The sequence below is a fragment of the Megalops cyprinoides genome, chromosome 11, assembly GCF_013368585.1.
Source record: "Megalops cyprinoides isolate fMegCyp1 chromosome 11, fMegCyp1.pri, whole genome shotgun sequence".
Taxonomy (NCBI): domain Eukaryota; kingdom Metazoa; phylum Chordata; class Actinopteri; order Elopiformes; family Megalopidae; genus Megalops; species Megalops cyprinoides.
Genome location: NC_050593.1, coordinates 17,925,158 through 17,997,246, shown reverse-complemented (window position 1 = coordinate 17,997,246; position 72,089 = coordinate 17,925,158). Strand labels below are relative to the sequence as shown.

At 40.6% G+C, this 72,089-nt stretch overlaps 1 protein-coding gene across 1 annotated transcript; it reads right to left on the bottom strand.

Moving 5' to 3' along the window:
* Positions 1-32,907: 32,907 nt before the first annotated feature.
* On the bottom strand, positions 32,908-57,094 carry tbx15 (T-box transcription factor 15). The gene is made up of 8 exons (XM_036539910.1): positions 56,587-57,094; positions 48,861-49,068; positions 45,043-45,144; positions 42,940-43,111; positions 39,784-39,951; positions 37,570-37,634; positions 35,219-35,316; positions 32,908-33,755 (listed from the first exon to the last, which is right to left on the bottom strand). Exons 1-8 carry the CDS (start codon positions 56,786-56,788, stop codon positions 32,932-32,934), a joined length of 1,839 nt encoding a protein of 612 aa, XP_036395803.1. The 5' UTR covers positions 56,789-57,094; the 3' UTR covers positions 32,908-32,931.
* Between the last annotated feature and the right edge of the window lie 14,995 nt (positions 57,095-72,089).

Below are 72,089 nucleotides of genomic sequence, written 5' to 3'. Positions count from 1 at the left end.
GATGTGGAAGAGGATACTAAGATGTCATTTTAAGAATTTTTCGAGGCTATTACTGTGTAACAAACTGTGGATCCTTGATGCAGACTGTGTAATCATGTGATTCAGCTGTTTACGAGAAAAAAGGAAAATGAGGTAAAGATGAGACAGACAAAGAAGCAGGATAAAAAGCTGGTCAGAACTGTGTCCATGATGGAAGTATTTCAAATCACTTCTTTATAAATGTTTTCTTGCTGATGTGTGAGGGAGGAATCAGAGACTGTGGATAGTTATTTGCTGTATTTTTCGGCAGATCCTGAGGACCAAGTATTCATGGCCTGTCTTCACAACGCCATCACCCCCCTGCCCCAAACACACACACACGCACACACACACACACACACACACACACATTCTGTCATCCCCTCACAGTCACAGCTGTCCATCGACACAGCTGTGTGTGTTTTAAATTATTTCTCTTTCATTTGTAGCATTTTTAATCATTCATTATATTTTGCTTTCAGTAGCCCAGTAAATCCTGATGACCAGTGAAAGTGCAGTTTCGATGTTGAAAGATTCCAGGGTCTAAAAACTGTCGAGTTGGGTGGAAGTGGGTTACATAGTGCCAAAGCCACGAATAATATTTAGAGTATTAAATTTGACATGGGTGACTAATATAGTTGCACCCATCGGTGTGGAAGAAGTGACAGATAAAAATCATGTGGATCGAATGTGCTGTCTCTGCACTCCCGCTGTGTAGAGCGGGGGCCATTGTCTCAGCATTTTCGCATGCTATACGGGCGAGGGTTTCTTTCCATATAAATCATTTCAGCGCAGCTGCGCCACTCTTCTCTATCTATCCCGAGATAAGCCTTCTCAAATCTCCCTCCGACATTAGCCGCCCTCGCGCTGGGGAGAGGCTGGCCGCCCATCAAACTTCTCAAGTCTCGGCGCCCCCTCTGAGGGGCAGTTAGAGGTGCAGCGTTTTGAGGGGGGGATGTCACCAGCCTCTCAGCACAGTCTACGGAGCAGCTCAGCCCCTCATTGGCCTGCACCTGCCCTATTAATGCGATTAAATTAATATATTGGCTAAATTGTCCGAATGAGGTCATGAAAGGATGAGAAACCATTGGGGCTAGTCTGATGTGTGTCTTTGCCTGCTTGAGAGAGGTTAAGAGGATGAACAAGCCCCTGTGAACAGTCTCTCGTGAGGAGCAGATTTTGGGTTACTGCTTTTTACCTCTCACTGAGACCAGAGGAAAGAGACCAAGGGAAACCATCAGAGATACCACTCCATGTTCCTTTCAGTCACATTAGGGATCAATTAGCGACTGCAAGACAATGGTTTTCAGTATGGGGAGGAGTCACTGCTGTAGTTATGGGAGTCCCTCATTCTCTCTGTTTATTGCCACCTTCCTTCTCTCTGTCTTTCAGTTTTACCCTCGCTTTTTTACTCTTTCTTTTTCTTTCAATCTCTCCCTCTCTCTGGATGACGGGAGAATCCTGGCAGCTCATGATGGAAAGTGTGAATTTTACAGACCTGAAGGAGCAGGACCTCACAGAAGAGGAGGGGGGGAGGGGGGGGGGGGGGACACCAGATGTTGGTTGGATCAGGACTTGGATTCGGACTCCCAGACAGTTGCTTTTTTTTTCAGTTGTTTTTTGCGTCACTGACTGTGCACAGGTGTGATGTCATCACTAAAAGCCTGGCTTACCAGGGGTGGCAGTAGAACATGGGAAGGGGTGGGGGGGGGGGGGTCCTCGAACCCTGGTTCATACAGTGGAGAGGAAACTTATTCTCAGAGGCCATTTGCACCCCATCCCGCCCATAAGGTGTGGTCTACTGTATTAATCACTCCTCTCTGTTTGAGACCCTAATTCTGGTAAACACCATCACACGCTCACACGCTCTTTATAAATCATCACCCTCTTTTGAGCAGCCTCTGAGAATACCCAGAAATAGACTTACTTGCCATAATTCACAGTAATCAATCAGTTTTTCTTGGGTGTTATTTATAAGAACAACTGGTTCTGAATGAATGCCTTTTGAAAGCAATAAATTGCAATAGGGATATATTAGCCATTATACTCTCAGCAGCATGCTTCTTAATGAGCTGGAAAATGTACAGCTCAGAGTCTACATTCCCACCACACGCTGTAACGGGGAGTGTCATAGTCACACCTCACTATAGGAGCGAATCAGAGACACACTTCACACTGTAGGAGCCAATCTGAGTCACACAGCACATTGTAGGAGCAAATCAGAATCATACCCAGTAGTGTAGTGGACTATTTCTCAATGTATTTATGTATTAAGATCTATGTATACATTAATTGGGGGCTGAGTGTGTTCTAACAGGAATTTGGATGTATTCTGCAATAAAAATACACAGATTTTTACAAAAATATTACTTACTAATATATACATGGGTATATAGTATATATACCAATATAAGTTGTAATAAATTGCTTACATGATGTGTTAGTATTATGCCATATCATCAGAGCTGATTGCATTTAGACTACTCATTTTGACTTGGCAATGTCAGCACTAGATTTTTATGTTGGATTTGGCTGATTTATAAGAAAACCATCTGACAAAAACCAATGGCTATGTTGTATATTGGCTGATTGTGTCCTGCTAGTTTGTAAGATTGTACCCAACAGGATACAAAAGTACAGCAGTCAGCTGTGTGTCGTTCACAAAACACATGCGCACCACCATGACCCCAGTCTCATGGAGTCTGTCTGAAAGCGTGTGATCAAATCTGTGACTGTGTCATCAAACCTGAGTGTAATAAAATCTGTTAGTGTGGTCAGATCCTCGAGCATGTGATCAAATCTGTGAGACTGGTCAAACCAGTGAATACGGTCAAACCTGCATGTGGTCCCACTATGATGAAGACTAGAAATGACAGAATCTGGGCCTCATCCACACCGTCTGCAAAGGTCATTATACACGCGTAGCGTTTAGCGGGTCTAAAGAACCGCTTCCAACAAGACCACCGACATGAAGGACTGCGGGGACCGAAAGCAAATCCTGCTCAAGAAGGAAACATTTTGCATCATCGGCTTTTATAGAGCAATGCTGCTGTTTCCTGTAGAATTGCGCTGTCTCCAACTTGCTCCAGTAGGACACCAGTTTTATGCATAGTCAAAGGAATAAGCAAGGGATGTCACTACAGAGTCTCAGATATGACTAGTGCTGAAGATTCCGTAAGACCAGAAAAATTATGTTATGTAGTTATTCTACTCGGTTATTTGGTTCTATTCAGTTACTCACGAAAGGATATTTTTGTTGTCTTCATTTTCATGGCAGCAATTCAAGCCGACTGCCTGGCAAAAAAGATCGAATGACTGCATCTTATGGATTTAACCATTTTCGTTCGGGTGGCATTATGCAGGCTATGGTGACACCATTGTGTTTTCCTCAGCTGCAAGTGAAGCAGAGCTTAGAGGCCTTAGTCTGCCTGTATGTGCTGAGCTCTGCATCTCTCCAGACCTGTGCACTGCATGTTCTGTGCAAGGCGCAGTCATTTGCACATTTGAAAAGCGCACCCCCTCCCCAAATCTTTCACGCCTTGCCATCTGTACACCCAGTGCTGTCTGGGACTCATACAGACATATACAGTAACAGGCGGAATGTCTCTGATCAGCACAAAGTCATGAGACTTATCGCCCACATTTTTAAACTCTGTACCATTGGTGCTATTTTTCCCCTCGCCGCAGGTGTCAGGAGTTAATGTTCCCCACCATGTGGTCAGCGTGGCCTTCAGCGAAGGGTCCTTCAGATGGCGGTGAAGCCTGTGAACAGCGCGCCGCGGCCTTCAGCAGGGGCAGGAATAACGGTGTTAACAACCTCTCAGAAACGCAGCCCCGCGCAGCAGGGCTCAGAGAGAGAGCGCACTTGTTCCTGCCCTCCTCTGGGCGGAGGGGTGGGGTGGGGGGTGGGGGGCGTCTAGTGGGGGAGTTGGGGGGGGTGTCAGGATTGGCCGCCTGACAAGGAGATCCGCACCCACCGAGTCCAGCCACTGTGGATTCAACGTGTTAAACAGCCATCTATTTCATCTGACTCTTTTTGGCAAATGAGTTTTATAACACATTACAGAATGCTAACACAGATATGGCCAGGAAGCCTGTATGTTGTCTACATGGCACACATGACACTTAGTATACATTTCGTTCATGTGTGAGATGGATTTTTCAAAATGTCTATAATATGAATTGATGCAGAGTAATTGATTATGGAAATAGCCCTTTTTTAGAAAATCGTATTTTAATGTGTTAAGGTGGGTCTGTAACTTAACCAGATTTAACTGAATGGGTTTGCAGTCTCTCTGTCTCTGGTAGTTAATTATAAGGAACAGGCCTTGTCACCAGTTTCTAGGTGAGTCAATGCCATTGCTGCCATCAGCCAAGGTACTTAACCCAAATTGCCTCAGTATATTATCCTGCTGTATAGATGAATAACATGTAAAAACTGCATGTGATGTAAATTGCTCTTAAGCAAATGTAACATAAAATGTGGTGAACTAAGAGCATCAATGTAGCCTGAACTTGTAGTGCTTCAGGAACACCACTGTAGTCTATACTGTACTGATCAAGGAACATCACAGAAGCATCGCTGCAACATGACCACGGTGTGGATTGCAGTCTGAAGATCACTAAAACAAACTAGAGAGGAAAGTTACACAGTGAAACCTCGCTGACTGGAACCCTCGATCCCATTATCTGTGCCGATGGCTTCAAGGCCTCGCTGAAGCTCATACAAGCACACTGCCACAAAGGTATCCTGTTCCTGCTGATTGTAAATCTCCCCTCTGTTCAAGGCTTTAATGGCATTTCCAGGCTAAATTGAATAACATGTCTTCAGAAATGAGGTGCGGAAACGAGCCAACGGCACCGGGGCTGGGGGGTAGGGGGGTGAAGCGTTTGCTCAGACATGGCCAGGACGAGACCCTGGAGCTCAGAGATGCTGGCCTGGGACAGGTCAGGACGTTTCCACAGAAAAATCACAGTTAATGGTTCTGTGTTCTTGCCATGTCTTGAACTCCCAATAGGTATCTAATTCACCTCCACCAAAAAAGAGAAATTAGACAGAAAGAGAAACTGTCTTCAGCTTAATCAAGGTCCACGAAACTTCACTATTGAGACATTTTTAATTTGACTCACACAGTGCACAAATTTTGAATACTTGAATCGCATATTGAATCCAACACAGTAAGGTGCAAGACGTTTTACACTGATCAAAACATGTAACTGCTCCTCCCTCTACTCCTGGTCTTCCAATCAGAGGTCTGTAATGTTTTATTATTCATTTTTTGGGTTTTGTTCACCTAACATTAAGGTCTTATCAGTTCAATTGTAGCCAAATTATCAGAGAATAAATATTCAGACAAGTGTGAAACTGAATATTTCCAAGAATAGCCACAACAGCAGGCTCACCCAAAAAGGGTTTGTGTGTGTGTGTGTGTGTGTGTGTGTGTGTGTGTGTGTGTGTGTGTGTGTGTGTGTATGTGTGTGTGTGTATGTGCCTGTATGTGTATGTTGTTGGTGGCCTGTTATTTCATTACATCTTTATTTCCTAAACTATCCAGGAAAACAGAATATAGATTATGGTAGAATGCTAACATATTTTTATATTATAAATCTTTTTAAACCATAAAATATTGATTGTGTAGTAAATTACATGCATCATCATACCACAGCTCCCTGATAGCTCTGCTCTGCCTTTGTAGTATTCTTCATTGTTACTCTGAGGTCCGTTTTTTTTTTCAGATCAATCTTGTACATATCTAACACAGTCAGGAACTTACACATTACAAAACATACATTTGCTATGGGATTCCATCAGACCTAAGAAGAAGTTTTTAGAACATTTTCTTTATAAGGATCCACATTCCCAGGGAGGGAAGAGAAAGGGAGCTATGTCCCAGTAACTGAACACATTTGTTTATTTTGGTTGCATTTGGTATCGCTGATCAAATGTCCTCCATCTCCCCGACCTCCACCTTTGCCCTGCCTTTTCTCATAGAAGCACAAAGGTACAGATGACTGACAGCGGGGTATATTTGATATTGGCATTTTCAGTCATCTCAAGCCTCATCTAATCTCCTCAGGTTGTGTTTCTAAGGGTGTAAGAACACCAACACGCACCCACACGCATAAACACACACTCGCATGTACTACGAGAAGGGAGACTGGCAGACCAGACAGTGTGGTGTGCAAAGCATTCAGTGCTCGGTGTATAGGGGGAAATGGGAAGGACAAAGCCAGGCGTTTGAATTCTCTCATGAGTATGGCAGTACGGTGTCATATTAAGAGCAAGCTCTGAGTGAAGACTTTTATTTGGAGAGCATTTCATGTATTAAAAGGTTATTTGTTTCACAGATGGTATCCATTTGCATGTGTTTTTATTATGTCATCAAGTCCTGAAGAAAATTAATTTCCTTAAAATGAATGAGAAAACCAGGAGAGCCACCTTTTGGGGGAATCACAGCTCACTTTTTAACATGCACTTTACTCACCACAAACTAAGTGTAACAAAAGACAGGATATAGCTTGTAGACACAATAAAAGGTTGGCTTACATTGTTACAGCTACAACACTTGAATAATTACGTCTTAAATATTACAACAGATAGATACTTCAGTCTACCATATGGTGTATTAAGTGTCAACAGCTGGGGTGCAGTTTTATATTGTTGGTCTAAAAGGCCTAGACTTTTTTTATCAGCCTGGTAAATTACCTCACTTGCCGTACAGACAACTCCATGCTTCATTTCTGGGATGCTACAATATAAAGATCAAAAAGGGTATTACTTCAAATGTGTCACTTTACTGTAGAATCTTCAGTTACAAGTGCCGAATTTCATGGAAGGCACAAAGTCATTGGACCGTGAATTCAGCGGGAGATTGGTAAAACAGCAAGAGCTAAAAGGGCCTTGGAGCTGTTTTAAAATGTATAGCCACTAGGGGGAGTTTTGAGTTGTGTTTTACATATTTACATCTATGATTACAGTCAAATAAAATATTGCCTGCTATAAAACTTGGTCTTTGTAAACAATATTCTGTAACAACAGTATTAATCTCATGGCATATATTAAAGTGGGTGTTCAGGCTGCAACTGTCTGCATGAAAGACAAGAGGCAAATTTTGCCCTAGTCTTTCACCCAGTCTCAGTCCGTAATTTCAGGCTGCGTGCTCCCCATCTCAATGGTATTGGATTGTGTCTCCTTTTAATTCCACTATACAGAACTAATTAGGTCAAAATATTTGATGGGATGAGGTCATTCTTCCTGTTGTCTCTTGAGAACCTAGCATTCTACAGAGGCCTACAAAACCCCTGCTGGATTTAGGCTCTCGAAGGCCTAAGCTGTGTGCACCTGTCACGGAGGGAGAGCCGTGATTGTTGATGCTGACCTGAATTCGGTCCCGTCAGACGCGCTGGGGGCCCACTCTGCCTTTGGGAGGATCTCCGGCATAAATCCCTGGGGATTGCAAGACACCTGTCAATCACATTGAAGAGGAAAACTTCTTTGCAAGGCCTCTCGCTCAAGCGCAGTAGGATAAGCTCTCCCCAGGCAAACCTCCACATATAAATGCACGAGTGCTGAACTTGAAGGACAAAATCACTCACCTACAGCGCTGATGTCGGTGGTCCATCGGCCCCCCTTTTGACCCGCTCTTATTTAGATGATCCAGCTGCCACGTGAGGAGGAACAGAACAGGAACAGAAGCTCGTACTCATACATCTCTGTCCTGGATGACATTTCTGTTCAGCATACTGATCGTTTTGTCTTTTGTGTGATATTTGGAACCCGCAGCTTCTTTTTTTAATTCATTCTGATGTGTTGTCATCATTTCATTGCTTGTATCATGCACGGTGTGCCGGGCCATTCAAAGTCAAAACTACACTCTATGGCTGTGTTACTTATTTCATTTGAAAATAAACAGAGGTTCTCAGGTTACCTTAGGTAGCAGAGGCATTAAAACAATCACATAAGCACAGAGTGATCCATTCAGTGGAGTACAACACTTGGGGAACTTCACTGAGAAAAACGGATACAAGAAGAAGTTGATGCTGTAGTGCGTTGTATATGTAGCATAACTATGATGAACTTGAACTAGGTTTTAAATCATGTCCACGTTTACCCAAGGGAGGTCAGAGCATTTTCTTTTACCCTGGTGGGTAAACCCCCCTATGAAAATGGAATTAGTTCAGGGAAAAGACTAAATGTCCCAGGAGGACGGTTCTATCTGTGGGTGACCTCTCTCTGGGTTGGGATGGGGGGCGGGGAGGGGATACCAAGACGATTGAATTTTGTTTTTCCACCGAAGGAGGGGTTTTAGGATTTAGTGAGAAATCAAACCCTCCTCTCTCCCTCCCTCTCTCTCACTCTCTCCCTCTCTCTCCCCCGTGATCCCAGATCCTGCAGCTGTCTCTTTTCCCTCTCATTTTTCTCTGTCAGATTTCAGGCTATAATTAGTAGAAAGACCTCGGTGACTCCACACAAATGTGAGTGTGTGCCTACATAGCCCAGAACTAATGGTCTTAATCCTCCCAATGGCTGGAGTGACAGGTTCACATGTACAGATTTTAACCAACCCATTTCTCAATGGTGCCCTTAAAGGGACACCTCACTCCTCCTTGGGGGACCTGTACCACAGTAAACCATTTAAGGGCACAGCAGTATGGTCCCTGAACATCCCAAATATCGCAGATCAGACGCCCCACCTGGATTACAAACCTTTAAACAATGAATTTTATAGAATCTTGCTGGCGCTGTTTTCAAAGCAGGAAACATGACACACTTCTCCATTGAAACCACATTGCCACATGTCTCGTTTGTATCATGAAAGAACCAGGCCCTGATATTAAAAGTCAGCATTTGTCAATGTCAGCCTGGCTGTTCTGCCCATGAGAGACATTAACGTCATCTTCAATATGCTGCTTCTCTTTTATGCGTGAAATGATTCAGGTCAGACTGGACAGTGATTACAATCTGAAGCAACATTTCTGACCTCTATGTTAATCAGTAGGAGAAAGCGAAAATTCAGAGGCAATAGATGTGTCCAATCAAAGTCAAATACTAGAAAATGCAAGAAAAATGAGTGCCACAGCCCCCCTCCCCCATAAAAGTAATGGCATGTTTAGGTAATAGATGTTTTATTGTTCCAAGGGTTATTATGGGGTTGCAACAGCATGAAATCTAAGCGTAACAATTTCCAGTTTAATGCCACTTGTAAGTCAGCATGCAAAATGTGAAAACACCTCACACATTCTACACACACCACTTTCGTAATGGTTCCAGCGAAACTCAATATTTATCCCTGAGTAAACCGTGTCATTAGAAATATTAAAGCGTCATTTTTTACCCTGTTTCTCACACTTCACCCGGCATTACTGGCATTAGGCTTACAACAGTTCTCTATAGTTACGGGGGCTTTCTCCTCTTTATCGAGTTTCCTTGGTGTTTCTCCCTGATTTGCACTAACATATATTTGTTCAGCAGATGTCATTATCTAGAGTGCCTTGCCAATGCGCACATCTCACACATTGTCTAGGCTGTCGATGCGCTTCTGTTTCTTACTGAAGCTATGAAGGTGAGAGAACTCCGTTGAAGGTCACAGTAGTAACGTCAAACCTGGAAATTAAAACGTATGACCCTCAGAGCACGATGTGGTAACTACCCACACTGTCCTACTGCGGCCCTGAAACAGCATTCTGTCTGTAGGGGCGGGAACATGTGGTTTACTCGTGTGGTATACAGGGTCTTTCTCCCCAGTTATATTTAGCACAGACTGCTGTAAACAGTGTTCACTGGACATGGTAGAAGAAGAACCACGCTGGGAAAAAAAAGAATGTGGCTTGAAAAAAGTCAAGCCAATGGTGTTTGATTGACAAGTTCATATGGGGAGACCTTTACCTTAGCAACATAACTTTGGTTGCTAGGTAAACAAGGTCAGATGGATGGGCCAGGGCGATTTTCCGCGGTGACCGACAACCCAGGATGATTTTGATTCTCTCCGCACCAGAGTGAGCCCACGAAAATGACTTGGCACAAAGAAAATGTATTAGATTCGGGTGACAAATAATTAACTGACATCAGCTGGCGCATAAGAGGAAAGGTTGTGCTGTAAATATAGCCCCGCTTTTTCCAATAAATCGTCTCAGGGAGGTGTTTGCATTGACAGAAAACGCCAAATGTATCACGTAAACCCATGATTAATGTGACAGATGGGGTCTTTTAAGTCTATTCTGAAATGGATGCAGTCAACATCAAACCAATCCAACCGAACGGCGTTACAGAATCTAGAACACTTCACCCCCCTTCACGTACAGATTGTGTGTCAAGTTGTTTTTTATTCTTTTTTAACTTGTCTGACAGCTTTGCGCACTGACTGTGGTGTGTAGTGGCTTTTCAACGTCTACAGTCTATGTATTTACATTGCTGTGAAGCAGGACCGAAAAGGGCCTTCATTTTGAGGTTATTTTGGTTATTTTATTGTGAGGTCACTGCAAGCACCATTGTAAGGAGGTAATGACGCGCTAACTGTTAGCGGTGTGTCTTGGTCAGGTGTACAATTGGCCAGCGGAAGGCAGGGAATCTGAAACAGGGACGGTGCAAACCTGACAGCACAGAATCGACTACGAAAGCGTTTAACATATCTGTGGGTTTTAGCCATCCAATGCCGTAAAATTAGCACCTTTACGGAAAGGCAGTGGCTGCCTGGATATAAACCAGGGTGCATTGGGGATATTTTGGCAGCTGCCAGAGTGACTTGGTTAAGAACGGAGCTGATAATATTTCTGCTTTTATTGACCTGTCAGTTCTTATCAGTGACTTTCTTTAAAAACAACGATCAGCTTTCAGCGACAAAACAGAAGCTCCAGGGCTCCATGTCAGACTTTAGATTCATTGTTCCGGGCCAACAGCCTGATCAACTATTTCTGAGAAAAATGCATTTGCATTCATGATATACAAGGACAGGAAATATAAGGATAGGCCCTTGTTTGTCAGTTGACCTGGAAATAAGAGTCAACCACTTGGACTGGTCGAGACTATTTATTTATTTATTTATTTATTTATTTTTTAAAAAAAAGTTAATAATTTTATATAATGTATATATAGTGTAGTGCACACACACACACAGACACACACACATCATATATATATATATATATATATATATACATATATATATATATATATATATATATATATATATATATATATATATATATATATATACTGTATATATTAGGTTATGCTCTGTAAACAAGAAATAAATCCTGACAACTTTGCGCTCACAAAAATTCAGCTCAATTTTTGCTTCCAAAGTAAATTGACATTTCTTCGTCGATCCTTTGGCTTGACAAAGGCCCAGTGTAGTTATCACCTTGAGTGTGAATGGACTGCTCTCTCCGCTGCGTTAAACAGGATGTTCAGCCAAGGAAAACCAAAAACAATTTCCCTTATTTACTTTAAAAAGAAATAATCTCAGGGCTTCTCCATCCACAAATGTATCTTTGGCCAAAAGAGAAGCTAAGCTTTGGTGCCACTACAAGGTCCCGTTTCCCCTCTCTGTTTCTCTCTCAACATTTCTATTTAGTTTTCGAATTCCTCGGCTTGTAAATACTTGGCAGAACAAGGCCCGATGGACCTAATCCCGGAGTGAAACTGAGATTTTTTCCGTCGGATCAGTGACCTGTTTGTTTCAGAATGTTGACAGTTCACTTGAGTAGTATATTCACACCTTGATGGAATCAAGTCCTGCCTAGGAGTGTAAACTGGCTGCTAAAGGATTCAAGATGGCCACAGGTTTCCTGCTCCCACCATTTATTTCATTATTTAAATTTCTCCTTCAATTTTTTTTTTTTTTCACTTTTCAAAGGTGGAATTGTGCGATGAGCACAGTCAAAACCATAAATCTGCAGTCATGCGTAGGTCATCTACCCATAAAGCATATGTAACACCACACAGTTAGGAAGGAGAAATCCATTTCACATATGTAGTAAAGTAATGTGATGATGACATCAGATGTAAGATTAAGATATATCCATGCATATTAAAGTCTGAAAATATAAGTCATTTATTTGAATATATATAATATATTGCATGTATTATAACATTTGTACATTCTTGTCACACATAAGTTCCAGTATATGGAAGTGTAAGTCTGTAAATACTTACAGTGGCATCTGTTTATGAGAATTATTGGAATACATGCACATACAGCAATTATAAACACCAGAACAGAATCATTCTCACATTGTCAAAGTTTAAATATTCTGCTTGCTTGCAACATGACACAATACTTAATGGAGCGCAAAGTGAAAAATGTCCTTTATAATTTGATTTTTTCTTCAGGTAGTTGTCTGAATGTAAGTCAAATTGCAAGAAAAGGTTGCTTTATAGGTATGAAAAACACCACCTTTTGAGTCTTGATATCTTAAGATCAAAGAGATATGACTGAGAAATTGGGCAATCCACAGATTTTCAAATACACTGACCATTAAGAGCATTAAGAAATAGAATGGAGAAAGAAACCGCATACTTACAGCAAGGTACCTGTGATTGAGGTGACACATACACAGCACCAAATACCGTAGAGACACAATAATTAAAATGAGTCTATTTTTTTATGAGTCTATAATTATTTTACTTTACTTTACTTTATTTCAATTTAATTTAAGTCAAGGACAGTGAAGGCACTGTATCCTACACAGAACCAATAATTTCCATGGGGATATTAAAATAATTGACTCGCCCCATCATAACATTTTGCTTTCAGTTGGGGGGTTATGTAATTCAAACACTCACATATTTTGCTTCTATATTTTTAAGAATTTAGCAGCTAAATTCTCAACTAAATAAAAAAACGTTTAAAAAATAAATTTCCATTTTACTCATTCATTTGTAATTCCATTTTTAACAATCAACCACTTGTAAACATTAAATTGTCCTGGACAGGTGTGATTCTTATAAATGGAGTGCACTGTAATACCTCTCCTTGAACCTCAATGTACCACTGATTTAAATTAAATCATTCAAATTAAGAGAAAATTAGCTCTTACAAAGCTAAGCTTCCAATACTGAAAAGCATGTAAACATTAAAAGAACATAGATGTGCTCTTATTTGTCAGAAAAGCAGTCATATGTTTCTCTGGCCCGCTCATCTGTGTCTAGACCCGAGAGAGGTCAGAGCAGGGGATTATGGGTGAGGGCAGAGCAGGAGATGAGTGAGGCCTCTATATATCTTCTGTCGGGGATTAAAGCACATTTTACTGGATATCTGAATATGCAGCACAGTGCCAGCGCTGGAAATGTGATAGCATGGCCAGGTGCCTGAGCAAAGTGAAGCACAGCACAGCACAATCCCAGCTGCAATGCTGTAGCAACATTGGGAGAATGTTATGGGCTAGCCGGGATAATTCAAGCCCCCCTGTATAACGTCCCTCACCATAAACTCCCCTTTCACAGACATGAGCACACATCCACTCCTCGTTTATTTTTTTTTAATAGACGCACAAGGAAAGGAATATTAGACAAACAAGACAGGACAAAAGAGGAGAGAATTATTCTAGAAAATGCGTGTGTACAGCCTTGGCATTGCCCATGCCACTGTGATTTTTTTTAAACCCAGTTTTGTGACCCTGCTTATTATAATGTCTGCTGTTTAACCACTGTCTTTTGTAGCATTCACATTGCCTCAAATGACAAATCTGTGTCAATGTGATCCTTTGAAATACTGCATTTTCTGTTATATTGCATTTGTGCAATTCCACTCCTTCTTGGCCAAACACATGCATACATTGACACAGTGTACACAACAGGTCTGATACTTCCTTGTTGATCACAAGAATGCATGCAATCTGAGGTTGCTATATATAATTACATTTGATCTTTCAAATCATTAAATACATTAATTAAGCACTGATAGAGTGTCATCAGATTGGTTATGATTGAAAACTAATGTAACGACCTGGTGACATACAAGCGCTGTAAATGATCGTGGACGTGGCACTGTGACAGAGACTGAGAGTGCTGCTGCTAACCCAGGTTTACCCAGATAGATGGATAGATATCGACTTACTAGATTGGCCTTGTGCTCGGAAAGCAATGGTCAAATATACGTGCGCTGTGCGGCCATCTTAGGCAGGAATTGTGCTCCAGATCTATCCTAGAATTTGTTTTGATTTAATTAGGGATTCCGGAGGGTCAGGTTCTCTATGTCTGCATCTGCTGAGGACCCAGTGCAGGACAGGTATTTGAAATGCAGGCCTGACTGCCAATGTAGTAATTCTATATTTATGCTTTCGCCATTGCTTGGGTCATTTAAAAACAGCTCAGAGTCCACACGGTGACGCACTGTATAGGCAAACGCATCGGGAAGGGAATGTTCCACTTGACCATGCAGAACAGAAAATCTCCAGTGATGATGAGAGAGTTTAGGTTTCCCTGAACCTGTACTGGCCTTTCTCATACATACTGGAACCTTCCATATTGGAACACCTTCAGTTTGAATGCTCATCATCATCTGTATCAGTCACATGGCATTCCAAAAGACTAAGTAACCAAATAATGTTAGACGCACACTTCTACATTGACACCTATTTTTGGCCACAAAACCCCATAAATACGTAGAGTGTGACATATAGATGTAGGTACACGTTCTTCTCCGAACGAACCTTGCCCCTAGAGTACAGCGAACACCCTGTTGTCTCCAAACACAGCCACAGCCAGAGCCAGGAGACACAGGTGTTCCCATTCTGTCACACACTGACTAACTTGTGTACTGTGTCATTGTAGCCTGTTTGGGAACCAACAGCCTAATACCTCCAAGTAGCTGCAGATCAAGATCTGATGATGTTACTAATTACTTCTGGGGTCACAAAATCCATTTCAGTTCTGTTCTTGTGTAGGGGCCTTCCTTTGAATTTGGACGCAAAGTGTTAAATTGGTGGGTCTACCCTTTCGGGTAGTGCCAGGCATCTCTACTGAAATAATTCCCAAACAATAAGGATATGCATGGAACTTCTGATTGCAGGAACAGGACTGCCCCTCCCTCATTCCCACCCCATCACGGTACAACGACTGAAGGTGCTAAAACAAGACTCTGATTTATTAAGTACTAATTGTTGGTGTGAATGTCTCTCCCCAGATGGAGGGTGGCGAGGGTGGGGGGTGGGGGTTACTGACATACTCAGTTGAGTGTTAACTTTTATCAACTGGCAGATTCATGTGTCTAAACCCCCTGCTGGGGATGTTATATTTTTGAAAAGTTGTAAACTCGTTCCCACCACTTGAAAATCACCCCTCATGTCCTCGGGGTATTGTTTGTTTTTTTCACCTCCAACTGCGTGGTGATTGATGAGGGGGGAGGCCGGCAAGAGACGATGGCCCAAAATAAGCCTGGCACGGGGGTGCGGGGCGCAGGGCACGACTCCAGAAGCCCCAGCCAGCGGAGGCGTGTTCACAGGACGACGCAAAGAGCAGATATCTGGGATAGCAAGCGAATGCAATGGCAAAAAAAAATAGAGGTTCACGGGGCTATTTGTGACAACAACTGTCATCCCATGATGGATCAGTGTGAAGTAGGGAGGGGTCAGAGGGACCCTGCTTGCAACATAGACAGAGTTTTAGGGAAAACATCGCACCGCTCTGTACCCGCAGGCTTTCAGGGGGGAAGTCAGAGAGGAGGAGTTCTGGGAAAAACACGAGCCATGGATCAGGTCAGGTGATACGACCTGTAATGCCTACAAATTTACATCTTACGCATTCTGTAACCTATTTATACCACAAGTGATGTAAAACACCATGTTCAAGGGCACAACAGCGGTGCCCCATCACAGACTCAGATCCAGTGTGACCGTTTCGTAAGCAAAAGTCTGTATACACATATTGAGCTGTGTGCACTTTCCTCCAATGCTCTCAGATTCCTTTCAGGAATGAGAATGATCAATCACAGAAACCACTGTGTCTGGAACACTTGTGCACATCACTAAAACAGAAACAGTGCCCACTGCACATGTTCACTTTCATCCTCAACAATGGCAAGTAAATGCAACATTCAAATGTGAGTTAATCAGCTGGCAGTCTGGCTTAGGAATGATACTTTTCAAACCAGAGATGTGGAATTAAGTGATCTGCTAAACCGCATCGTGCATGTCACCATTTTGGGCAGGACACACAATAGAACAAGCCATAGTGTCTAATCTAGGGCACAAGCTGCTGTATCTATACATCCCAAGGCCACAAAGGGCTGACCAATGGCTTGTGTTCCGTGTGCCACACCACCGGGTTTGGAATAGCATGAGTGACCCCGGGGCGAAAGCCTTAAGATCCCGTTACCAGCCTCTCTAAGCCAACTATCCCACCAGTGATTTATATATTTGTGGTGAATTTACAGCTTGTGAAATACTCACGGTTAACTACAGCGAGGATAGCTTGGGGCGGTCCCCCCTCTATTCATCCACAAACTACAACAGGTCTGTCATGTGAATCAGCGCCGCTGTAAGTGAGTGGTGCATGCTGGGTAAAGTTCCCCCCTTTGATGCACCTGACTCGAGCAGGGTATATAAATTCAGTCCATAAGGAGAGGGTAGAAGTCGCATAGCTAAGTGTCATTCACTGAAGATGTGAAGAGCGCCGCTCTGAGGTGCTTTGGCTTTGAAATGCAGCAGTGCTGTAAACGCTGTAATGCTTGCAATGCGGAAACTTTTATGGCCGAAGCAGAATAGGTTCCATTCTATTTTAAAATCTCAGTGTTCAAGTCGCATTGTATTCCTGACTTCGCAACAAAACACAGTGAGCTTCCATTTGAAAGGTTCATGTATTTTCCCAAGTGGCTCAGAAAATAAAAACGACTTACAGCCGGTTAGAGACTGGCCATGTCATTTGCTGACAATGACTGGGAACCTACATAGTTGGAACAGAGGTCTAGGTCAGCCAGAGTCCCCTCTTTGCTCTTCTTTCAGTACCCTGGGACTCAGATGGGCACCTGTGAGTTACTCAGCATATCATGTCAAGATACTGTTAAGAGGATGTTACTATCCTCCAAAGGTGGTGCATTGTGGTACTTGAAGTATGAAAAATAGGTGTGGTGGGAGTGCGTCTGTATCGGAGGATTGCACACATCACACCCGGTGCTCCTATACATGCTCCTACAGTGGTTCCCTCTTGAATTGCAAACAAGCTTCAGAAATTCCTCAGGGGCGGGAGCACCCCAACACGTAATCCTTCTACCACCCTAAGGACAGGGGCAAAAGTAAAATGGTGTGTTATTTACCTCAATACTCCTGGGCTCATGGGTGCTCTCCAGAGGGAGACCGGATTGAGGGGATCCACAAGGTGAAGCCAAAGCCCAGCTAGGACAGCAGTGTGGAGTACTGGATGTCACACCTTGGGGTCAGTGTGCAGTAGCAGACAGAACACTGCACCTGAGGGTCAAATGTAGTTGTGTGTGGTAGTACAGGAATATGAGAGAGCACTAGATTGTCAGGCTGCTGAAATAGACAGTAAATTGTTAACTTTGTCACCCTATCACTCTACTGAAAGGTGCTTGTCATATACAAAGATAACATGAGAGCCATGTACAGAGATAACATGAGAAATATTTGACCTCCCATATTTCAGTGTACCCACAAACCTGAATATGACCACAGAGGAGGTATCTGGTAAAACATGGTAAATATTTTTCATTTAAAAGAATCTCTTCTTGCATCTGTGATAGATGAACAAATAAAATGTTTTACTTCAAAATATACTGTGTGCGAAAACATATGCATGACATTATCTGTGGCTGTGTTAATAATAAATATATTTGTAATATATCACACAAATTTTGGCATATGTTGGAAAATATATTGCTTACATTTTTGATGTGATATTTGAACAGGTGTTAGGTTTTCACTAAGGGACATCAGGGGCCTGTGGGCCTCAGGTGGATTGAGTTTGGAGGCCTGCCTGGAGCTTTCTGGAAAACAGCCCTGCTGCGCGTTACAGCTGTGCTCCCAGCCTCCCTCTGGCATCACTGATATTTCATCATTACAGAATGCTTTACGTCTAATTTTCATTAATTGGTTGCGAGGTGCGATGCTTTATATGTGACCTCCAACTTCATGGGATGTTCAGTCAGATGCTTCTCATTTAGCGGTGGTCGTATGGGACGGGCTGCAAGGGATACAGAGAAATTATATCAACTGACAGTCCTGAACATTCAAAGTTCCTTCAAATCGCAAGATGCAAATGCATTTCCTGGTCGCTGTTTCTCTGCTTTAAAAAGTAATAATGTAATTATATACAGTATATATATATATATTTATATATATATTTGCTGGTGTAATCACTGCTTGGTGTTTCTTTAAAAAATGCTACTGAAAACAGGTCTCCTCTGACCTTCTATGTAACTTTGCCCAACTTTGCCCAAGTTCAATTTTAATTTCACTCCAGCTGTTGATAAATATTTACCTTGCTGTCTACTGAATGAGAAATGACATTCCCCAAAAATTCCTCTTAGTAAGAACTGGTCTCAGGGAACATGCAGATTTGAGTTCAAATCCAGGCTTTATCCTCAGGCAGAGCCAAAGTTCTGCCGTTGGCATGGAAATAAGGACTGGTTGAGGCTGACGGGAACCAGGGAGAGGGGAATATGGTGTTGCTCTTTATTGTTGACTCTCTGTTCTGAAGCAGATTTTACTGTGGAGTCTGATTTTCAGAGGAGAGGTGTAGTAGAGGGTGAATTTCTCTTTATGGAACATCATTATACAATTGTTTGTTTTAGTCAGAAGATATAAAATCAGTTTCTTAAGCCTCTTCCTTTTGTGATTAAATTGACACTCATATGGGTACACAGTCCTCAAGTGATTTATTTTTGTTGTGAAGTCATGAATTGCAAAAAGAAAATGATTTTTATTGATTGATTTTTAATTAACAATTAACAATTCTTATATATATAAAATATATATTTTCATGGCAGGTTGGCAGATTGTAATAGTAAACCCATATTCCCCTAAATTTACTTGAAAGTCTGAGGGTCACTACACCAAGCAGTCGAGCAATTTCAGATTGTTAATCTAAGAATAGGACTGGCTTTGAAGTCAGACAAAAAACTTCGGAGGGAAATCGATCTTTCTCACGCTTAGAGGTAAATAAACAGACGGCTACCCTAAATGTCATCGGCCAGCGGTGAACTGGGAGACAGGGGGGTCACGCGGAGAAGGGGAGTGGAAATGTCATAAATCAGACAGATTTTAGAATCTGATGACAAACCTAATTCCTGTCTGAAAAGAGCCGAACGGTCCCCTCTCGACTGTCATCGAAGCCGGCGCATAAACATGGCAGCTGTCACCCAGGCACGCCCGGCCCGTGAAGGACATGCCATCGTGCCTCTTGCATGCTCTTTCAGCGGCCAATTCTGGAATGGAGGGGCTGGCGAATTCCGATTTGCGTTTTGTCACATCCAAGCCACCCCCCCCCCCCCCCCCCCCCCCCCTCCAGCCTGGGTCAGATTTGACCATCTGTTCAAGGGCATTATTCCTGTAAAATCACTTTATCCCTCCTTTACTCCTAAAAACAGGTTGTGAAAACTTAATATGGAAATAAGGGCGCAGGGGGCGTGGGGCCAGCGGGGGCTGTCGGGAGCTGGGACCGGAGGTGGGGAGGGGGGGTGCACTGCGCTAAATGTTGCCACTGCGAAAGGAGAGTAGAGGAGCTTTAGAGGAGCATTTTCCACTCAACAGATGATCCCCACACACGCACACCATGGTAATGAGATAGGGCGCAGTGGGGCTGCTCCACTCATGCTCGACACTTCATGGGTTAGTAAATAAGTCGTTTCCAAAAAACAGAGCAGAAAGCCACTCTATGCCAGTCTAGGATCCTTACACATGTCTGGGACATTCCGGATCTAAAACATGTATATAACTTTGTTGACAAATAATGGTGGGGAAAAAACAGGAAATATTAGCACTGAATTTAGGTCTGAGGTAATTAATGTATTAGTCGGACTAACTAATCAACTAAGGATACAGTTGGTAACTATTTATGATTGAACTTTAATGAAACAGTATTATAATGTCATGTGTATGTGTGGAGCCAGCACAGCTGTGGCTTCAACAAAAAAAAATCTTATTTATTGGAACAAATCTCTGTGTGTATGGCAGGTCATATGCTATAACATGCCATAACAATAAATTAAAGCTGGGAGAATTTTAGACAGCACACTACGCTGGGTGCGTAGACCACATATGAGCAGCTCCATTCACTGCATTCCCACAATGCTACTGGGACATGGCATCAGTGTTCCTGGTACTGGTGTTCACCTGTGTATCCTGTATTTCATTCATGGAGGGTTCATTGTGTTTGAACAGGCTGCTACTTGACATCTGGTTATTAATTTACACCTGTTGAGAGTTTACGGTGATAAAAGAAAGAAATAAGTCACTAATTACTTTGAGCACATTAGTAACACAAATTAATGTTTAACCTTATCATGATTAGTTGTTTACTTAATTGGTATGGAACCAAAAACAATTAATCGAGTGACTAGTAAATTAAAAATACTAAAATTTGTATGTGTGTACATGCGTGCGTGCGTGTGTGTGTGTGTGTTGAAGAAATATACTTTCTCTTCTTTTTTATATTTCTTTTGGCACAAAGGCGTCTTCAACAAAACATTTATGTCCTCACAGACTTAACTCTCAAGACACACATCAGAACGCAGATATTCCAGGACCAGGACTGAGAAACACTGCAATACATCAACATGAAAACAATGCTAAAAGTTTTTTTTTTTTTTTCATTCTAATAAGCACATTTATTGTAGAGGATGACACTGGATTTTTGGAAACCACACAAAGCAGTGGCTAGAGACCTAGACCTCTGACCATAATGTTGCAGAATTTGTATCAGTAACTCCCTAGCTTTATAAAAGGTGGATGTGTACATTTCCTATATTTTGAACATTTTCTATGGCTTACTGTGGTCTCCCATTATAAATTCAAATATCACAGAGACCGGTTTGTTCCACACAGACACGACTAACATTCCATACAAATTGCAGCCCCCTCCAAAGTAGAGAGTATCATAAACTTTCAGAAGAATTATGACCAGGACTGAAAGTGTGACAACCCCCCTCACATACACGCAAACACACAAAAAAGGACTTCCTCCATTTTAGTTCTTTAGCGGGAGTATTACTTTCCACACATCATAAATAAATAGTGAATGTCACTGGGCCTACTTCCTGTGTAATTAAATAAATGTGCATCGCGCAATCCCGTGAAAGCATGGTGTTGTGTGTGCGCCATATGCAGGGCACACACAACACAAACACACATGTATGGATGTGTTTGTCTGAATGAACATAAACCAATCTCCTAATCTCTTTATGAAGAAGGGTGCAGGCTGACTGCACGCCAGGGTTTACTTTAGCTACACATGAGCGCATTTGCAGAAGAAAATTAACGGAGAGAATGTTTTTTATTTGTCTCTGGATTTTTTCCAGATGGCGTTTTGTTGCTTTCTCTGGATGAATGACAGCTTTTACGCAGAACGGACTTCAATTCTGGGTTTAGGCCTTAAATTCAGATTTATATTTACGCGTTCCTTTTTTAGTTTTGACAACCCTAAACCTGTCAGTCGGTGTGTTTTTCTGTCCTGTCATGACAATCATTGCCACAGTGACTGGGATTCCATGGCATTTCCACAGGCATGGCGGCTGGCACGTGGCTGCAATTATTCACATTCTCTGAGAGCAATCCCATTGTAATTTTCGGAAGGTGATCATAGTAATAGCCATGTAATTGGTTTAACCAGATTAGGCCGTAGACATGGAAGTCCCATCTGGTATGCATACAGCTACACAACATAACCTTCCGGCAGGCAGCTATTGCCTGAGGTGTACAATGGGATCTTAATTTAGGGGTCTTTAGCCAACGAGCGGGGCTGCTGGTCACTGGAGAACTGTTGAACCTCAAGACAGAAATCTTAATTGTTGCCTGGAACTTTTCTATGTTCTTTCTACTGTCAGGTACAGTTAGAAGGTTTAACTGCACAAATCCACTACTGGACATGTGGTGAGGGGGAACAAGTAAAAAGATTCTGTGGTTATGCAGTAAACATGTACATAGAGGGATGTCAGGGATTGTAGAGTTGAAGATGGATGTTCCCATGCCTCATTTTTTCACAGATCATCTCTGACAACAGTATCCCAATGTTCACTCCATGCTGCTTGAACTTGGGCCAAGACCAGACACTGTGCCCCTATAATTGAATTATATAAGACTTTTCTTTTGGTTTTGTTTTTGTTTTTTAAAGAGGAAATCTTTGTAATGCCTTGACAGGACAATAGAAAGGAGATGCCATTTGGTCTCATGGTGACTATATGACACGCAGATGAAGGAAACATATTATTATAAATGTATAATTTAATTATAAATCTGAGTTATATGCATTTTACATCTTCCATCTGTTTTTTCCCAGCACAAGGATTTAAGGTTTCATTTATATGTTTATTGTCTTTAGGGAGGTCTCTTGTCTTTTGAGTTTAAGAAATGAATATAAGGAAATGTTAATATCAAATCTTGCATTCCAAAATCAAATTTTTGCTATTTTTTTATTTAAATCTTTTGACATAAATGATCATTGAACCAGCTCATCAACAATTTGTAGTGGAGTAAAGCAGAGAGTGGGCAGGGCAGAGTGAAGGCCATTTGAGGGGTATATGAGATAGCAGTGAAGGACAACCTGACGGATCACTCACAGGCTAGTTTATCTGCATGTAGAGCTAGAAATGTTGGGAAAAGAATATACAGACAAGGAGTAACATATAAGGTCAGAGGACTACATGGAATGTAATCGGTTCCCTTACCTAGGCTGGGGTCAGCAAACAACATCTGGTAAATCCAAAAAAATGGGTAATATTGCAGAAATGTGAAACTGAAAGTGCTGTCATAGTCACAAAGAGAAACGGAGGATATGTAAGCAATCTAAGTCAATCTGGATAAGGGCACCAAGTCAGCATAACTTCAATGCAAAAGATTTCTGAAAGAGCTGTATTACACTATAGCAGAACTCACTTGGAGGTCAGAGTGATTAGCCATTTGGTGTCTAATTTTTAGGTGTGCTTCTTTAGCATTAGAAGACAGTAGCAGATTCTGTAGTTCTGACTGGTTACTGAGCAGAGAGCTTGTGCAGAGGTATACAGTCTGACATACAGGCATGACTGCTGAAAAGGCTAGCACCAGGGTCATGAATTTGATTCAAGCAACGATCAGAAGCCAGTGAAGGGAAAGAAGGACAGATGAGACATTAGCATATTTTGTGAGTCTAGCAGCAGTGTTCTGAATGAGGTGAAGTGGTCCAATGGCATAGAGAGGGAGGTCGACCAACAGAGAGTTCCTGGAAACAGGGAAAAGTAGTTGGTGAGAAATGGACAGATTTCACTGTTACTGAATAAGGCAGGACCACATCACCAAAGGGATATCCTTTGTGAAAGACAACCTGACAGCCAGAGGAACACCGAGGTTCTTTGCTCTATGAGAGGGGAATAAAATTAACCTGTTAAGAGTTATTGAGAGGTCATGGAGAGGTGACGATACTGCCAGTAAATTGAAGAGGACTGTCTCTGAGAGGCAGTTTAAGATGATGGTTTAACGTTCAGGAAGATATCTCTGTGGAACATGCAATAATGCAGAGAGAAACATATAGACCAAAAGGGGAACAAAGAGAAAGAATTTAGCCTACAGTAGTTGTGACGGAGTGCCGTCACTACGGTTGAGTATGTGCTCTGACTGCCATACCAACGAGCCTGGCTCTTTGGCGTCGCGGTCAAAGTCGCATGTTTGGTACCCCGTAGACCCGGGTTCAAGGCCGGGCGGGGTGACTGCTCTCACCCTTTGCTACAGTAGTACTGAAAAACAACCAGTCTCCAGGCGAATAAGGGAAAAACAGTGACAAATTTGAAAAAGACAACACCTCAAGAGTCCAGCCAAATTGAATGCTATGTGACATTAGCTATAGTTCACAAAAAGTGTGCATGTTATAGCCTCCCACAACATCTCTACACCTGCTGTTTACACTGACAGAACAACATGTCAGTGTGTGGACACCCAGCTCGCCGGCCCTTTACTGGTTCCTTTACAACTCCAGAGCCGAAGCACCTGCCCATCTGTATCTTTAGGGAGGAAGGTCTGAGGTCAGCCCCCTTGACCTTTGTTACAGACAGGCACACTTAGCACGCATACGTATGTACAAACAAACCGAGACAGAGAATATATTTTTATTCAACAACCAGCTACACTTCGACTGTCTACATTGCAGGGACTTAAAAGGGGCTTTGGCAGAGAAGATGCCAGTTGGCAGCGTGGGCAGGATGGACCAGGAGTGTGCTGCAATGCAGAATTCCACAGGGGAAACAGACAAGAACTTCTTGCTCTGAGCCCAGTACCCGTCGTCATGTGGCCCAGCCCTTGGCTGTACGGGCGTGATGAACAAGGGAGTGAGAAAGCTTTCATCGTCTGCATTATTGGGGATTACTGCTCGCTTGTTTAATAGTTTCATTGCTACAAGAATAGAGTGCCCCTTTTTTCCAAGTAGTTGGTCAGTCCTGTAATTACTGGAGTTTTTGAGGTAGAGGGAAAGGTCAGCGCAGTTTTTTTTTCCTGAAACTGGATGCGGTTCCTTTCGTTCAGTCTAGGAAAAAAGCCTGGGAGTATGCAGTCTTATTTTGTAAACTGCATTCAGACACGCACCAAACATATATTTCATACATAGCGAGATCTATAGATAGCTTCAGTGGCAGAGAGGAACCAACGCCACATGGAGGCATCCATATTATCGGCAATGAAAGAACAGTCAGACACACATTAGCTGTGAAGTAACGGACACACACTTAAGCCAGTGGTCATAGCAAAAGTTTATCTGACAAGAATTATAAAGCTGATTTATTAGTTGCATGTGTGTAGGCCAAATATTTGCCAGAATATTTATCCAGAGGGATTATCCATGCATTTCAAATGGTGTGAAGGATGATTGTTCACACTGTCCATCCATCATGCCTTAAACAAATTTCCAGTGAAAATTATGAGCGTAGCAAACAGGAGCTTAGAGAATGCATATGCTCACACAAGGACAGACAAAGTACATGGTCCTGGGAATGGAGACAAAGTCAATTCAAATTGTACAAAATCTCTTGTTTAATGTGTTTGTAAAGCTAAATTGGTATTTCACAGACATGGATCTCTGGGGTTACTTCTCCATGCATGCAACAGCAAAGTCTTGATTTTGAACAATGCCCACTAGCACTGCAGTTTATTTAATGGAACAATTCCACTTCCCTCGTACTGGGCAGCCATGTCTCCCCTATCACTAAAATCTCCAACCAGGTTTAAATCCAGTTGCAAAACTAATCCTCCATTCCACTATTAGATTATACCTGTAGCATGGTCATTGAGCAGTGAATTTTGGTTTTAGATATGTTAGTATTTTTACGTGCTTGTACCTTAGCTGTTGCCACTCTCCTCACTGTTCACACTCCTTTGACTCTATTCCAGCTAACTCATAGATCTTCTCTAAATGTTGCATTAACATTGTAACAAAATTATATTGCCACAGCATGAAAATGTGAGAATGTTATGCACTAGCTCTAGCTAACCCATACAGTCAATTGAAGCAACAGCTGAAAAATACAATTTGATTTAGAGAAATGTTTTTCTCAGCAGTGTAAGGACTGTGTTTCTAGGGGCTTTGACCAGGCTGAAAGGCTGGGAGCTGTGATGTCAGCATGAATAAGGAATGAGTTAGAGGACAGATTGAAGGGACTGGAGCTGAACTCTAAGGCTTGAAACCCAGAGAGAGAAATAGTCTGCGCCCATCATCTGAATCAAATTCCTGGTGGAATTCCTCTGCATCCAATAAAAATTAGCCAGCAGTTTTACTCTCCTGCTGGACGAAGGGGACACCTGTTTCCCTGTATCTGGGCACAGGAGAACCCCCCCCCAAATCCTAACACCACATCTGCTCACCATTCCACCCCAGCGCCAGGCCTCTTTTTCAAGTGCAAATTTCCTTAGCAACATGGTTCCGTGGGCATGAAACGCAATCTGAGAGTGGGTTGCAAACATACCCCCTCCCCCCATCACACCTCAAGTGTACCTCAAGGCCCTGGGCTTTGCTGAGGGATTGCATCCTTCATGGGGGCGGTTCTCCACAGGACTTCCCTCGACCGACCCAGACTGGACCCGACCTCCCCTGTTTTTGAATGAAAATGGCTCAACAGAACCCCTGCCCTGTCAGCTGGGTTTATGGATTTATCAGTACCACCTGCTCTGTGGCCTGGCATCTAAAACCTTTCTTTTGTAAGGGAAAGAAAAGAACAGGAAGTGGTCCTTCCTGTTGACCACCTCCGGCCTTGTGTTTGTGTGTGTGTGTGTGCGAATACACCTGATACAGTCACTGTGAACAAAGCCAAAGAGGGTTTAATTGACTACGGCTGTTCATTTAATTCATACACGGAAGAAAACAGCTGTTTCAAAACCGGAAAAGTATCGGCATTTGGCAAACACAATAGCTGGATGCAGATATGTATGTCAGTCATTGATTTTAATTTCTGGTAGTTCAGGTATCGTGCACTAGCTTACAGTGCAAAGACTGTGGATAGCAGGCAAAAAGCCAAACAGCTGGCAAGATATTGCTCTGTCTCAGAAATTTTTGGAAGCCTGTAAATCCTGAGGAGACAAAGCTCTATGTACCCATGACCCACTAGTGTGTTGAAATAACAACATATAATGTATTTTATGTAATATAATTACATTTTAGATATCCTACATTTGAAACGATTTGGTAGCTTGTTTGTTTCACTGTGGATTCATATAGAGTATTCATGTGTGCATGCGCATGTGTTTTAGCGCAGTAGTGTGTGTGTGTGCGTGTGTGTGCTCGCGTGTGTGCGTGTGTGTGTGTGTGTGTGAGAGAGAGATAGCTACTGAAATGTTAGATGCACTTTGTTTATCTTAGTCTGAGCTGTAATGAACAGCCTGCACGATCGGCAGCACTGCCCTCTCCTTGCTCTCTTCCTCTTGTTTCCCCTCTCCTTCCATTCTGAAGCGAAGCAGCAGGAGTAAAAATACAATAAAGGGTGTGTGCACCGCAGTTTAATAAAGATTTCCAAATGAAGGGAGCCAAATTAAACCTACTTGGATGGCATCCCGTGCGGGGACAGGGCACCTGGGTTTAAGGACAGATCTTTACATATTAGATGTAAGATTAAGAATTTGGCTTATTTTTTTCAAATTGTTATAATGTTTTTGCCTGTGTTGTCCTTCATTAAAAGAGCTTGTAAAATAATACAGAAGTGGAAAATTAGTTATCTCAATTCATGAATAGGAAAAATAAGAAAACATCTGCATTATATGAGTTTAACTGAAACATATTCTGCCATCTTTCTGTCCTCTGTTCTGTCCTTAAAAGTTCCCCAACAGAATGAGAAAATCAGAGCTGCAAAAATGAAGGACCCACTCAGGCAATCTGACCTCTGTTCAGACACCAGTCAGTGCCACTGGGAATGGTCATACTCCACAGTAATGTCAGTAGAATGCACCACATTCACACTTGCAGTTCAACCATCTTGTTAAAAAAAAAACAACCTATACCAATAAGGTTAATGCATAGCATTTGCAACCAGCAGCTTCAGGCTTAATGTAAATAAAGGTATCCAGGGAATATTACAGTCACACTATGGCAAAAGGGACAATAATGGGTCTTTACAAGAACATAATATAATTTATATTGGCAAGCTACATGTCTTAAGAGGAAAAGGTGTGTGTAGATTTAATGTTCTGACAGTCGGAATGCTCCCGAACCTCAAGCAGATTAAACAAATAAACACAAGAGGGCATTAGTTTACCAGAAATCTTATCACGGCATTTTACAGGAAGAGCCAAGGCCGATAGCAGAGACACTTGAAGCTGATGATCACTTTTTTTTAATTTGTCATTCTCAGGCTGAGTCTGGTCAATCTGGCACCAGAGGGAGTCATTTTACACATAAAAAATCCAGCCTGAAATATGTTCAGAGAAAAGATCATTCGCTGACCAGAGAACCCTGGAGCTCCTGCCAATCCGTGTGCTGTCGCTCGGAATGTCACCAGAATTGAATGCAAGCATGTGTGTGCTTTCTTTAACTCCATCAAAAGCCTCTCATAAAATGTCTAGCGTGTAACAAGCCAATGTGTTTGGGATTTAAAAAGTTCCAGTTTAGTATTTTATTGTATTACAGACATTTAGGGCCATCAATCAACCGGGGCGAATGTTTTTCTAATGTAGAACATGGGTTCCATTTACTGTACATTTCAGCATTGCGTGTTATAAATAAATACATGCACTGACACAAACATACACACGCTCATGAAAACACACACCCTCACTGGTTCATACATATGTACACAAGTACACACACAGGCACAAAACACACACAGACACAACTCCCACAAAAAAACACAGAAGTGTAGATTCTTTAAAGCGGGCAGTAAAAGTGTGCCCCGGTGATCACAATACGTAAGCCTCACTCACATGCCAGCTGTACAAACACTGCTCAGTTAACTCATGACATTCTCATAGTGTTGCAACAGCGTGATGCAACTTTAAAGAAGCTTTGTGAGAACCTTGACTTGGACTTCTCATATGCCTTTTCAGTTTGCAGCCTCAGATTGTTCCTGTTATTGACAGTTTCTCAAACTGTTCAGAAAACTCACAGGACGTTTCCACTGTAGGTGAAAGGCTAAATTATATCAACAGCCATTCTAGGTTATAAGTAGTTTCAGAAACTGGCTATGATACAGAAATTACCCCATAAATAGGGGCCATGGTCTATGTTATTGTATCTACTTGTGGTCACTTACGATATTAAAATATTAATGCCCACTTACCTAGTAAAACTGACTGGATGCTCAGTGCTACTCAAGCCATGCAAGGAAGAAGGGCACATTAATGATTACTGGAAATACTGTCCAGATACAAGGGGCTCTGCCAATTTATGAAATCACACGCTTTTCTATGGTATGTCCAGCATTATGGGACTCATTTCTGACATACTTGGAAAACAGGTGTTTTCAATAGCCCATTATGTCTCTACAGTCTTTTTCCTCTGTGATGCACTAAAGATGGTTCAGAGATGATATTTCATGACTAGAGCTCTGACAGTAAAATGAGAAAAATGCCCATTTATAGTGGAGGTTTGTGCAATAGACACTGATTGAACCCACTGCATCATGGGATTTTGTGCTTTTTTTAAACGAGGGACAGCACAGGGCAAGAATATAATTGACTATAATTACATTTCTAATGTATTAAGAACAGACCATGTTTTACACATTTTGAAAATCATAACTCATCATTTTGCCAAAATAGGCGTCATGTTTGGATCATTACAGTAAGACTGAAAAGGAAACTTTTGTGCACTACAGAAAACTGAATAAATAAACATAAAAGTACATGTGGGGCACCAGATGTAAAGCACAACAGAAAACAAGTCCTTTTTAGATAACCTGTTTTTTTTTTCTTCTCAGATTTTTGTGGCACCATAATTAAATCTTTTTTACACATATCTTCAGATTTAAACCCCAAATGCAAGGGATTTTAAAAGTGATTTTTAAATATATAATTTCAACCTTAAATCTTTAAAAACTAGTTATATTCTCCAATGTTCACCCACTCCAACTGTAACTTAGTATGAGTCTGTGCCTTCTGATTCTTTTTTTTGCTTTCTTATTTTTTGGAAGATGTCTTGGCTCGTCACACTTGGCACTATTATTAATTGTCTCTGCTTGTAACTAAACCCTCTGTGCAAAAGGGTTTTGTCACTCTCCTCATTATAACTGTCATAACCACTGTCAGCCATATCTCGGCAGCAATGCTATTCCTTCAACTGCCCCCCTCCATGTCTCCTGTCTTTCTTGTCCTGTGTTCTGCCTTACCTGCTGAGGATGGGTGGACCTAAGTGGTACATCTTTTAATGCTGAGATCTACACATAAATATTTGCATTCCAAGCTTTAAGACATAAATATATATATATATATATATATATATATATATATATATATAACACAAGATTTATTTCAATAATAAATTTCAATAAATGTTCATTTACATTTGTTTTGCATATTAGATTTGAGATATTCATTCTATATTCATTCAATTATCAATGTCATTGGGATTAGAAATAGTTACTATTTATTGCTAGGCATATAAATAGCTATCTACAACAAGCCAAAACATACTTTATTTTTATGTATTCTTAAATCTTGGATTTTGCATTTCCTAGGTTAAAGATATAAGCTATATATTTATCTTAAAACTCAGATTTAAACTTAGAATATTTTTAAATTATATACACGTTTTTAAAATGAGATTTACATATAAGATAAATAATTATTATCTGCTAAAATTTTAGAAACTCATATTTAAGATTTAAGTTAAATAAATTTATAGAGGTAAACATCTAATTTTGAAATCCAGATTTAAGATCTGAATTATACCTTTCAAAACTGGTTGTGGTTTCTATAATTGTGGGAAAAAAACATAATGTTTTTTGGTTGTGCTTTACATTCAGCCCCCTATATTCTTAAATATGACTGCTATTTCTTTGTGTCAAACAGAGAGTCTGAGTTCCTTCCAAGTGGATTCCTTCCTTCCTACAGGGTTCACCGTGCATACAAAAAAAAAAACTGAACATTCATGCATGGGTGAAATTACAGTACAATCCTAACATCTGACTCGTAATGTGTTTACTTTTGTTATAGCTGTATTACCAGTAACTCAACTGTATGAAATTACATGACATTAATGATAATCAGCAGTGTGTGAACAGTAGATGAGAAATACTGCATAAAGGACACCCGAGACATGGTTTTCAAGAATGGTTTTTCAGCTCCCTACAATGATAAAGCTTACAGGATGAATATGTATTAAATGTATATACGTAAAGAATTCTACCTTGTATTGGGTGTATTAAGTTATATTAAGCCAGCACAGGACATCTGTAAAAAACAGCAAAATGAAGGTAAATATACTTATTGTGTACACTTGGTAAGCATATTTATACTGTTTAGTTTAAATTTTCTATGTAATTTTATGTAATGCTTGGTCCGTTACTTATCCAGAGTTCACTAAATTTGAACAGTATGTACAGTAATACTGTTTTGTACATAAGGTATTCTTACTGTTCCCATATAAGTATGTGTTTAAATCTATTATTTAACTGCTGAGATTTTATTTCCTGACAAAGTACATTAAAGATTTTGATTCAGAGTTTTTCAAACCATTCAAACCACGTTGTCCTTTCTTGCTAATGTGTGGTTTCTGGCAGACCACTTATGATATGACAGTTAAATGTAAACATAAATGTCTTTTTGGTGACGTCTCCAAGTCCATTGCAGGATTTATGGTTGCTTTTTGATTCTGAACATTTTTTTCAAAGCTATGTTATTAAAGTTGGTGTTCACATAAAAAAACACATGAAAAGGAATTAAGATGTTTATTGAGTTTTTTGTGCTTGGCACCTGTATTTACAGTTTTTTTGCAGGCCCTGTGTTTCATTTATATCCCTCTTTAGTCTCTGTATTTTACATTCTACACATACCTCACTGGCCTTCAGATATCAATGTAATTGTAATATTGCTAGGCATATAAATACAGTTATCTACAACACACCAAAACATAACTTTAGTTTTTATGTTTTCTTATTTTATATTTGCACTCAACAACTTCAAAGCTTATAGTTTTGCTTGCGCTCATCCATCATGTATATTCTAAAAAACATCATTTTATATGGTGAAGTCTGCCCTGGCAGTGCGAGGAGGGACAGAAGGCTATCGTGAATCTGTTGAAACAGCAGCATGCTGACAGAGTGGTTCAGAACCATCACAGGCCCATCTGGAGTGACGCAGGACAACTGTGGGCCTGTGAGGATTCGCTGAGACAATCTCTGTTGTGTGCTGCTGAGACAGTCGACTTCTCTCTTCCTCCTCTTCTTTCTCTATCTTTGTCGCAGAGTCTTTTGACAGTCTTTCCACATACTGCATCTGGCCCCCTCTTAAGTATGCCCATTCCCACTCTTTCCACACAGAGCCTCAGCCAGTGGCTGTAAAAAGCCCCCTGCCTCGGCCCTCCTTTGCTCTTTCCTCCTGGTGGTCCAGCCCTTGCATGTCAAAGTCCTCCGATTCTGCCCTCCATCTTTCCCAGAGCAGTGAAGTTGAATCTTCCTTCTTGTTCAGCTGTTCAGTGAATCCACAATGATTTTGTGGCATTGCTGCAACATTGTGCCAATGTAACAGTACAGTTCAGCTGGGAAGACGGTTTGGTTTGGACTGGATTTTGCAAGTGGAGCTGACTGCACAGCCCGATTCTCCAGCGCCCCACGTTAATGGTGGCTGGCCTTGTCACGTCTCATGGGCCAGAGTCTGCTGCAGGCTGCGGTTATGGAGGCCGTTTCCACTATTGCACCAAATAGATTCATTCATCTTTCACCTCAGTCATTTGGCAATCCTTCATAAAACAGTGAGCCCCAAGATGTGACCATGCCATGCCGTTCCAAACACGAGGCCCACTTATGGCTGCATGAGTTACTATGAGATGGGCTTCAAGAGCACCGAGACGAACATTCGTGTTCAAATGCCATTTCCAGGAGGAGAGATAACATTGCCTAACTCCTGGTCAGTCAAATGAAATGTTAAACCATTGTGAGAAACATTCTTTTTAAAGTCTGTTGTTATGTACCAGTAGAGACACACAACTGTCACTGCAGATAACACTTCACGTGTATTAATGACATGTCCCTTTCCTTCATTTGATTACAGACTTACTATTAACAACATGAAGACAGAGAAAAATCAAATCAGGATAGACACAAAAAAAGACAAACAGGGGGCAGTAGCCAACGGTAATGATCCAGTTCACACCATGTGCACCGACATCTGAGAGGAGGCTCCATACTGCCGCCCGTCGCAGGCGCCGGCCCCCTGCTGGCCGCCCGCGGGACTGCCGATCATGTGCACGCCCTCCATCCCGTTGGACAGGTACTGGCGCTCAGTGAAGGCTCCGCCTGGGGAAGGGGAGCAGAGCAGGCCACCCTGAGCCGCCGTCAGCTTCTCGGGGCTGGTGGCCAGCCTCGGGGAGGCTGGGAAATTGTATCCGTACAGATTGTAAGGGTTGTGGAGGGAGAAGGCGTTGTATGATCCCTGCTGCATGTGGTGGCTGCTGCCAAACATGTGGGCTGCAGAGGAGGAGGGGCTGGAGGAGGAGCCGGAGGCGGGGCCGGGGCCCGAGCCGCCGCCCGCCTGCATCACATACTGGAGCTGCGACGTGGGGAAGGAGCCCAGTTGGCCGCCGTAGGCTTCCATCTTGCCGCTGCCGCCGCCGGGCAGCGAGCCATGAGCGCCGGCCTGCATCCCCGCGGCGATCAGGGAGGAAGTCCTCTGGGGAAGGAAGGAGTCGGAGGCCTGGCCCGAGGTCACAGAGCCCCCCGCCTGCAGCCGGCCGTAGGAGCCGTCGGGCAGCCCGCCGTAGCCCTGCAGAGCGGCCATGTTGCTCCGGGCGCAGGCGGGGTATTCGGAGAGGTTGAGGTTGCACAGCTGGCTCTCCCTGCAGCCCACGTTAAATGTGTTGGGGGCCAGGTGGAAGGTGGGCGGGGAGCAGGAGGGGGACAGGAGGTGGGAGGGGCCGGAGGGAGAAGGGGTGCCTGTACTGGAGGTGGTGGGGGAGGTGCCTGTGCTTCCGCCTGAATAGGAATAGAAACAGAAAGAATGTTACAAGAAATATGTGATCAGATGATCAGTGTGCATATATATATATCACATATATACATATATATATATATATATATATATATATATATATATATATATATATATATATATATATCAGAAACACCTGCAGAGATTTGAAGTCTGAGGTCTGAGGCTAACCCAGAAAGTACCTCGCACAGTAAAAGAGTCATTTTCGGATCACTCTCATTTGTGCACATATGTTGCACTCATATGTCACAGGATCACTTTTAAGATTTTTTAATGTTCTCCAAGCTCAGTTTATTATGAGTGCAACAAAATCCCTTCAAAATCTGATTTTATTATACGTCTCAAATCTTTTCCTCAAGATTTTTTATTTGAGCTGGAACTCATTTGAATCACTGAAAAATAGAAATGCAATTTATTCCAGTCCTCATCCAAATGCATGCCATACCAGGCTCACTGTATTTCTAATGGGAAATGTCACTTTAAATAAAACTGCTCATACCTCAGAAAAAGCATAGATTGGGCATAGTACTAGTCTCTGCAACAGAAAGCTATACTTACTCCCATAACAAAATGTACTGTATAAATAATTTAGGTATATATGCATGTATGGAGAAAATAACAGCCTTTGAGTACATTCACATCCAATATGTCAAGTTTTTGGAACAATAGGATAGCTGTGGGAAATCAATCATGTATTCTTTTATTAATAAGTATTTGGCCAGCGTTCATTTCACTTTTTTTTTTTTTTTTGAAAAATTTAGTCCAAAAACCCTGCATAACCAAGTAATTCAGGCCACTTTTGGCTGGGCTCTGACTTCACACCATATGCCTTTGATAATAACTGAGAGCTCCACTCTGCTCTCTGGTCTCTATGAGAGGGATATCATGGTGATGTCATGCTGGAAAATTGATGGTTTTCCTCCTCTGTCAAGCAGGAGGGAGAGCAGCTTCGGCGACACTGAAGGGGAATTACTGATCACTCCATTGGACTGCGTCTGGTGTGGCCGAGGCTACAAGTTCAAAGTGCTTAAAGAGTGAAGAAAGTGCACCGGTGACACTGGGAGTTTAATTAACATTTAATCGGGTTTGTGTCGTTGATAATAAACAGATGTTCCGCTGGAAAAGAAAACAATACTATCACGTCACCATACTCATGAGAGAGCAGCAGAAAGGTTGCTATAACATTATGCCCTCTGAAAGAGCTATGACTAAATGGCTGAGGTGAGCTTTAGGAAGTAGAACCCCAGTACACCCAAATGCACATTATCGGGTCACAATATCATTTAAAGGATTATTAGAATGCTATTCGAACCACATTCAGACCACACCCACAGGGTTCCGTACAGCCTCTGCCAGCCATGGTAGACATTAGGGAGGGCCAGGCTGCGCCCCACCTCAGGTAAACTGGCATCGAGCAGACGAGGACGTATTTGATAAGGACACGCACCTTGCTGTTTCTGCATGTTGGTGAAGTCCTCAAACGTGAGTGTCCGCACCGGAGGCCTCCAGAAGGCATAGGTTTCCATTATAGCCTCCAGGCCAGTCCTGTGGTGTTTTTGTGTGTGTGTGTGTGTGTGTGTGTGTGTGTGTGTGTGAAAGAGAGAGAGAGAGAGAAAGAGAGAGAGAGAGAGAGAGTCAGAGTGGCAGAGGAAACTGGAAAGGGAACCATTAAAACGGAGCTGGTTTTTACAGTGTACATAAATCTGCGTGACGTTTCATCTCAAATCTTGACACAGGTCTCTTTCCTGCCTGATTTATTCTCCTCTGTGCTGCTGGGCCTGTAGCATGTAAAAGCCTCTCTCCTACGAATGTTATTTTAGGAGCTGTAATCCTTCAGCCACTCCGTCTCATTAGAAGGCCAAGCTAATCACCCTCAGAGACATTCTTGCATCATTTCCCCGCTAAGCATATAGTATACATCATGATCGACAAAAAAATCCTAAAACTACCCTTTAAAACAAGTCTTTTTTATCCTAAGTTAATACTACCAAACATGGTAACTTTAATAAAACTGGTCATATTTACACAAGTATAATGAATAAAACTTTGGATAGCATCAAGATTTAAATTAAATTCAAGACGGCATACTTAAATTATTGTTGCAAATTGAGCGAGGCGGTGATTTAAGTAGTTATTTTTTCACATTATTTATTCAGCCAAATTCATCTGCACTCCACTCAGTTTTGTTACTGTTTCATTTTACTTTTAACTGTGCAGGTCTGTGAAGGGAAGAATGATGAGAAGAGTAAAAAGGGACGCTGATGGAGAGCAGCACTTAACGTTCGGTACATCTGGCACATAAGCGCTGGCCGGCTGCGGCCTACAACAGTGCCATGCACGCAGCTTTCAGCACTTCCAGGTAACACTGAACAGAAGCAGACAGCACTACCCCTCAGCACATGAAAGCTCATCTGTCTCGGCACCTTAAATAACTGTCGGGGTGCCGCATCGTTTTATTTCATTGAGAGCAACAAACTGCATGAATTTACACTATTGCCACGATGTATATAATACGCAGTTTCATTGTATATTGTACTGGAGCATCCTATTTTAATTTGTGCTGGATTTTTTTTTCCTTTTGTTCAGGAGACATCCACCCTATAAAATTATGTTTCACAAGCACATATTGGTATATGAGGTCACATGTAACCATAAGCTGGAACTGCAAATTAATCGCACTATATAAAGTTTATTAAGCAAACACATTTCAACTAAACATTGCATATTTGATGTTCTGTATTAAAACTGAAACCAATATATTAGAATAAGTCATACATGTAAAGCAAATAATGCACAAACCTAACGAACAAGATATGATACCAGAGACAGACCAGTACTTCATGTGTATGCATGTTTTTATGCTGAACTCATTCCAGACAAAATTAACAAAAAATGCTTACCAAGCGCTTTGTTGTTTACTTTGAAATATGAGGAAAATTTTATTCTGTTTTGTTTGTTTTGTCCTAATTCAATTGCAATAGTTAATGTACAATAATTCTTCATTTGCAGAGTAATCTCAGTTATATTGGATACTTTTTTCCTTTCTAATTAAAATGTAAAATGACAAAATTTGTCACAGAAATGCACTGCCTCTCTACACAATGGTTTGTGGTTTAATTTTGGCTATGTGCTATTTATATTACTTGCTACAATAAACCACACAAGAATATAATAACAAGCAAACAAATACATAATAAATGTTATAATAAATAAATGAGTATATAGGCTGAGCATATAGCTGAAAAGGTGATATATCAGCATATTGTATGCATATCTACAATATATAAGCATGAAGACAAAAAACATTTTGTCATATATATATATATATATATATATATATATATATATATATATATATCCTTTCATCTGTAGTTTGTCTGCAATGAAATTTTAATGATAGTTCATAAATCAGGCTCTCTATTGTTAGAAAAATGAAAAAAGATGTCTCAAATATCTGTGCTGATAATGGGGTCCAGATGGACCTGCTTTCATGTGCTGTGGGTCTGTTTCAGCATTTCCCCTGTTACATGATAATTCAGACTCTGAGCGTTCCATCAGACATAAGGTCCATTCCAGCACTACAACAGAGCTAACCTCCCCGCTCCAATCGCATACTCCTTATCGTTGATTTCAGTGGAGCTTTCTTGGCAGGCGGGAGAACATCTGATTTTATATGGAACATCAGCTTTTTGGAGCAGTCTTTTGCAATTAAGTGTGATCCCTGGAGATTATTTCTGCGCTAAAGGGATCATGTTGAGGACCTCTTTGAGATAGCGTCTGAAAGGTGCCGAGCCCTACCTGTTTCTCCCAGAATCCCGGAATCCTTTTGCAAAAGGGTTTCTGTCAATTTTTAGCCTGGTGATCTGTAAGAAGGGCATGAATGAGAACAGAAATAAGCATAATGAAAAAACACGTGCAAGGGATGTGATAAACATCATGGTGATAAACATATTCCACTGACCTGCTTCAAGTGTTAAGGATTATCTAGTGAATCTGAGTTCATAACATAAAAAATAATTCAGATCATGTTCTCTTTACAAGGTTGGTTATAGTTTATTTTATCAGCAGTGTATTGTACTGTACTGTAGTGAGTTGACCTGCAGACTGGAAAAAAAAAACAAATGTAAATGTATTTTACTCAGCCTAGACCACTTCATAAATCACTACAAAAATGGCAAAAAAAAATAGCACTACTGGATCAAATTAAAATATCCTTCATTTGTGTACATTAATGCACTTGCTTAGTTCTCCACCTTTCTGTATAGAACCCCCCCCCGCCCCCAAAAAAAAAAATATTTCCCTGGAGTAATTGCTGATATGATCATCTCTACAAATCTGATGAGAAGAGACAATCTGATGTAAATGAAGTAAGTGAGGTCTATCTTTGAAGGCAAATGGCACACCAACTGACTGGTGTGACATGTGTAATTGCACACAGCACTGCACCAAATGCTGCCACTTGTGCTCAGGTAAAATCATCTGAAAATGTATGTTACTCCCCCTCCCTGTCCATCTTTGTAAAGGACTATGTATAAATTGTTAGGTATGGTAAAAATTCTGAATATTGTGTGGTTACCAGTGGTAAATACAGCATTAACAACTGTACTATACTACATTCATTCATTGCTTAATAAGTATGTTATTAAGAAGCTCATATATGCCAAATTCAGAAAACTGCGAACAACATTACAATATGCACTGCTGACATTTGAAAATATAACTACAAAATAGCAACAGTACATATTGTTAGCATGTGTGCAATTTTTCACTCTGGCAATCATGGCCCACTTGTTCAACACACATTTACCAACACTGATTACTGTTGGACTGTGTTTTTAATGACGTATGATACAGCAGGAGGTTATTTTGTGTCCCGGAGACTGAATACACCAAAATATTTCAGAGAGCAGCAACAAAACAGCAAACATTATTGTAGTAATCATAGCTGATATGATTATGATACATACTCTTCCCCACTCAGATTTAACACTGGGCATGTCAGTCGCAACTGACTTCAGAGAGGCCAATGAGTGCAGTGTGACAGGTAAACTTGCACTGCAACTGCTTATGATTTTCAAAAATCAGTATTGTATGCTGTAAGATTTACAGTTTCATGCTGTGCACGCTGCCCCTCTGATGACTCAACCCATTACTGTAAAGTCCCAGTGATGTATAATACACTACTTGTTTTGGGGGGAGTGAATATGGTGTGTGACTGGCAGATGCTGTGATTCAGTGCTCGGTGTCCTGGTGCACTGATACAGGAAGCGGGGCAGATCAATCCTTCCTGGCACTAAATCACATCTGAGAGGGCAGTAAAACGGTACAACAGCTCTCTCTCTGTCAACTCTGATATAACAAACTAGGGTTTGCTTCCTGCCCTGGCGTAACAGGAGAGGGGAAGTGTGAGCGTGCTCCAGTCGCGAAGCTTGCCGAGACAGTGCTGATTGGCGGGAACCCACCTCGATGCACAGCAGTGCTGATTGGTGGAGCTGTCATGAGACAGTGGCAGCTCATGAGCTTGAAAGAGGAGACTACTGAAACCCATACTTTAACAGGTTTTGTTCTGAATCTGATAGATTGCTTTTTATCATTTATCATGCTTGACAGGATTGGCAAATCTAGCCTTTGAGAATAGATAAAGAGATCATTTGTGATGGGTGTCTGAGAGTTGTTGTTTCTCTCATAAAGTATGTTTGAAATACTCTTATTATCAATGTAAATTATTGCAATGTAATGAAAAAACGGTAATAAAATAATTAGAGGCACAAATGCACAACTGGGTGAGTAATCTAATGGTCAGCTGAGAGGGAACTGACAGTCAGGGCATCTTCAGCATGTTAGGGATACCTTCCAGAATCTATGAGGACAATGCTACATTGTAACAGGCACAAACAAAGATAGAATTTAAAAAGATATAATACATCCATGTGCCATCTCTCCTTAGTTGGACGTTTTATTTTCCTTTTGCAGAGACAGTCCCGGGAGGGACGGCACACGTGAGGAGCTGACCTGCTGGTTCTGATAGGCCGTCACGGTGGTGAAGACGGTCTCCGGGAAGCTGAACGTCCGCACGCCCTCTCCGCCGGGGACGGGCTTGGTGGGTGAGAGGTCGCTGCTGAAGTCCTTCCGGATCACGTGGACCCGCGGCTGGTACTTGTGCATGGAGTGCAGGATGATCTGAGAAGCGCCGGAAAACATCAGTTAGCAACAGCAGGATGAAACTTCACTGTGTGCTCCTCAACCCTTTCAAAGACACAAGTTTCATATATGTGCACTGGAATATAAGTTTAACATACTGCTGCCTTATGGAACCAATGAGGATTATGTTGTATTTGGGGGGCAGGGGGGGTGAAAGAGATGGAGGAAGCCCACCCCAGCAGCTTCAAAGCATATAGGTTGTGTGACCAAGCAGAACAGAACACAAGCAACGAACGTGAAGATTTCACACCAGAAGGAGGGCAACAGGCTCATATGGCTGAACGGTCCCCCCCGGTCCTCTGTCTGTTTCTAATTAGAGTCAGAGCGAGAAAAGTCCCTCAGTGCTACCAAAGGACCACAAGGTCAAATCAAAAAGAGGTTTTGAAGGCAGTACAAAAATCTGACAGAAAATGTATGTAATATTTTGACTGTGCCCCCCCCCCCCCCCCCCCCCCCCCACCCCACACCTAAATTTATGCCCAAGAAACACAGGCCTGAGCCCAAACTGATACCAAGGGGGATCAAGGCTGATGGACTACAGCATTGCAGAGGACTGTGCTCCATCAGCTTGCTGACTGGTTATATATTCACAAAGACCACCCTTTCACATTCATTCCCTGAAGTGCCATGTGCATCCCTCAGGTCAGTGCTGTTCTGGGTATCAGTGTATGCAGTCCCACAGAGATATTTCTACAAACATAGTGGAAATATATCTCTTTGACAGAATTATCCAGATAATGAAGAAATTAAACTAAAGGAGCAGCAGAATCAGATGCTTTAAAAGTGTTATTTGCTGCATGTCTTATATAGTACTTTGAGAGGACCGAAATAGTCATGTCTGTTTCTTCTTTCTTGTTGCCACTGAACCTCTGTTGAATGTAAGATATGGTAAACAGCTGAGCTCGGTATGACTCTACTGAGCATGCACAATTTGGTAAGGAGAGGGGGCGGATAAGGCAAGCAAAGGCTTTCCACAGAGGAAGTTCCACAGTTTGCACCCCCTGCTGCGAAAAAATGCTCTCCCATGTTAATGTGAACAGCAACATATTACCACATTCAAGAGAACTGTACCATACAGATGCAGCACTAACAACAACAGCCACTTTCAGAGCTACCCATACCAGAGGCTGACGGCTGAGCTATATACAAGGCCAGCACATCCACTTATAGTACACACACATCTGGGCTGGACGATCTGGACACAGGACAGGTGTTTTAACAGTGAGGGATTCCCAGTGATGAGTTCAGTGTGCGTTTGTTGCAATGAGGGAAAACTATTGAATTTGCTGCTCTGGTTGTCTGACTGATGACAGGTTATGTTACTGAATACAATGACTTCAATCCTGCCAAAGTTTTTTTTTTTTCCAGTGAGTTAAGGAACATCTTGTGCCAGAATTTTAGCATTGCAGATCTCATAACCACTTCAGTATTGGACGCAAAAGCAGAAAAAGATGTGGCAATTATATTTCCCAGCTTAGTCGGGAGGACCGGTGTAGTATGTGACACTCACAGCATTGCTGCATTTTTATGCTAATAGAATTCTGTTGTCATAATGCTTTTAGAATGCTGTTTTGCTGGGGACGTGTTTTTTACCCTTTAAGGTACTTCATCATCTTCTTCGTCTTATCTCAATATGCAGGTCCACATCTCTCTTATAAAATAATTTGCTGAACTACTGGCCCTACACACTGTGTGTGCAGTACGTCTTGGACCGTTGTAAAATGATAAAACATCACAATGTACAACTGGAATGCAATGCCAATTTGTTTGCTATCATTTTCCCTACTGTTGTAAACCATTGTCACTGCATTGTGAAAGTAAGATCCTGGTTAAAATGTGTCTGTGGTTATTATACAATGGCTCAACCTAACCCAAGTGATGAACAGGATGACATTGTTTTTTTACTTCCATCACAGAGGGTGGCGTACAATTTTCAGCACTGAAAAAAGTTTTCTCTCCTCTGGAAAAACCACAAGAGGGCCCAGACAGTCACCCAGCGAGGAAAAAAAAATCCAGTCACCACACAGCATTCTCTCAACCTTTCCCAAGGCACTGTGCTATCAAGCTCAAAACATTAAATCAACGTTGAGTGTGCTAGCTGTTTGAAAGAGAAAGCATAATGTGCCGTAGCCCATCACAAACCTGAGATCCAGCATCACCCCATTACTCACTGGTACTGTGACTGATGTCAGCAACGCATTACATCACACTGCAGGGATGGGGCGTCTGTGGCCTAGTGCACTTAATAAAAACATCTCTCCACAGTCACTCATAACCAAGTGGCAGAGTATTAGATCATACCGCTGAGGGATCAGGAGAGGTTTAAGATTCGATCTTGTGCACACAGAAAACTCTTAAAGACAAGCTTTCCGTGATTTGTTTTCCCAACAGAGGAAGAGAGGAGGGAGGGCTGGCTCTTGATGTGTTTGTCATGACAAGAAGAAATCAGCTGTGCGTGTTCAGTCTGAAAGACTTGACCTGTGCTCCATGTTTTGTGTCACCAAAACCCACAGAGAGGTATTAGAGGTATTATCTGCTCATTATTAACCATTATACTCAGGGAGAATAGTCATATCAGATATGGTAGTTAATGGTAGTGTTTCAGTGTGTACTGTCCTGAAGGTGTTATCACCCTTCATGAAGGAGGGGTGGCTAATATTTTCATGTGATTCAATGCAGTATTCAGTATAGTGAAGAATATGACTATATGCCACCTATGGTAAAACATACATAAACACCTCTACGTTTTTATGTAGATGTGCAGACTTACAGGTGTAAAGTGCTCTGCTAAAGAGTTGTGTTTTATGCATGTGCACAAGTATAAAGTACTCTGTTGTATGTGTTTAAAGCTCTCTGTTTTATAGCGGTGCACAGTCCCCTCTGCTTTCTACAGGTATAAAGTGTAAAGTGCTGTCTATTTCACACTGAGACAAAAGTCATAGATGTGATGCTACATAGGCAACTCACATGTCCCTGGTCGTCCAGTTCATTGTTGGTGAGTTTCAGCTTATCGAAGCTGACAACCTGTCTCATCCAGGTGTCCCCAGAGGCCAGGGAGTCAGGGTGGATGTAGACACGTGGGGGGACAGGGGAGTCAGCGTTACCTGCCACCATCCACTTGGAGCTGTGGTAAACATACCTGGCAAACAGAGGGCATGGCGGTAAACCCCAAACGCACAACACAGGGGAAATGGGTACACAGTGATCACCTACAAAAAACTGCCAACATATGACAAAAAAAAAACAAAAAAGCTACTAAACTGTGACACTCCAGGACCTGAGTTCAGCAGCGTTGGTTCACAGTATCTGCTGTGCTACACGCCATCCCAGTAAATAAGCAGGACTCTCCTGGCATTGAAAGCGCGTGATAACATCACTGTAGTGATGCAGAAAGGTTGTGAGGGCAATGTGGTTTATAAGCTTGGCAGAGATATTGAGCTTGAAGCACAATGACAAGCATAGAGCTTTCAGGCACACACAGCTCTGAACCACACACTACTCCTCTCTGCCACAATCTGAAATTTGTTTCCACTCGTTCACATGTATTACATTTGCATTTTAAAAAAACAGCTTTAGCACACAATTAATAATAATTATAGTTTTTTTTCTATGTGTATTTGAATATGGGATGTGTTCTGCCCCACCCAAAACACGGCATTCCTTCTGCTGGCTGTAAGACGGTAAGCACACTGTGAGCCCCAAACAGACAGCTGTTTGCCTTTAGTTCTGGCCGCTCCAGTTGTAGTGGAAAGTGCCTTGCTAAATCGGCTCTGCCAAAGTCATCATTAAAGGGTAAAACATGGACAAAACTCTCATTTTTGCCTGCTTGTTATTGCTTACAAGTATTAAATGCACCTGTAGCCCCCCACAGAGAATGGCAGGCACTCCTGTAATTTCCTGTTTGGAGTGCTGTTTAGGGTTATGGTCTGTGTAGCAGGGAAAGTGTTAAAGGGAGAAACCTTAGCCTGAAACAGAACTGAAATTTGATTAGTCCCTTTCATCTTTCTTAAATCTGCCATCTGGCACCAGCAGAATCGAAGATTGGACTTTATGTGACACCCGTTTGGACGGAGAGGGAAACACCCCACCCCCCTCACCCCCCCATTCCTCATCATTCGACAGTCCACACACACACACACACACACACACACACACACACGCCAGGTCAGGCTGTGTATTGGGTTACCTGACTGACAAACCACATATCACCATTACAGTGCCCTGCAGGGTTGACAAGTGTGTGTGTTCTTGCATGTGTGTGTGTGCATGCATGTGTGTGTGTGTGTGTGTGTGTGTGTGTGTGTGTGTATACGTGCATGTGTGTTCAGTGCCTATACATCTATATGTTTGAAAAGGTGAACTTTACAATTTTACAGCAATGAACTACAACAACTAAACAGAATGACTTGCTCATCATCATTCTTGTAATTTCACCAAAAGTTAAAATACGACTGAAGCATACATTTAGCAGCATATATATTGACCCAAAGGACAGGAAGCAGAAGCCTGCCTAAAAAAACAGGGATGATGCTCTTCATTGTTAAAAGGCACAAGCTAATGCAAAAGTTAATTCCATGTTTGATCAGTAAAGAAGCCCATATTTCCAAAACCCAACTTAAAAAATTGGACATTCCAGGGATAGAAAAGACACTATACAAAGCAGTGTATCCAATGCCTTGTGGGAAATTCCGCAGCCAAAAGGAATTTCCAGCTCGATTTTACAAGCACATTTGGATTCTAAAATCTTCAAGTTCTGTTAAGCATTTTGCTACAAGACTACTTTTTCGGTCAGTAAAACTGCTTCATTTCTACTGAAAACAATATAGTTGCATGTACTGAAATACATACAAAACAGTAGCCCATCCATTGGTGACGAAAAAACAAAACATCTCTTCTGTAACTGATTGATGCAGACCAAAACACAACTTGTCAAATGAAGAACCTCCCTGGGTGCAAAAATCAGCCTCAAAATATTGCTATAACGAACTCATGCAGTGTGTGCAAAGTAGATTCTACACTTTGCACACATAATTCTGTTGCTGATAACCGTACGCAGGGAGGGATATATACCTGTATCTTTTGTTGTCCACCGGCACAATGTCCATTGCTATGTAGTATTGCTGATGTGCATCCAGACCCAGGATCTTCACTCTCATGGCTGGAAACATTCTCCTGAGAAGGAAAGAAAGAGAGACATAAAAAGGTGTTGCTGTTGTTGTTGTTGATGTTGTTGTTCATAAACTGCACTTGGAGTCATAAAAGATATAACTGGCTCCACTGACTGCGAGATGACTAACATCTCTCTTTTTTATTCGCATGCCAATTTCAATAAGGAAACATTTATCAATTAAAACTTCAGACAAAATGTTGTCTTATCTTGCCCAACTGTCACTGTTTGAACGTAAACAAAATTAACGTTGAACAAATGTGTTATGACGAAAGCAGTACGTCCTTCAGCTTGCTATTGATTTAAAGAGACAGCTTCTGCTTTCCAGTTGAATCAGTCCCACGGACGGCTTGTCTTAGTTTGGTCCCAGCTGTGCTGGGCAGGGTCACTAAAAGAGGTCAGCAGCACACAAACGCAGGGACAGACAAACCTTAGTGCCAGGGCTGAGACGCACAGAGACAGGCCAAGTAAGTGAAAGAGAGAGCGGCCATCTCATCAGCAATAAGAGGGGTGTCCCGTGAGTCCCACTGCAGACCCCTAGCGTGCATTTTTGCCATCAACAACACTTGGACAATTCAGTATTTTTTGTACATTTTTATAAATTACAATTTTGGATTCAGCCTCAACCCACTAACACCATATGGCTTATGAGGGTAAAACCAGATCCAGATAAAGTCTCTGAACCTCTTGTTACTAGCTGTTCTGCTTCCTCCTCCTTCAAATAAAGTTAATGTACCATTCCACTGCAAACAAATGAACGATCCAAATTCACTACGCTAAGGTACAAAAGTGAGTTGATTAAAACTAATAAGTGTGTTTATTATTAAAAGGTATGCTGATGCACAGTTCACTCATCATGTTGTAAACACCGATATTAAAGAATCCTATGCGCTCCATCAGGAAACAGGTGATGTATTCTGAATGCACTAGGAATGAGAAATTCTCACTCAACCATTACTACCTCGTCATCAGCAACGCCAGCCATTTGCTGCAAACCATGGAAAGTGGTTACATTGTTAACAAGGTACCCATTTAAAGTGTAATATTGAATGCAGAGAGGCACATTAACTTAATTCCCCATTCAATGTTTAAAAATGGAATTTTCTTTCATTTTAGAGTCATAAATCTTTCCATTTATAATGAGTGAGTTATTTTTGTTTCCTCTTCGTTTGAAATGTATAGTGCTTAGCAGATGCATGAAATAAATACTGCGCATTCAAGAACGGCTTATGTTACCAAAGCTAAAGTACTTAAATGGGTATTCATAAATATAGATTTAATATGAAGCCCTTCAAAAATTTGCCAGATGGATGGGGTTAGGAAGTATAATACAAATATAAAAAGGAGAGCACCTTTTCAAACCACTGTTTTTTTTTTCATTGTTTCCAGTTTTATACATGAAAAAAACATCAAATAATTTGGATGTCAGTAATTGATGAAGATCTCTGGCATGATATTTTCTGGCTATTAGGACTAAATTACTAGTCACTGCAACTAGTCTATTACTTGCATGTATTTTTTTCTGTTGTTTTAAGTTGACAGAGTGCATTGCATATTTCATAATTCTCCAAAAAGCTTTCCAAAATCACTCCCAAGTTTATTCAGCTTTCAAAACAGCTTTCTTGCCGTGACTGCTGTTCACAAAATACATCCCAAAACCACTGAAACGTAACTTCTGGTAACATGGCAAGAGATGAATGGTGTAAATTACTGAGAATCTATTATTATTATTATTGTTATTATTGTTATTATTATTATCATCATCATCATTATTAGAGGAACAGGCAGTTCAAAACAAAGTCTAAGCGGCCCTTTGAGAAACCTTTGAAAATCATTCCAAAAGTAAATCCAGAGAAAAGTTTCCTTCACAGTCAACTTGGAAGCTTGTAAGCTTTGTTGGTGAATATTAGTCCTTTATACAGTGATGAGTCAATAACCCGAATACAATACTTTTGTTGGAGAAAAAATTAAATGGAAGCTGTTACACAAGTTATATATTCAATTACAATTTTTATTGCCTGTACTGTTAGATTCGACTCCCTAACTATATAGTCTGCATATTAAAACAGAATCCATTAAATAGAAGTAATTCGGTTTTATTTAACACGTATTTTAAATAGAGGACATTTTAAATGTTTTGCAAATTTCACCTAAAGTGAGAGGGAGCCTTATCAAACGATGTACTACTACTTCTGTAACGGTTACTAACAATGATAATAATGTCAATAGTTGCTATTATTGATGTTGCTATTATTATTAGTCGTAGTATCAGTAGTAGCAGTAGCAACAGTACCCAAACGGTAAAACAGACTAATGATCATTACATTGTCTAATAAATAATATTGGCGCAAAAACACGATTATACATGACTTTCTGTATAAAAAAATAATACAGTTCTCTAGAGCACTAGATAATAATCTGGTCGAATCTTAAACCCGAAGGAAATCGCTTGATTCTACATGTGCCGAGTTTCTTTTTCGAGTACATTCAGTGAAAGAGCTGGTTTTAATATTGTAAGGCCTTCTGTTACAGAATAACGAAAGACGTTCATTGATGGCTTTTCCCCGTTGATTAATCACTACTGTGTATAAACCTACAGTGAAGAGACTCTCAATATGTATCCAACAGGTAGACCTACGTGATGAACGCAGCTTTTCATTGCTCGTCTTTCAGTAACATTTCAATAATTAATATTTGTTTTTTGGCAGTGTTAGAAATCAATTTAAAAAGTGTTGAACAAATAAATGTAAATAGGACAAATACGATATGTGTTAGATTGAAGAAGTCAACCTTTATTTCATGTCCTCTATATATAGCAGTATGGGCGTTCACCATTGCCTTATTATAATTGTCTCACCAGAGATTAATACCATGATCTTGCCGGAATAACAGAAATGTAAAAACACAGCGACAAAACTGACTTTAAATCGTTAAGATTAATGGAGTTTTAATTTCGAAACTGTTCCATCAACTAATCCATTGGTGTTTGTATTTTATATAGTTTAGTATAGTTTATATAGTTTATACTTTATATAGTTTATCGTAAAATTATAAATGCGCAAATGCGACAGGCAACATCGCGTGACTCCGGCGAAAGAGTGAGAGGAGATAGGAAAGTTTATTTTTTCAGTTCGCGACATAAGCGCGGCCCAAAAGAGCAAGAAAACTATTTCAAATAAATTCAACTGATACAGCACCCATTGTGTGGTTCTTCTCTAATATCAGTAATCGCAGGAATACTTACACGCGGCACGTATGGCTCATGAGTGCAGAGTAGCACTCGCGCGTCCCAAGCCCTTTTGGCCGCATGTGCAACACATTAGCACCCCCGCAAAACAGCGTGCTCGGGTTATTCCCCGAGCAGAACGCTATTTCTGACATTTCTACGTAATGTGCATTTGTGAAGATGTGTTTCTGTTTCTTTTTTTATTCCAGTGAGCATGCAAGTTTCTTACAATAACGGAAAAAATGGTGCAAGGAATGTCTTCTGGTGTTTACCTAAGACTTAATAAACAAGATGAGGTCATCTGAGAAAACGAAGGCCTACTGCAAAACTATCATTTTACATGTATTGTAAAGAGTTAAAATTATGAATATGCATTAGCCAAAAATATACTTCAGATGTTTGAAACGTATTTCATGGACACTGCATGTTCACTTGAAGTGAAAACTTGCCCAGCAGTGTGCATGGCCAGCGGTCTTGACTTGAGCGGCTAGTTACCTGCCGGCTTTCGTAATGATCATCTCCGTGCCAATGTCGTGGAAACGCTTCCAGAGGTCGGCACATTGCAGCTCCACCTGGATCTCCTCCATGGAAGAAGAAGACGAGGGGTCGCAGGGAGTGGGGGCCAGGTCCGAGGGGGAGCCGAACGAACAAGACGTCCTCTCAGCCAGGCCCTCGCAATCTGAGCCGGGACTGGCTTCTGAATCTGCAAACAGCATGAGTGAATGCGTTTATAAAAATAAAGGCATAAGTAAAGGAAAGAACAAATGGCCTCCATAACAAAAGACCAGTGTAGACAGAACAAACAAGCCTTTTGAGGGTTTCCACTGTTAAAATTACAAAACCTACAGCCAGAACACACATATCACTGGGGAGATTATGACCACTGGCTTTTCGCAGAGACACCGAAAACCGATGCGAAGGGGGAAACAATTTGTCATCTTTTTCATAATTGTACTGTACAGAATGCCATCTTTTCCATCTCAAGGACTAAAAATGGCATGCCCAGCTTTGAGGGTACAAATATTGTCAATATTATTCAACTTACTTCCATAATAAACTTGGTCCCTAGCAACAATTAGTGCTTCAGCATAATCATGCTAAATTATTTAGAAATACGGTAGTTTTCCATGTACTTCTGTTCACTGTAAATCTTACAAAGACATTTATTTCATACCGTTTCAGTTTCAACAAATAAAACACTGTTTTCATATGCAAGTAATGAACCACATTATATTGGAACAGAGGTGTATTTTTAAAAAGAATCTATCTGTGTTGAAGTAATGAACATTACAGCATGTATTTTCTGTGAGGGCCTTAAAATGAAAGAAATATACATTTCACTGGTGAAGATCCTCCCCCATTGACAGATAACACTGCATCTGAAATAAATGACATGTTACTCTCCAGTTTGAGTGGGTAAGAAAAAATAAAGAAATACGCAAAATAAATGACAAAATAAAGAAAATAGCCAGTAATTATCAGCTGTAAGAATCTGGACTATTATGTATATCGCTATGCTGTCTGCTTTGTCTACATATGGAGTAAGTCTCATTAATCTGCAGAAATATGTTCCATGCGTATATAGTGCTAGAAGAGGCATATCGTAGTCAAGATGCCCTTGGGCCTCTTGCTACCCATATTAGCTTTGGTTTCTGCCCTTGCTAGAATTCAAATTCATTCAATAATTTAAGATACGTTAAATTACTGCATGTGTTACGAAACCAATCTTGGCAACAGTTCCTCATTGTTTTATGTTAAGGAAATCACATTTAACACTGTGGAAACAAATTATGTATGTTAGAAACAAGTAGTTTTTTGTAGATTTAGTTTTACATTTCCCATAATAATACTGTTCGGCTCAGCTCAGAGCTGCTCGCAGCCTGAGAGACCAAGAGTCACCATAAACACACTGCACCAATGGGACGCTTCTGGTGGAGGGGCACAGAGAATGGAAAAATTGGTTATTGCTGTACATTATAACTAATGTATTAACACTTCTTTGATAAGGCATTTTTCTCATGCCAATAAAACTGTTTGACGTTGAAAATGAGTCGATCGGAGAATGGACACTGACACGGCCCCAGCCTTGTGCCGACCCGCAGCAAGACACAAGCGCTTTCTGAGGGCAACGTGAAGACATTGATGTGAAGGGCAGATAAACCGCAGAAAGTGGGAGAAAAAAGGGAGACCTTTCAACGTCTCCCTGAGAAGTGCTCTCAGTGTAATTGAAATGATATGTCTCTCCCCCCCCCCTCGCTTTTCCGAGGAGCAGAGGAACGCGGGTGCTGAGTTGGGACCTCGGCTGCCCTCGCCTGTGGAGTTCCGCGTGGTGTCGTTACATTGCGCGCTGTCGTCAGCCCAGCTTCCTCTACCCCGAGTCAAAGTTCAGTCTTTAGCGCCTCGCGATCCCCAGCCAGAACCGTGGGCCGCAGCCCTCCGGGCAGGTCTGGGTTTGGACGGGCGAACGAGTCATGTGGTCTCGGCACGGCGTCGCCCCGAGGCTGCTGCCTCAGGCCTGTGGGTGATTATTTATGAGGCGAGCGGCTCCGTAACTTGAACCTCAGGGGCCAGCACTGATTCAGGTGCACACACTCGAGGTAAACAGTGCTCAGGCATCAGAGAGAATGACACGGCAGCTCCCGGAGGCGGGGGATGTAAACGGCCCATTTCATGGCAGCTAATCTGCTGATTGCTACATGCGTGTGACTAATGATGACTTAGCACCGGGCCCAGATGATCACAGGCTAACCACACCTTTCCCTGCTTGTGTTGGAGAAGTGAGCCTTCTTTAAGCACAAATAACTTGTGGATGCATACAGAATTACTCATTGGTTTAAGTTAATCAATGAATTTAGTTAAATAATGAGCAGGACCACCGATGACCTGGATTACGTTTGCTGTCCGCACTACTGTCTGAACAAAGGCTTGAGGACTGTGAAGGTTCAGCCATTTCATGTAGATTACAAATGATCATGCATTAAATAACTTTAAACATACAGAAATCCACATAGCATAGGGAATAAGATCGAATGAGCACAAGAACTGAATACCCTGCTAATCTACCTATATATTTGAACTATTCCTCACTTAACAAACAAGAAGTAGATTAAATGCATCTGAATAAAATCTCAGTGTGATGGCAGCTGTTGCACACTTAAAAGAAGACACACAGCTGAAACTTTGGAGTGCAGTTATCCATCCTACAAGGGACTGAAACAGCAAAGCCTGTTTCTGCACTGTGGAACACTGCAGCTCGACGGAGCAATGAGAAACGAAACACAGGAATGTAAGGGCCCTTTTTAGCACAGGACCACACTGCATATGAATGCTTTCATTGCTGTCACCAGTTGCACCCTTCTGTTTTATCGAAAGTATTTCAGTAACTCACTGATACCGCTATCGAATAATGCAAACCCATTTTCTGAAGAGGAGACATAAATATTACAGATTCAATGAGTTATTCTTATGTTTTAGAAATATATCCAGGAGCGTATGTCCTTCTTTTTTTTTAATTTAGAACTACCTGGATTGAATGCATATACTATGGGCCATTGTTGACGTGGAATGAAATATTTTAAAACTATGACGTAAATATTTTTGAACTGATACAAAACATATGTAATATTATACATATAATAAGCGTTGTTTCCATATCCTCAACGTTAATATAAAATTAATAATGTACATAATAATTCAATCCAACGTGTCAGTATATTTAGTATTAATTTCTGTGAAAATGGCACTCATTCAAAATGATAAACGCCAAAGTCGTCTTTTCGCATTAAGATTAGAAATGGAATTCGCTCTTTTAAAAACAATTATGTACGTGCATACAGGGTTATATTTTTGTCGTGAAACTCTGTCAGAATGTTATACACCTCAAAATTAGTTGCGTTTCAAATGTTTCAAAATGATGTAAGATTGAGTGGCGCTAGTAACATCCTGATATTTTTATTTTTATTTAACCTTATGTATTCTAAATTCACGCGGGTTTGCTGCGTATTAATAGTAAAATGAGCGTGCTTTCGTTCATGTTTCTGAAGAGGAGGTGGATACGGCATTCTGTATACACGCCGCTTCTGTTTGAGTGCCTTATATATGTACAGGGTGAGAGAAATTCTGAAATTGCTAAGGGTTATGAACCTGTGTGTGGAAACATTTTTTAAAATGCAAAAATACTAATAATCAAATAAGGAGCCGCTAAAATCCTTTTAATAAGGAGGCTTTGAAAATGCTGATGGGTAAAGTCAGCCACAGTGACAGCTCACGACCCCACAGGGAAACGTTCATGTTCGTGATGTATTGTGCTTTAATGGTGTTTGTTGGTTTTCTTTTACTTTTGAACGCCATTTTCTTCCTAGGGATATAGTGTAATATGCATGTCATATGCTGGTTTGAAGTTGCACATGAAGGATCAAACCATCGCCTGTAAGACGAAAACTGAACCGCACAAAAATGACCACAGAAGCGGGCTGTTTTCAATGAGCACGGACCTGCGTGTATTCGCTGCTGCTTGGGGAGATGGAACACCCACATTCCAAAGACGGCACTGCCGGAAAACTTCATCTCCAACAGCTCAAACTTCAGGGCCTTTTCAATCAACGCCATACTTAGAAACAGCCCGCTTTTATAAGGACATAAGCGGACGCTGACTGAATATGTGAGCCCTGTTGATATCCTGCGGAGCTGCTGTGAACAGAGATAATGTAACATCAGTTCTTTGAGAAAGATTACAAGTGGTGAGCAGTCGTCCCGCGCACTACACGCACAAGACTGCAGCCTTGTCAGGCACGGCTCGGGTCCTCTTAACTCTGTCTTCTTCGATCAGTTCCTGGCAATCTTTTTGCCTCGCAGAGACTCTCCGTTTGTCATAACAGTAACGCAAATGAGAGTTTTTTATTCGCGTTACCATCCATACTAAGAGTATTTGTGTAATCGACGTTTTTAAAGCTAAAACTAAAAAATGCGAAACTGCGCCTGTGTATTCTTTTTGCAATTTAAAATAGGATGTGGTCTTTATATCACAGCAATGTTTGTCATTACATTGCAACGAAAATGCCATTGCAGGGGAAGAGTAACCACAATTAACATACAATTAATTGCAATTGATATTTTCTTTTAATATCAATACCTCCCTCGTGTCAGGAGTAAATTATATGTGGACACGAGGAGAAAGGCTTCGCACAAATGTCGTCAGTGACATCAGACTAGCACCTATCTTTGTACACCCCGTAGTCTTTTTCAGACTTATCTCGGTCTGCCATTTTCATGTTTGTTTTTAGGCCAGTTGTTTTATCACTGCTCTGCAAATGCGCGCGCTGGAGAGGCGGCGCTTGAATATTTCACTAAGTATCCAGATATTTGTCGTAATTGTTGTTTTCTTGGTGGCTTGATACATGTCGTTAGACTGCAGTTATGCGATTATTTACGTGCGTGTTTACGTGGCTGTGCAGTGTGATGTTGTTTATCAAATGAGTGATTCACAAAGAGCGATTGAGGAGAGAGAGAGAGAGAGAGAGAGAGAGAGGGAGGGAGAGATAGTCACCCTGACATCAGTTGCAGCTCGATCGTTAAATCATTTTCAAATAATTTCCAATATGTATAAATTAATCAATATTTGCTTGAGAAAGCAGGGTTTCGTTGATAAACGTATTCGTCCATGCCAACATTTTTGTAAAATTGGAATAATCCAGAATTACGAATTATAGCGCTGGAGCAGGTCGAATCAACACAGGCGCAACACTTCCTATAGATGTCACGCACCTTTGATGGTACATGCATCACAGCTGACCGTATGTGACAATATCGACACTGTTACAATGAGGTTCCAGTTTTGTAAACCTGAGAGTGGTCAGATTTTGCTTTGCATTGTATTCAGCCGTCGATATGACCACTGGACGAGTAGTCAAAAACTGCTCCAGAAAATTTAAGTGAACATCTGAAGTGTTTTAAACACAACCTATATGGGAAATGTATTCCTTAATGTTCATATGAAATGGGAAACTATCACCCGCAATTCGCTTATCCATGTATGCGATCACAACAATGTGTTGCAACAATGTGTTAACAAGAGCAAATCGTTTTTCTAATATTTTCTTAAAATAGTTCCTTTAAAGATTCTCAGTACATATGTATGTAAATTTTTGAACATTTCAGTTGGCGACCGGTGAAAGAACGTGTAATGGTCACCTCGTACGTGTTTTGATTATTGAATACACCTTTACCATTCCCACCTTTTCCAGTATCTGTCCTGTACATATCTTTAATATATAGCCTGCTACACATTGCGGCCTACCTTTGATCTGTCACATAATTTACAAATTTTATTTAAATGAACAAATGGGTGAGTCGATCTGTTCCACAAATAAGCTATATCTATGTTGCGCTATTTAAATAACTATAATATAAGTAGTATTCCGCAAGTGTGGTCTTTACAATGAGTGTAGATACAAACATACGCGCGTACGGTCTAATCTGTCAATCACTAAAAATATCTTTATTTAAATTCACAGATTTTCAGTTTTTCAGCCATTTGTAGTTTCTAGAGCTGTGTCTGTGTGTCATGGTGAACGTTACGCATAAACTGATACACGCACATCCACGGTAGCATATACATTATGTATCCCCTACATGTTATGTGTTTGATCTTATAGTAAATAATAACTATTCTGCTACGTTGCATGCATATCAATGCGTAGTATTTAATAGACGTTTTCAAGAGAAAGGCATACAAAAGATATATACATGGAAAAAAAAATAAATTTGGTGCATTATATTCAGTGGACAGTCAGAGTACAGAGTAGCAATCACACATTTCTGGGTAAAATATTATAGTTCTTCATACCACAGCAAAGTGTGCGGGAAACGTCTCGCAATATCTCCGGATGACGAACATAAGCCATTTGTGTGCGGTTCTGTCGCTAGCGTTTTAGAATTGGTGTTATAAAAGTCAATGACGGCCAATACAATCGCTCATGTTCGCAAGCGAAAGTTGCGCTTCTGCACTCTTCTCTAACGCTCACTTGACTCTTTGTTAAGCAGATTGTTCCTGACATTATGTTCATGTGTACAGAGTGAAATAAATGCCAAGGTCAGGTGAGCCCTGGACGCAAAATATTAAGTGCCTATCACGCGGAGATATGTCCCTTCAAATAGCATTATTACTTTTATTTGAACTACTTCACACAATTCGTATACACGTCACGAGATTTTCTAAAACGTACGAACCGAAACACACGCCACACACAACCTTAACAATTACTCCAAAATCTTGAATAGTGATAAATTACGTAAAGTCCACAATATAAATGATGGCCATACCTCTTGCAGCATCGTTTGACAACTGTGCAGTCTTATTTTAAGACATGTTTTCAATGTATTCATATAGACATTTACTACATGCAACGAATATGAATTATTTGAAAATGTGCAATAAATAAGTATCCGAAGTTGTCCAAACTCGCTACAGAGGGAAGAACATATTTTCTCAAAACGTATGTTACAATCATGATGCTAAGTGACTAAGTGACTTTTCTTGAAGCAGAGGTCAGATAAAGAGTCGTTCACACAGGCCTCGACAATTTTAGGAGTAAATCCAACTTTAACAAACTCCATTATAGATTTATAACATTTCGGTCAGTCAAATGACATTCCACAGTAGGAATTCTGTCTGCGATTAAAGTGTGCCATTACCGTGTAACAACTGTTGAATATCAAGACAAAACTCGATCCCTTACCCCCGAGGGACCAGGGAAGTATAGTTTTTTTTTTTTGTTGTTTTTTTTTCGCAACAGTGCGGCGTCTCGGTACGGTTTAATGATATTAGCATACGTTATATACTTTATAATGAAGAAAGGTTTTCGTTTTTCAAGATTCACACCAAATATTCATGTTCCTGGATTTTAGGCTCGCGTAATCTCAACTGGTAAATGTCAACATACTTTAATTGTACATTCATGTCATGGAGAGGCTCTATAATCTAGTGGAAAATTGTGATTAATAGACGTAATTTTGAATGCTTGTGGTGAGTGGGTTATAAAGAATACAGATTGCAAATGCAACGAATAAAATGAACAGCCTTGGTCTATGTGCTGTTTTACGTTTAGCATGTGACATCATCTGCGTGTGCAATAACATGGCTGTATGTATGTATTTTTATAGTAAAATCAGAACACCAAAACCCAAAAAGCCAATTAGACTAAAATGGTCATTACACACTAACCAGGGTCAATATCCAGGCAGTGAGCTGGGTCCTCGCCGTCTCCGAGCGGTCCGTTGGTCGCGAGGCTTTCCATGGACAATTCCAACTCCTTTTCCTCCCAGCCCCGGAGCTTCCTTTTCTTGTTCGTCCCGATCAGAGCTTCCACCGAAAACGCGTGCGCTCTCGAACTCAGAGCGGCGGCAGATCGCCTCCTGTCACTCATCTCTTACACGGAAAATCCCAAAGAGAAAAAAATCCTCCTTCCAGAGGGCGAGAGGAGCAAAAAAACGTGCACAGACTGCTTAAAACAGAAAACACTCTCCAAAGATAAAAAGTAATCCAGAAACTAGAACTAATAAAAGTTGGCTACATAAGGCTTCTCGGGTGGGGAGGTGCCATTTCTTTTTTGGGGCTCTGCTAACTCAAGCCCCGTCTGAAAAGGTTTGCTTGGACGGTATCACTGCTTTCTGTGTCCCTTTGCCTCTCCCCTTCTCTTTCTTTCCTCGTCCAGTACCTCGCTATCTCTCTCTTTCTGATTGATAAACACTTCTGGAGAACTTTTTTCCAAAGCGGTTAGGGCAACCCTCTCAGCTCCTGTCAAATTCTGTGCGTCCAATAAGAAGCGTGGAAAGGGAAAGAGCCAAAATATGTTATCCAATGAGAGAAGAGAAACTCTAACTCACTGGAGCAGGGACCTTAAACTGGGGCCATTAGATGCCGCGTTCTAAAATTCTCTCGTCGAGGCTTAACGTGAAATACCTATATATTCCACACGTACGCAATATGCAATAAAGGTTTAATAAACGCAAAAAATATTAAACAAAAAACACAAATGGCTGGTGCCTGGGGTTTAACATGCTTTCGCCGAAATTCAAACCACTGACAGGTAGCCAACCGTTTGTTTAAATACAACGGAATTGTTGTTAATCGTTACCTTTATAAATTTAGTTTCTCATATAAAATTACGTTGGTCTACATAGAAAATATAAAGTATGTTTTTAAAAACCCCAATGCGTACTTGTCTTCCAAATGTATCAAATACCCATACATACATTTGAGTTTTTTTCCATTCATCTTTCGCAAATTCTAAATTAAGTGAAGTGTTTGCTATCGATACTGATATGTGAACAATTACTGGCAATATTGGCATTAGATGCTCAGAAATATCTATAAAGAGTTGCGTGTTTATCACTTTTCTAGGGCGTAGCCCAAATGTGTCTTTACCAAAGTGAAGCCATCACTTAACGTGTGTTAGGATGTGCTGGCAATGTCATCCTCCTCTTGATTTTTTTTTATTATATTTTATTTTTACACTTTCAGAACATCTACGTTTACTCAATTAATGCTTCAACGTGGGAATGCTGCCTGTACATGAACACCTGCTTGTTTGAATTCACAAAGGTTGCATTATCACCTTAATAATTATTAGCCGATCCGAAGCTGTAAATTTCCTTGAGTCCAAAAGATGGGACAGGTAGTTCGGGCATTACTGGGATTAGTATTAAAAAAAGCGCAGGAAACCGAATGGTGAGCTGGATTATTCCATAAAGTATTGTGTGCCTTTGACGCGCACAGCTCGAAGGCGAAAAACACTGGTGGAAAAAAGGTAAACATAACGTATTTTTTTTAATTTAAGATTTGCAGAGAAAAGAAAACATTTATACAAATGCATTTAACATGGCATAAAGCACACGTAAACTATTTATTGTTTATCAAGTTTAAAGTCAGGAGATGATATAATTGTTGAGACGCGTTGCTCAAATAAACCGACACTCTCAGTTCTCGTTCAACTCATTTCAAGGGTGTTTATAAGACAGTAGTGCTGAATCAGAAAATCATTTATTATAGCGATTCTACTTTAACACCCTGACTGTTGCGTCATTAGAATAACATAGACTATTTCTACGTGTAAAGAAAATACTCGTTCTGCCCTTACATTTGGGAGCATTACCGCATTTTAATAACCCTTCGCGACGTGTTTCATATGAATGACCAGCCCATGAGATGACAAAGAAAACATCTCTCAAAACAAATATACTAATGCCTATAAGTAAAACAACAGAGTATATACAAATTAGACAACTGCGTTCCGCAGTAATGATAATACCATGAAATGATATGCTTTAAATGATTTAAATGTGCAATGCAGGCATACAATACTACAATTTACACTCTTAACACTAATGTGTTCAGATACCGAATTTTTACCCGCCGAGTAAAACAGCCTATGATGCACTTATGTTGGTAAATACATGCTTTGCGTACCATTAATACCAGAAATGTTATTTTAAATGTTGCGACAGATCTAAATGAAGGGTAATGGGTTTATTCAGCATTTGTTTAGGGTAATTTTCTGAACATGTGTGATACCAAATGCAAAAAATGTAGATAAACGGTTTGCGTAGGGAACCTTTTTCGCTTTTTTTTCTATCAACCACTTTGATTAATGAAAATGTCGCGTTTTAAAATAATCTGATGTATATTATAATATGAGTTGTCAATATATTAAAATCAACCACACCGTCTTTTTGATTTATGTTCTCCTTCTATTTCTGCGTCAAGATCTTTTATCCCAATGAAGTCATACAGATAAGTCGACCGTTTAGTTAAGAAATTCGTGCTAATCAGTTAAACGTCCAGGTTAATGTGTTTCTCTGTTTTTACTTTCAGATTGCGGTTGTAATTTGGATGTGCCCTTGCAGATTTAATTAAATGGAGGTTTAAGAGCGTCTGGTACTCTGTGCATTCACACGGTACATACACATTTAGGAACAGGAATAGACTTGGGTGTTTTTTCCCTCGGTACCTGGCCAAAAATGTTACTGCACATGGCTCCTATACTGTTTTGCATAGGCTAAATTAAAGTGTATATTCGCGCTTTTAATGTTAAAATATCAGGTAGACATAAGCATTATTTTGGTCATTTTATTTCTCAAAATCAACCGAAATTATACTTTTGTTTTCAAGAAGAGCAGACAATTATACTACTTTCTATTTCTTACAACTATAAGCGTATAGATTCAAATGAAATGAAAAACGTTATCTGCTTATGGCAAACATTTCGTATTTTAAAATGCACAAAAGGGTTTTCAACCGTCAAACTTATTATTAATATCAATACTGTCAATAGTGTTTTACTTACTGCTACACACTGTAAATTCAGAATGAACTAAGGTCAGCTGTTTTAGCTATAACTATACTTGCGTCCTGTAGGATAAAGTCACCTCTGATCCAAGGAAAAGGTGTAGGGAAAAAATAACAGCAGAGAATACAACTTAAATTGGACGGCTGACCATGAAATTTAAATGACCATGTTGAAAAACGTGTTACAATTTCCATGGCTATAAAACGAACGTAGGCCGAATGTGTACGTTTTATTTGCGATTAATATTACTATGGGTTAAGGGGTTATTTCAGTGTAAAATGACATTGGAAAACGTTCCACAGAGAGAGCGTTCTTCTTCCTAACCTATAAGCATAATAATGAATTTTGAGGGTTGTTAATCATATTTTAAATTAAATATTGCAAAAAGTTAATCTCCTGTGTATAATATTAAACGCTCACAGAACAGATACAAATAACCATAATATAACTAAGAGACAATCCGTTAATTCGCAACAACAGCTTGTCGGCCGGGGGAGTTGGATGAGCGTCCCTTAAAAATGACTTCATCCTTTCTGGGTAGTAATGGTTCGGGCGTCTCTTCTTTGGGACTCGACGCAAAGACCAGAGGTTTACATGATCAATTTAGAGAAGAGTGAACGGTTTTGCTTGCATTCAAAACATTTTCGCTTCTTCCATCCTGAATTAAACGGAGAAATAAACAGCGAGTGCTTCTTCTCCGACAGTGTAAAAATATCAAGCGCTATAGTTTGACAGAAAATCACAATGTTTCATATCCGAGATTGAGAATATTTCAGTTATTAGCAAATAAAAGTGGAAAGATGGAAACGCCTCAGCTGTTTCGGACATTTCTGTTTATGAAAGCCCTTAATTAGGTGTTTAATTACTGTATATCTAAAATCCAAGTGTATTTTTCCAGTGCGTTAATTACAATATTTTGCGATAATATTATAATACTCTCTAATTGTCTGGTCACCATCTGGGATTAATGGATCATGATTCTTGTGAGTGCCCCCTACCGTTTGAACAGGTAATTTAACGGCAAATTAACCCTATAAATTTTTTAACAAAACAGAACACTCACACATTTCAATTAAACAGCTTCAGACAGGTTTCCCGCAGGATATAGAAAACAAAACAATTTAATTAATTTGTTTTGACCGCATTTTGATACCTTCCACCGTCCTCAGCAGGAAACGTTTGGTATACAAACACGCGCGTGCACAAACACATGCAAACTGACACATAAAACACAGGCTACCGCAAACTGAGGGACAATCTTGACCATCGCAGTGTTCGAAAGGGTGTAATGTTTGCAGCGGAAACACTAAATTATTGAAGCTGAAACCAGGCCGATGATCGCATTTCATGTCAGACAGGCTGACATGGTGTACAAGAATATATAATAAGTGGCCTCGTTAACACGCAGGTCTCTCCGACAGATTCAGAGAAGGTGGCGCAGATGCTAATGGTCGTGTGTTCTTTCCAGAGACAAAACTCTGTTCAATGCGTGTTTTGTTGAAACGATAAAAGCGCTGGGAACATATAAAGTTTCAGCACAGACTACAATTCGATTGTAGGTTTCAATTCACTGATATCATAATATCTGGGTTGTAGCGTGTTGTGTAAAGTGTTGAACGAACAGCACCGGACAGGACTGGGAATGTTACTGACCAACTAAAGAGAGCGCGAGGTTGTCCCATGATAACAGTTCTCATATTAACAGGCCTTCTCTCGTAGTTTTTAAGTGCTCTCTGAACACTCCTGATTATTTTTAATATTACGAAAACGGATCTAGTACACATGGAAGTGCTTTAGCCAGTTCTCCTTCTCAAAGAGGTACCAGGAACGTTAACATAGCGCTATATAATATTTGAGCAAAGCTCCCCGTTCAGCAAGTCTCATAAAAAGTCTTTGGGGAAGGACGATAATTTTGATTGCTTAATATATAATATTTAATGCTAACCAACAAATATGCAGTCCAATCGAACTCGAAACAGGAGGATGATTTAATTTTCCAAAACGCATATTTTAAATAGAAAAATCAAATTCTGTAAAGCTGTGAGTGTAATTGAAGTCCAATTAAATGTAATACCTACAACATGAAAAGAATAATTATTCTTAAATTATTCTAAATCTCAGACGAGCAGCTTTCATTGTCTAATTTCAAACAAGCAAAATCATTGCCTAAGGCACTACATATTCGCGTTATATGAAAGATAGAGGTAAGAATTAAAACCATATATTTCAAAACTTTGGTACTAACAAGAATAAGTCGGCCTCTTTCTTCACCCTCTCCGTTTGTAGACACAATCGTTTGTTCTTATGGGTGAATTTTTGGGTTTAATATAGGCCTAACATTAACTCCACTTGTTTTCCAGACGACATTTGCAAGCAATTTAACTGATAAAATATGGAACACAACGTTCACTTTAAGAAAGCTGACTTTAAAGAGGTAAACTTGCAGCTTACTAAATGATACATTAAAATGCTGCGGAGTTACATGTGGAACAATTTATGTCCGTTTAGCTCCACTTTACCCACATGAAATTAGTTCAGCTGTGAGTGACTTGTCTCAGGTGTGTTGTGAAGCAGATGTGGAAGCGGTCTGTGTGAGCTCAGGAGAGAGAGAGAGCCCCTGTGCGTCTGCTCACTTGCATATTTACGTACGATACTGGGCGTTTCTCCTGCTTCCCACTGCGCTTTCGTCATGAGGTTTTACCATCACATCAAATGTGCAATCATTTTTGTTTATACGAGGACGTGTTCTAGACTAAATTGAGACACGGAGAAAAAAACATCCCTGTTGTCATTTTTGTGTAATGCGACAAGAGAAATCCTGTCAGATGAAAAACAAAATCTACAGTTAAGATGATGTTCACGTTTTACGAATAACTTCACCGCGTTTCTTTAGGATTGCTAAAGACACATGGTAATAAATGATGGCGTGCATTTCACTGCGACATGATGCCGTGAAGTGAAAGTGAGTCCGTCTTTCGCTGATACTCAGAGCCTGCTGTGTGCGGGTCACTGACACTCAAAATCTTCTCACAAACTGGAAAGACTGGAAGGAAAACTAACGTTCATTCATTTTTGAAAAGAAAACTGTTTGGAGTTTTAGTGCAGCATTGTCGTCAAACAGCATTGAAACAAATCAAATGAGTATAAAATATATTTTTAAAAAATCAACACATTAGAGTTCCTCTCTTGTGCTCATTTATTGATCCATTTCTCTAAGCTATATCTATGTGGCCTGTAATTTATATCTTGCGAGCAGAACCGCACGTTCTAGAACCTGCAAAAGGGAATGTCCTGGGAAGCACTAAATGTGAGAAAATTTGTGTTTGATGCAATTAAAAATAGTTTGGTTGATATTAATTGTGGTATTCTGTTGAATTCACTAAAACGAATGTTAACAAGAATTCTCTTTCTCTCTCTTACTCAGGTATACCCCAACTATTACATTATAAAAGCCCAGTTGTCATATTCTCAGAAGAAGCAGCTCCTTTCTGGATCTCACTTGGGGCGAGACAAGCAAATGTGTGGGCAAGAACAGTCTTCAGAGTTCTCCAGGTGCTCCCTGTCAGCCAGCTGCCTATGGATCTGCTCCTGGATGTTTGCCAGCTTGTGGATGATGCTGTAGGCCCAATACCGCCCCATGAATTGCCACGGGGTTAGATATACCTGGAGGTCAAAGGTCACTTTCAAGGTGAAGCCCATCACCACCTTGCAGGATTCACTGGCAGTGTCCTCCGGCATGTTTTCTGGGTGTTCTGGGGCTGGGTTCTGTGCACAGATTTCACTTGCAGCTCTGGAGATTCAGGAACAGCAAAAAAAAGAGATTCCCTCAGCCATCTCTGTTCTCTGTAATTAAAAACTGTTTTCTTATTATTTTCACTGATGAAATAATAAATGGAAAAATGGAAAAAAAAACAAGCTCAGTTAATGTGGCATGTTACATCAGCGCTGTGTTTTTGAGAGTGCAGGTCTTTCAGGATGAGCTCTTTGATTTGAATCCAGACAGCCTGAGAGGGATAGCGACTGTCAACTCCGTCAGATCTGCTGGAACAATCTGCTTCTGCCACAGCTTGTGCTCGGCAGCAAAAGCATTTTGAACACAAACAATATAAACCACTTTAAGCTGGATGTCTTCCCTGCACCCCTTCCCCCCCATGCCTTGCCCTCACAATACTTAAGAAGTCATGTTAAAAATATGGGGGATCCCCCCAAAATCCCATACCTTTCATCAGAAAATTTTTCAAACCTCATCAAATATGAGAAGTTGAGTCAATGCAAAGATGTGCCTTTAATCAACGCTCAGTTACACGCTTGATTGGGTCCAGTATATTTTTCTGATGGTGATAATTATGGAATATAAAAGTGAGTGTTTGTTGTGTGTGTGTGTGTGTATGTGCCTGAGGCTTGGGGACCAACACTCTCTTCCATTTGTAGGAGATGTGGCATTGCTGTAGCTTAGCATATGCTGTATACTGTATACTATGCTGTAGCATAGCTTGGGGGGTCAGCTACCCTCCACACAGAAAGCCCGGATATACCAGCTGTCCCCTCTTTTGAGGTGTATCTATTGTGGAATTTTCCCTGCGGGAGAATATTGCTCTTTACTTCCTGTTTGTGAGACACCAGTTAGCTTGGCATTTTCTAAAATTAAGAACCTGATGTTTGTTTGAAATACTTTGTTTGTTATTAGCTAATTAGCTAATCTATAGTGCATGGACTCTTTCTCATGTCCCTTATCAGCCTATCGATATGTATTAAATATAAGATCTGCTGAGCATGACAAGTAGCTGAAAACTGACTAGTGTGTTATTTTTCAAAGTAATTCTTTCATTTTTATCTGGATAGAACATTTTTGGTTTGGTCGCCGATAAATGAAATAATATGCAATCAGTAAAACTTCTCATTGCGGCTTTTTTTTTTTTTTTTTGTCAAATTGGTTAGCCTCAGATGAACCGGCCAGGTAATCTGTCGTGCTACAATATAAAATATCAATGATTCTTAATTATTACTTTGATGTTATTGCGTTGGCATTTTCATTATAAACCTGTAAATGATTAAACCTGATATAATTTACAAAAGATCTTATTATCTGCAACAGGGTACATACTGAATGATACTGTAACCATATGGCCTGAGCTAACCAGTCACCTAGAATGCGTACAGCTGGGGTTGATTTAACTAACTAGCACACAACCAGTGATTAGTGTTTGTTGATTTAAAATGCTTTGTTGTTTTAAAATGAAAGATATTATTGTTATTTTAGTGTAGAATATTTTACACAAATTCAGATTTTTTTGAATTGGTAAAAACGGTTTTATCAGCCAGAGACCATGAAAGGACCATTTACAATAAGCAATCGCTGAGATTTAAAGACACAAAGCAAATGTTTTTAGTTAATCAAATTGCACGATGACAGTTTTTCACACAAATACAAATTTTCAATGAGCAAGTATGCACAGTGCATTATGACTAAACATTAAAGGAATGTGTGAAAACCCAGCAGTTGTAGACTTCAAACCTTTCCATGAATCCTGTACTGTAGACTCTTTTTCTTCCATAATATTTTGATAATTGTTGTACAGCTGTATAGTTACATGAGTGGTAGTTTCAGTCTTCTTTTTAGAAAAGGGAGGCATCACATAAGTGAAATAAGTATCAGTGCTTTCTCTCAAAGACAACTAAATGCCAGAGATTAGGTCTGATGAAATTTCTGAGGGTGTATACATTCTAAAAGTGTTTTGTGTTCTTCTATAATGCCCCTTATTTCCATGCTTGCATATTGGTCATGGATCATTATTTTAACTTATGGTCTCCACTTTCTTATTTATCCAAGGCATAATGTAACACTGTTAACTTGTCTTAGTGGCTTAATGGTGGTTTCTTTATTAATAAATGCCAGCACAAGTTTTAATTTTATTTTGTAGCCTACATCTTTGAAAAAAGCAAACTGTCTCTGAAAATGCCTAATGTTATTTAGTTAGTATTTGACATATATAAATTCTCTTTTTATTAATATTTTAGCAGCAGTCCAATGGTAAGGTGGTTAACCTCTACATTTTAAGTTGAAACAGAAAGGTTTGGTTAACAGTACACATCAAGTGTAATATCCATTCAACTAAACAGCGTTGCCAGATTTTAAATATTAACGGCTATTGTCCAAATACAGGCAATTAAAATATTATTATACCATCAAAGTGGGTGGACTGATTCACTGTCTTCAGTATCTTAGGCATCTATGTTCGGTAAATATACTTGTGAATTGCATGCAAATTTCATCCACTTCTCACAAGTAATTCTTTCTGCATTTGTCTGTGAAACCACTAAGAGTCACTAAATTTTCTGTTAACAGCACATCAGCTCCTTTCTCATGCAACTTGATGAATTTCTGTAGCACAATTGTTTACTTTGTGTGCTTATTGTCACATCAGAAACAACATATTTGTATATTAATTTTGAATTAGTAGTGTAATACATTTAAGGTAGCATTTCTTTTAAACATTGTCTGTAGGACATGATTCATTTTAGTTTCAAAATGAAAGAAAAAATGTGTCACAGTGTCAAATAATACTACCTCAAGTATATAGACAATATACGGCCATGACAAAACCGTGTATAATCTAATAATCTAAAGTTTGCATCAACTACAAGCATTTGTTACAACACATGACTATTTTCACGAGGAAAGAATTAGAAACAATTCAGTCATTTGTGCCAATCGTTGTCAACAGTTAGGTGGAAAAAATGTCAGAAAATCTTTGTTTTTGGGGTGTTGGTAGAAACTGGAGGTATCAAGCCTGGAAGTTATCAGTGCAAATTAGCTTTCACGTTCACACATTATTAAGGTTTCGAGCCAACCTGTATGAAACATGAAAGCTAGTAGCCACACTAAGGCAGATTATGATTGTTTGTTAGTTTGTCAATATACTCTTGGTGCCCATTGCATGAACTTGAAGCAGACTATCAGCAGTCGATCTGGACACAAGTGTACACTGGAATCAGACATCTGCAAGCAGAGCTGTGTTCAGATGTCATAACACTGTTATGTCTTTGTTTATGCTAGTAGTGCATGTTAGGCAGATGCCAGGGCTGAGTTCATAAATAAATTAACTGTAACGGACCTTGCTCGAACAGCAGGGCTGAGCTCAATATGTAGAGTGCCACGAAAACGCTTCGCAGAATGAATCACGCTCATCAAAGCCAAAGTCCAAAGCCGTCTCGCTGCAGATTTCCATCTCAACATTCAGTTGAGGGCATAAAAAATTGAACTTTATCAACACTGAAATGCCTCTGAGACAAAAGCGCAGCCATTTTTAGGAACTAATTCCCAGTCTGAAAAGTTAACATACCTGTCACAGAAACACATGGGATGTGAGTGAGTGTGTAATGTTTATATGCCTGTGTGTAGTCTGCATTTGAATACAGGCTTAAATAATGTGGCATTTAATAGCATGGAAAATCATGCCATGGACCAAAGGAGATGCAGGAATGCACAGGAGAGCCATCCACAGGCCGTCTGTTGAGAGATGTGTCGGTCAGCCCCCAATGCATCACTATGGATAGTAAGAGAAAAATGAGTTACCTTGAGTAAAATTAACCTCCCACTTGGGCATTGTTTTAAAGCCTATTATATTTCAAAACTGTTCTAGGCTTTCTTTCTGTGATTGCATATTCAGGAGAAATCATGAGTACACATTTAGTTTTTTTTACTATAGCCTTAAAGTGACTTGCAAGTCCCAATAGGTTTCATGTGTTAAATGACTACATGCAAGGTAAGGTATTGTTGATGTATTATGATGTCTTGTTTAAAAAGGAGATGCTTAGAAAATATTAACACAACCCATTTCCACTGCAGCAGGTACCTCAGACTGGGCATGTTGTTCAGGAAGCAGAAGCTCCAACAGGGTTCAACGTGTTCATCTGCATCGCCAGGACATTGAACAGAGCCGAGGGAAACCACCACCAGGGACGCCCATTTCTTAATTTCTTTCTGAATCTGATCCCGAATAATATATGTTTCGTGGGCCTGTGCATTTTCTTCTGATTTCATTGTTATGAAAATATTTCTCATGCTTGGTATCTTATGAATATTAATGACCAGAGCAATAGACAGAGGGGTTTATTAGAACTCTTCAGTAAGGACTTTGACTGTATAGCTCAAGACTAGACTGCACAGTAAAAATGACAAATATCATCAAAATAAAATGAGTGAAGTCTGTAATAGATCTTCGGCTCACTAGACTATATGTGTTTTCTATGTTCAGAGTTTCTTGAGTGAACTGTAGATAATAATGAGCGCAGGAGGACTCTGTTAGAAAAACGTGTCAACAGCCTTTCAGTGAATGTAACTCACTAACATACAGAAAAAATAGTTGTTTCAGAGTGAACCATGGTTTACCCTCATTTCAAAATGATTACAGCTCATAGTCTATAATTTTGAAAAATAAGGCTTAGGGGTCCATAAAATAACTTCTCACCTCTGACTGTAATTACTGCCTTACACTTACAGCTAACACTCTTCCGGACTATACTGGAGCTTACAGGAGCAGAATGCACCATATCTCCTCAGCCCCCATGTACCTGACCATATTTTTGGGCAATCCAGTTCTCTAGCTGTAGCTGTTTGTTTTCTTCCACAAATGATGAGCCAGACCACAAAAGCACACAGGGTAAAAATAGATCAGCACCGACGTTGTGTGCATAATTAACACACACACACACACACTCATGTTTAGCAATCCATATCTAGACACGCCCATACTCACTGAGGTCATACACTGTGGTTGATGGTAAAAATCTATTAAGTTTTTTTTTGTTTGATGAAACTGCTGAAACTGTTTCATGAAACCGGTTAGCAACAATGCCAATGATGCAGTCAAACAACATCATCTGAGGACAACTGAAGGTAATAATTAATACCCTTACACCTGTTGGTTGGGGGCTGCTGAAGTCGAAAAATTGTCCTGATCTTCCATGTGTTCCCACGTGCTCCTCCTCCCAAACAGCAGGCGTGACCTGGACCGTCTCTGTGAGGATGCAAGAGGTTTGCACACAGCAATCCCTACACAGCAGGATATCGCCTACGAGCCATTTGAGGCTCACCTCGGGAAGCCCTCCATGATTCCTTCATCACCAGCTCCACAGTGCCCCCCTCTGGCCTCCAGCGGTACTCTGGGTATTACCCTGACACGTGCTCAGAGGTCCAGAGGACTCAACACCATCAGGCCCCAGGGAGTGTCCTCCCCCGCTTGTATTAACGCTATAAAACAGCTACGTGCTTACAGATTTTTTCATGCCTATTTTAAAAGACTTTTGCGTCAGTATACAACTATTTGTGAGCCTTCCTTTAGGGATTAGTCACGTCTGTGGATTGCAAAAAAAGAAGTATTTAAAAAAAAATGGAAATCCCAAAATTTCAGTTTCAATTAAGCTCTACAGCACTGGCAACATAACTGCTGTCCCTTCTGTGAAAGAGCAGCATCCAATGTAGTATAGGGGCCAGAGTCGTGGATTTGGAAGGAAGGCATTGGGAGTCCCTGTTGAGATGCTTTTGCCATACCCTGGAGCAAGGTATGTAAGTTGGACAGTTCCAATAGGTGAAAAGGTGAACATTGGCTATAGAGCTTATGATAAAGGTATAATACATTAATCAAGATAAGGACAGCTGCCAACCAGGGTTAAACGCACAGTCAAGGAAAGCATGACCATAACCTGCATCTTTAAATCTGTACTGGAAACAAATGTATTTTTTGTGCATCTGTTACAGGACTAATAGAACGATGATTTTCCTCAATGACTGACAATGTCAGAAATACAAAACAAATAAGATCTGGAAAGTATAAATGTTTTTGCACAAAAATGTTTATTTTCACTCTCTTTTTCCCTGATTTCCATGGCGTAGGACATCCAGAATATTCCGGGAAACCTGTTCCCCTCTGGACATTACTCCAGTAACAGCCTCTTTCGGCCTTCTTTAGCACCCCCCCCCCCCCCCATCCAAACCCCCTTCGGCTATAAACCCCAACACTTCAGACACTATTGATTTCAGCTTGTCACCATTTTCAATGAAGTTGGGTGTTTTCTTTGGGTGCCAGTTTTATTTTCACATATGGAGTAGGCCTGGACTGGTGCGTTCAAGGGGAGGCCACTGCCACTGCCAAGATATGCGGCATGAAGCTAAACTGAAATAAAAATAGGCACACGTGTGTGTGTGTGTGTGTGTGTTTGTGTGTGTGTGTGTGTGTGCGCCTATGCACAAGCTGTGTGTGTGCACGTGCATGTTGATACTATATATTTGTATGTGTGTTTGTGTGTTGGGTGAAATGTTTGTGTTTGTGTGTGTGTGTGTGTTCACACACACACAACAGGATTGCTGTGGTCCACAGCAATCCTGAAATACTGCAACAACCACACTTTAAAAATATAATCCCCCCCACATACACAAGTTACAAAATATAGCGGTGCAGGAAAAGATATTTCAGTTTCCAGACAGACAGAGTGTCCCTGATTACAGATCATTTGTAAAGTGGTTCATCTCTGGGATTTATGAAAACCCAATATTTTGTTAAGTTAGTGCATTCTGATCTTGTCAGTGGGTGCGCAGAGAAAAATCTGTTATTATACCTGCCACTCTGTACATGTGGGTTTCTTTGAAGTAAATGTTTGGTGATGAATATGGTTTTTACAGTTCCTGTAAATCTGTGGAATCCACAGAGAAGGATCAAGCTGATAAAACTGCTACAGCTTGAGCTAGTTCTCTGGATCCACTCCTTTCAACAGCCCGTGAACTGCAGCCCCCAGAGCAGACAATGGCCTTGCATTTGTAATGGAGTAATGTATCAAACCACAGATATTCCTGAGACCCAAGAAAGCAGGAGGAGGACAACACCAGAGGGGTCAACACCATGTAGCTGTGATGGTTGTATCTGTATTTGAGGTCTGACTGGTCAGCCATCTTTTTATGTGTACAGTACGTATATGGCATGACTGATCATCAAAGAAGTGTGCGTATATATATGGCTGTGTTTGGAATTAAGTGGCCAATGACAGCTGTATCTGTATGTGCAGATATCGTTGCTCTTTAGGACCACGCTAAAGCCGTGTGATTTTTAATAATTACTCAAATCATCAAACAAAGCACATGATATGACTACAACTATACATCGATAAGGAAGATTTTAGAAAAATTATTTTGAAGCAAAATGAGCTACTAGCCTCTCTTCTGCGGGGTTCTTCGAAATACTACAAATGGAGAAGGATAAAATATTGAATTAGGTGGAAAAGCAGGCTAGCCATTGTTTATTTTGACAGCTACCAAAGGTGGAGCATGATCTATGGCTCAGTATTCCAAAGGGAATGGTCAATTCAGTATGTTTTCTACATCATGCAATCGTGTTTTGTCCTGTCCATTTCTTGAGAGGGGAAAAAATGGCATTAATGTTTTATGGTGATTAATCTTCTTGCCATCTGTCTCTACATGGAATAACTCAAGGAGAGCCATAATCGGCTCACAAATAGACTGTAAACTACTCTGAGACCAGCTGTCTGACAGAGAGAGGGAGAAACAGAGAAACAGAGGACTTCTATCTACGAAGAAACCAACCCATATCGCAGCTCTGAGGTGATCCTTGAAACGTGTAGTAGTTATATGAATGAAAACCTGTCATTCCCTGTTCGCAATTCAATCCACTTTCGCCACAGGTTATGCATTTGACTGCACTCCTGAGCTGTTAATTTGATCTATTGTCATACCCATCAGACTTTGGTATCCATCAATCAAATCGAGTTGACTTTTGAGAAAAAAAAGCGAGGGTTAGGGCATTGTGTGTGGAGCTGTGCAAACTTCTGGCTCCTGCTGGAAGCTGCCAAGCTGCCAAGCTGGCAGATGACCGCTCCTCAGTGTGCCAGCTTTTTAAGCTGAACTCCGCTGCTTATTGGATGATTACCTCTGTGGCTGTGTTCATGCCTTGTGTTTCTCCACTTTAAACACTGCCCACAAACTCCAAATCACAGGTTTTATTGGAGAGACATGTGTGAGGCGCCAGCTGAGTTGGCCTTATCTGGTAACCAATCTATTTGAAAGTTACTGCTGACAAGGTTCAAAACAAATTCAAAAGATTGCCAGAGGAGAAGAATTACTAGAAATTTATCCTTGAGGGCACCACTTAACTACTTCCATCTCTGATTCTGTGGATCAGGCAAATAAAATAGTTTACCATTTCATTTTGCAGTTAGACAATTGAAATGAACTGAGAGGGACAGTAAAAAAAGGTGAATAACCTGGCAAATGACACGTGAAAATGACATCCACACAGCCAGTGACATAACATCTACTGCATTAATGAGACCAGAACAGAATATCCATCTAGATAGTAACAGGCTCCAT

What these genes read in the sequence shown, in the direction of transcription:
- tbx15 (XM_036539910.1), bottom strand. Translation starts at nt 56,788, where the DNA reads ATGAGTGACAGGAGGCGATCTGCCGCCGCTCTGAGTTCGAGAGCGCAC. An exon ending in CGGCCTATCAGAACCAGCAG is followed by an intron (nt 37,635 to 39,783) that starts GTCAGCTCCTCA and finishes CCCTTCTTACAG; the next exon opens with ATCACCAGGCTAAAAATTGA. An exon ending in CAACATGCAGAAACAGCAAG is followed by an intron (nt 33,756 to 35,218) that starts GTGCGTGTCCTT and finishes ATTCCTATTCAG; the next exon opens with GCGGAAGCACAGGCACCTCC.